We start from the raw sequence: 72,089 nt of genomic DNA, 5'->3' as shown, positions 1-72,089 counted from the left end.
CTCTGCCACTTCAATAGTCCAATAGCAGGCAGTTTCTCCTTCAGCTTTGTCCTGTCCCTCCTCTGATGCGGTTGACTTTGTGCTAGTGTCTGAAGTGCTGCCGCTGCCTTCTTGGGCGACTTCTTAGCAGCTGCTGCCGGTTTCTTGGCTTTGGCCGCGGCGGGCTTCTTGGCTTTGCTCTCAGTAGCCTTGTTCATCTTGAAGGATCCGGAGGCCCCGGTGCCCTTGGTCTGCACCAGAGTGCCCTTCGCCACCAGGCTCTTGATGGCGGTCTTGACACGGGCCTTGTTCTTGTCCACATCGTAGCCTCCGGCAGCCAGAGCCTTCTTGAGAGCGGCCACGGACAGGCCGTTGCGCTCCTTGGAAGCGGCCACGGCTTTCACAATCAGCTCGCCCACGCTGAGGCTGACCTTCTTGGGCTTGGAAGTCATCGTCTTCTTCTTCTTGGCCTGAACCTCGGTGCAGGGCGTGTTTATGATGGAGCCTTTCCCACCACAGCGCTGGCACGTTGAACGCATCATGAAGGGTCCATTTCTTTCATGTCGCTAGCCAGCATGCTAGCCGCATGTGGCTTGCCCGAGTCACTCAGTCCTTTTTGAGCATTTCAACATGCTGCCACCGCCATCTTGCTCGCCCCTCCGTGGAATTCATCCAATCAGACAGGAAGATGGGTTTGCTTTCTTCTGCTGCTGCTGTTTGTCCACATTGCTGCTGCTTTGCTGGGACTTTTTGTGCTCAGGACTTGCTGCTGTCTCTTTATCATGTTATTGCTTTGGAGCTGCATTCCTTATCTTCAGGGAGGAGTGAGCTCGCTTGTGAGGTTGAGAAACACATGGCACTGTAAATAAGTCAGCCAGAAACTTGGCCTGCATGTTTCCAATGATGTTAAACTATAACTTTCTTCCGACTGCTGCATGTGGAAAATTGATTCAGGTCTGCTTTTCACCTGAAAGTGACAAACTAAGACATTTCATTATTATCATCACTGCTTAATCAACACACATCTCTGTGTGTGTGTGTGTGTGTGTGTTTGTGTGAACAATCCTTTCTTAAAAGCATAAAATGACATTGTAGTTGTTTTTCGGCTGATCAACACGAAACCTTTTTCCCATGATTATTTTTCTTCGTCTACAATGTAATTTTTGTCTCTTTTTCACTCTTTTTTTTTTTTTCGTTACAATAGCTGGTGACCTGCAGAATCACCGCTCTCACTCACAATCAAAGGCAATTACTTTTGCACAGTGCACAAAAACACTGTGATGTCAGACACATTCACACTCACTTTGTCATCTGCATAAATAAATCATATGGCTGGAGATACGTGCCATGGTGATCCATAGGCATGATCACACATTTATTTAATTATTTTCAACCCAACAAACAAATAAACAAAAACATGATGCTGATGTTATGAACACTCTACACACAAGTCAAGATGCAGGAAAACTGCTCATGGAAACGCTGCACACTCCAGTTATCACAGTTATCCTAGCTCTGTTTCCCTCTCTTTGAGTAGTTCTCAGACAGCTCTTGATCTGATAATGTGTAGCTTGCTCATCAGCTCAGAAGAAAAAGAAAAAAACGCAACGCAACATCACACAGTAGTTGCATGCTCTTCCCACAGCGGCAAAGTCTTACACTTTCATATTCAATACAGCTTCTCCATCACGTACTTTTAGATGTTTCATACAGGGTTCAGCATATTAGTTGTTTTCACAGGTGTGCTGTATATCTCAACAATGGCTCATAATAAGACGACAGTCTTTCACACAGGTCAAGTGCCTCTATGCACTTCATTAGCTTAAATATTTATCTATAACACTTCACCTCATATGTCATTGTACTGAATTTGAGCAACCACAAGCTTAATGTAGATTACTTTTAACAACTATCCACCTAAATTAAATCTATGGTCTGGCACACAGGCTGTTGTCGATCAGGGCAAGCTAAAGAATAAACATTGTGTCAGCAAGGGGTGGGGGGAAAGCCATTCACCAGAGCATATCTTAAGTGCTGTGGACTGGCCTTCTCCACACGCTCTTCAAGGCTGGTGTGTTTTCTGAAAACTTCTAACATTTGAATCTCTTCCATTTATAAGCCTGCGATTAACCGCACGGCTCAGGTCCGCGTGACCGCGCTCGCGTGAACCCGCGCAGCTGTGGAGCCGTCGCTCTCTCTCTTTTTTACATAAATACTTTGTGCTGCCAGGAGCAAAGTCCAGCACAAACGTCTGTCTCCCTCCGACTCACTCTTGGTTGCTTAGAAACCCATGATAACAACAGCAGTCGGTGTCACAGACCACATGTTCTGCTCCGCACACACTCACACAACAACAACAACAACAACGACGACGACAATGACAACAACACAAAATAGGCCTACTGTCCAGCACAATCTGGACCCCGCGGAACCTCTCAACGCCTCACAAAGTGGCGGAGAACTCACCTCTCGCTGCACAAAGTAGCGAGGAACCTCTTACCCCACAAAGCGGTAAGGAACCTCTTACCCCACAAAGCGGTAAGGAACCTCTTGCTGCACACAGTAGCAAGGAACCCGGGTTTCGCTCCACAAAGCAGCGAACTTCTCAACGCCTCACAAAGTGGCGGAGACTGCACAACGACACGGTTATAGAGTCGGCCTCTGTAAACTTACTTGGTGTTGCTTAGCGTGTAATATCAGCATCGAATCCCGCCGATCGCCATTCATCGAGGAGAAAAGACAGACAGCGAATCCACAGGAACTTCCTGGCTGACGTCAGTCTTTCAGCGTGTCCCTCCTCCCCTCGGTGAATGCGATTCCAGGGCTCCGGCTCTCGAAGGACCAATTAATGATAGGTTTGCAGCTTGAACCCATCCGCTGGAACGTTGAAGGCAATATAATTACACTGCAAAGCAAGACACAAGTAGGCAAGCTTCTTCATGTTTCTCGTGCACGGGAGAGAACCGGACAGGCACCGTTCCTTCGCTTGACCCCAGTTGCTCTCGTCCGTTCTCCCGTACCACTGTTCTTTTATTGAGGTTACATGAATATGCATAAGTTCATTAACATATGACGTCTACATACACACAAAGAGTACCGTGCCTGTGTGTGTGTGTGTGTGTGTGTGTGTGTGTGTGTGTGTGTGTGTGTGTGTGTGTGTGTGTGTGTGTGTGGTGCTGATCAAAGGGTCAAACATCCTTGGTCAGGAAGAGGGTAGCCTCCCCCTCACCCTAGATGGTTCATCCTAGATAACACGGTGAGGAAGTCCTGCAGTTCATCTAAACAAAGAGCACTTAGACTAGAACAGACGCAACTACGTTAATCCTACCATAAAATAATAAGACACGGTATGACCTCTCATGCTCCCAAAGTGCTGTCTAATACACACAAAGTTTGCAGACTATCAAGGATCAAAACCTCTACCAATCTACAACTAATTACAAAACTCTAAGCATATATAAGTAAATATTTCTAAGCATAAATGACAATCAACAATACAAATCTAACACGCACTTCCTACAGAAAGGCAGTGACTGTTTGCAACTCGTCCAAAAAGTCCACGTCAAAGTCAGCACACAATTTAAGACTTTATTGTTCAGCCTATAACAATTAGTAAATGCAGCAAAAGAATTAAGTGTTACATAAGAATCAACCTTTTTACTTGATTTCTTTCTTTCTTTTTAATCATTTAACCAAACAAATCTTTCAATTTCTCAAGCAAAGTCTTTTCTTCACCGTTGCAGAGTGTTTTCTGACAACAGGAGAAGGTGAAGTCAGGGAGGGAGTATCTGACAGCCAGAGTCATGAAGTCACAGTCTGCATACCGCAAACATTCAGTGTAGGTCTTGCCTGAGGTGAGGCAGTGCGAGGTCAGTATTGTCAGATTAACAAATACATACAATTGTGAATTTTGATTTGAAATAACTTGCACAATAGCCAATTTTAACAAAAAACTAATAAAACTTTGAAAAGAAGCATTTTCCAAATAGAATCTGTGCAGGAAATATGTTTTCTTACTTTATAATAAATTGAATTTGTTTATAATTCAAATGAAGTTTTTCAATATTGCTGAAATTTAGTGAAACGCAAACAAAAGAATGCAAAATCCAGAATTGCTTTTGTGTTTGTCAGTGGATTACTGTTATTATTATCATTACTGTTAAGAGCAATGTGTCACAGTTTAATGAAAAATGCATTCTTCACCTTATTAGGTAATCCCTTCATTCCATAATAAGTTGTTTAACACACTCATGCTATAGACAGATTTATGTTTGTCTTTTGTCCTGAACAATGCTTACCACCACTGGTGAGTTTGAGGCAGGAGTTCTTCCCCTGGCTACACTCCTGCTTGACTGCACAGTTCTGGGAAGACCCACCCGGGCAGGAGTAACACTGCAGCGAGAGGCCTGGAGAGGAGTTGCAGAGTTCACATTGTTTAGCTTTAGATTAGATTTAGATTTAGTCAGTGGTTGGGAATTTTATTTATTTATGATGTATTTAAGGATGCTCATGCCTGAGAACAAGCTTTAAGAAAAGAGCTCTAAAACAGCTCAAATAGTCACTCAGTTTTCATAATGATTAAAGGATATGGAGGGCCATGAGTGCCAAAATGAGTTAAATAAATACATCGTTAAATAATGAATAAATTGTGTCAGTATGAAAACTGGAAATAATTAATTAACTAATTATATTATTAATTAAATCTGGCATTAATTGATTAAAAATGGAAATTAAAAAATGTCTTAAATGTTTTCAATAAATGAACTGATTTTATTTAATTAATAAATTAATTACTCATTAAATTGTTGGATGATGTATTTATTTAAATTCATTTTGACATACTTTGGCCCTCCATAATTGGCAACCCCCAGGTCTCATATATAAAACCACCGCTGATTGCCAAAAACTGCAGTTCCTCTAAAGTTCCTCTAATGACCACTAGGCTGTCTCAAAAAATGAGTGAATCCCAGGGTCTCTCATGTTAGTATTATAGTATTTTTTTAAAAAATAAATAAACATGCCTGCAGACTCAAAGTTCAGAGTGTGGGTCCTTTGACTGACAGGTGTCTCGGCACAAGCACCTGCACCTCATTCATCCGTTTACACACGCATTCATACAAGTGCTTTTTTCTACATCTAAGCCTTTTGTCTAACATACTCACATACTCACACACAAGGTTCAGTAACTTGTTCAAGGATACCTCAATGATACCTCAACATGCATTTGGAGTAGCTGGGGATCAAACCACCAACCTTCCAACGGGTAGATGACCTGCAGTACCTTTTTTGTGTTGCATTCATAGAGTCTATGGATGTGGCTTTCTAACTAAGTTTAGCTGGATTTAGCTTTTGTCTAAATATGGCCACTTTGGGCTCCTGAAAATCAACATGAAGAGAGCCCTAAAGGAAAGTGAAGGCATTTAAAAAGGGGACATGAAGGTTGGCACCCCAAATTGCCCCAAAATGCATTAATCGGTTTACGAGGGTGTCCTTGATAGTAAGGAAGTGCTTCAAGGCAGACAATAAAATGTTAAACCTTCTCTGGAAATTAAGTGACACTAAACTGATAATTCTGGTGTGTTCACACTGATTACATGACTTTGGATGGAGCCCTGTTTTCTGTTTTTGCAGGAAAGAAAATGAGTATATTTCACAACTTTTTCTTTAAGGCAAAGGCAAAATAAAAGTCTCATGGACTGTAAAAATCTGAAAAACATGTGCAGTAGCCTCATGTTTGCTATACTTCATTAATATTTTAGGAACTTGTCAATAAAAGAAACCCCCCAAAAATATAGAAAAAAACAGCAATCCAACTTTGCACAAAGCAAACTGCATGTCCAGAGACGTGAATTAATATTTATAAGTGGAGGCACATGACATGACAGCAGAACATGCAAACAGCACAGTGATCTGCTAAAATGTTCCCTCAGGCTGATAATCTCTATGACTTAGCCCCACTTGGCTGCACTTTTTAGGAAAAAAAAAATAAAAGAGTTCCTTTTTTCCCCTTACCAAATCCAAACATGGCAAAGCTGACAGCTAGGCAAAACACCACAGAGCTCCTCATCGTGATTGAAAGGACTGTCACGTCTGAAAACCAAAACAAAAAGCAGAGTTTCCAGCATTGTCACGCCGAGATAAGAGGCAGGGATTTGACTTTGTGCAAATAAAAAAAATGGATAACACATTCAGGGACTCGAAACACACACACACACACTCATGCTGCCGTTTACAGTTCGGACAAGATTTGGGGTATTTTTAATGAAACAAGTCTCCCTGATTTCGGTTCACGCTCACTGACTTTAAATATTTTTTGTTATTTTATTAAACAAAATTAAAAATAGGTAACAAAATTTTCAAGTAATACCAGAAGAAACTAAAGAGGACAAAACAACAGACAGAAATCAGGGAAAGAAAAAAAAATCAACTGTGAGTACATTAGACATTTTTAAATTATTTCTACCTCGTTATTTTTATCACAAATCCCTGCAGCCACTCACCTGTGAATGTGAAGGAAATGATTCAGCCTGTGAAGGAAATGATTCAGCCTGTGAGGAGCGAGGAGCTTTTTGTAACAGCAACAACGGAAAAAAGCAAACAACCCATTTGTTTGGTTTCAGAGTCCAGACGTCTGAAATGTTGACCAACATACCGAAGAGTTTATGTAACAGAGATCAATTATTAATAGATTTTAAGTTGAAGCTATTATATTTTTCTTCTTGCTCTAGGTGATTTCTGTTTGATTTTTCATCTGCATGTATAATTTAAAGAATAAAGGTAGGTCAATAACGTTTATTTCACTGATTACTGATGGCATGCTTAGTGAAAGTAGTACTATTCACATTCAGGTCAACCTTCCTGTTCCTATGGTCATGTGGATATCTCAGTACACTCTTACTGCTTCCATTGGAATAGATAATCAAATGCACTTGATTAATTGATCATCAGTGTATAATAGCAGAAGACTTGGCAGTTTGCTGGTATGGAACATTCAGGTGAGTGTTCAAACAATACATTTCCTAAGGTAGATGTTTAAGCAAATTCACCCCTAGGTCACACTCCAGAGGCCTTGTTTAACATCTCAAATGTAAAGTATGCTACCAGGATCCTTCTCTCTAAGAAAGAACATAGCAGCACGACTTGGGTTTGCAAAGATACGTATGAGCAAACTACAATACTTCTGCATGTTTAATGCACAGAATCCAAATCAAGAAAACCAAAAACACCACATCAACTGTTAAGCACGATGGTGCAGGCATGATGATTAGGGCTTGTTGCGGTCATTGAACCAACCATTTGACTTTGTAAACCAAAGTATTCTAAAGTCAAATATGAGGCCATCTGTCTGACACCTAAAGCTCTGCCGAAACTGGATCATGCAAGAGCACAGCAGCAAATCTATAACAGAATGGCTGAGTGAGAAAACAATCAAGGTGTCACAATGTTCCAGTTGAAGACCAGATGTGGCTTCCACTCCAGATATGTTTTTTGCAGTTTCTTGTTTGGGATGGATGGCATGCAAAAGGTCTATACTGAACAGAAGGAAGAAAAGCCAAACATATGTCCCTGAAGAATTAAAAAACAAACAACAGAAAATTAAAATTAAAATTGGACTTTATCAGTGATATGTGAGACTTTTTCAACTCACACTCAGTGCAAAGAGTATCAAAGAAAACTAGTCCTGGTGGTGTTCTGTCCATTTTCCTACACCCATTAATTCACTTTTTTTATTCTAATAACTGTTAAAATTGTTCTCAACTGCCAGGTTAACCTGCACTTGACCCATACCGAGAGTCTCCACTTGCTTCTTTATTGCTACTGGATAAAAACCAGGCTTTATAAAAGTGTCTGTCTCATAGCGTTAACTTTTTAAAACCACAGACAATCAAAATGTGAGACATATTTTTTTAGGATGTGCAGGATGTGGACACCCTATAAGAGGTAGGGAAAATTAAATGTAAGGGCTTAACAGAGCAGATATAAAGCAAAGGATATAAGTGAAACAAGTAGAGGAATACTTAAGAACAATAAGAAAAAATGGTGAAAGTTAATCAGTGTGTGGACATTGTTTACAGTGGTTGCAACATAAAAGCAACAGCAGGCAGACTTTTATCCAGTTCATAACACAGCGCCTGTGCCTGAAAGGTGAGCTATGCTGTGAGCTGGAAAACTGTTATTGCTGCAAGATTTGCCCTCAGAGTCAGAGAGGTGTAATATCTCTGTCCATCAAAGGGAGCGAAGACTCAGCACATTTCAGCTGAGGGAAAATGAACCTGTGTAAACTTTTACTGCATTTATGACAAATGCTGTCTGCAGGAGAAAAACAAACAGAAGATGTGAATGACGGCGAACTTTAAATGGAATCGAAAGCATTACATGAGCAAAAGTTATACTTTATATATATTTGTGTGTGTGTGTGTGTGTGTGTGTGCGTGCGTGCGTGCGTGCGTGCGTGCGTGCGTGCGAGAGAGAGAGAGAGAGAGAGAGAGAGAGAGAGAGAGAGAGAGAGAAATTCGTAAATCTTAACTGACTTAAATTTGACTGATCTCCTGTTCAAAATCATCTTTCCTGCATCCCTGGACCATGTTCAACACAGATGCTATTTTTAGATATCTCACTGGTAGTCCTGCTCTGTCTTTTTCTCTCTTTCCTAGCGTCCTCCCTGCTCGGGGTCCGCTGCGTGTCTTCTCCATTTGGATCGATCTTGGTGTCCTCTGGGACGAGATCCACTGCGCGCATGTCTTCAGTGATTGCGTCCATCCGCCGCTTCTTCGGTCTTCCTCGCGGTCAGCAGCCTCCAGGATCAAGTCGGAGGGCTGATCTTGACACTGAATTCTCCTCAGTGTGCATGACGTGTCCATACCACCATAGGCGCACTTCCCTCATCTTCTTTTTCATTGGGGCAAGTCCGAGTCGTTTTTGAACAGCTTCATTCGTTGTGGCAGTTTCATCTCCATAGCATTGAGGAGCATTGAGGCCCGCGTTACACTCCATTAAGGGCCACTGGCCGTATGACTGTCTTGTTGATCTTATGATGATGGACTATCTTCTTTGGCCTGCTCCGTCCTTGAGCAGATAGCCTTTGTGTATTTCTCACGTTGCTCCGGCGAGGGGGGACGCCCTATCATGTTGATTCAAATCGAGTTGACGTTCCATGTGATGCGACAAAAGATGCCCTGACAGACTTGTTGTATCATCTGTCACCAGAGACCCACACCATTGGCCAAGGACCAAGGATCCTTGTTTCCAGCTGGCACTACAAGGTGGTGGTGTTGGGGTTTCACCAGCCTATGTCCTATCCTTTTATGGATGCAGATCTCCTTTAGTGTGTCAAAGCAGCAGTTTTTCGACTTAACAAATGTTTTAAAGAGGTGGACAAAGTTACACTCAGGCAAATCTGGAAAGTGAAACAGGTGGTGAGCCAAGCCAAGGCTTTGTTTGAGTGTCAAAAAACATTCTCCCTCGGGTTTATCAAAACATTATAGCAGAATTCCACCTTGATCTTCTTCCTCTGGGGAACGGATTCATGTGTACAACAATGTGGATGTTGACCAACATGCTCCTGGTCTCACTGGCTGATATGCTGGAAGGCTTGGAAAATGTGGACACTTCAACTGAAAAGTGCCTTCATCACTAGATAGATAGATAGATAGATAGATAGATAGATAGATAGATAGATAGATAGATAGATAGATAGATAGATAGATAGATAGATAGATAGATAGATAGATAGATAGATAGATAGATAGATAGATAGATAGATAATTTACAGACATAATTTCAATATTACAGTCAAGAAAGAAATCTAAGGAGAATAAGGAATGCGCCTTTCTAAAATTAGACTGAAATGATACCTTAAGTTCCTGCAATTTTTGTAACCTCAGTAGGATTTCGCTCTTTCAGAAGAATAAGCTTGGCAGTAATAACTTTTTTATTGTGAAAAATTTCCCAAAGTCCCACTGTGCCACAGTTCTCCATTGCTGCCCAGAAACTATTCTCCATTATTCTCTGTTCCACAAATATTTCACTCATTACCATGAACACAAGTGAAGAACCGCTCCATTCTACCTCCCCTTCTTTTCAGCCTATGTTTGTGGCAGTTTGTTTGTTTGTTTGTTTTTGTTTTGAGAAGATGTGGCTTGTTTCCAATCATCAGCACTGGCAACAGGCGTGCCCAGTGGGCCAGAGCGCTACAAAAGCCTTCATAGCTTAGTTTCTGTGTGAGAACCTTTTAAGGATTCCAGTTGCCGTTTGGTTTGTTTTCTTGCACTAAACAACATTGCATACAGTATCTTTGCACTCATGCACTCACTTACACCACTAATACTAATGACTGATGGTTAGTTGAAGGTCTTTCTTTGTTTTTTTTTAACCCTCTGGACTCGGCTAATGCATCTATTTCAACTTGTGTCGAATGTGCAGACTTCAAACTATAAACCAGTTTTTATTCCTAACAATGCAGTTATGACTTTATTGACAGTTTGATGTTGCTACAAACATTTGTGAAAGAACAGGCCACTCTCACGAGCTTAGTGAATTCTAGCGTTGTCGTGTGATTGGATGCCACCTGTGCAACAAGTCCCGTCATGACATTTCCACACTACTAAATATTCCACAGTCAACAGCCAGTGTTATTATAACAAACTGAAGTGATTGGGAATGTGAAGTAGCATGACATAAGCAGCATGGAAAGTGATAGGAAGACAGCATCTGCAGACTGTTCAAGTTTCTTTTAAGTGTTCTTTATTTTCTGGTGCCGCCTTTCAACAATTGTTTCACAAAACAGAAGAACCTGGCAGTCAAAATCTCACCTGCTTTATGCAGAAATCCACTCATCTGAACCTCATTAGAGCGGGGTTAGCGGATACTAAGGTGCAAAGGTTGCCAACTTTCCCCAAAGTCAATTGTTACATACCTGCAAACTTCATGTAGCCTTCATATTAGCTCAGGAACAGTACATAGAGAGCTTCATAGAATTGGTTTCCATGGCTGAGCAAATACACCCAAGTCTTGTAAAGCCTGTTGCTACTGGACTCGTGTTCTCTGGACTGAGAATCATCCGGCATCAGATGGACAAGTCTGGGTTTAGCCATTGCCAGGAGAACAGAACTTGTAGGAAAGTTTGATGCAACGGGGATTATAGTGTAGGGTTGTTTTTTAGGAGTTGAGCCCGGCTCCTTAATTCCCATGAAAGGAACTCCAAAGAAAACTTTGGACAGTTTTATGCTCCCAGCTTTGTGGGAACAGTTCCTGTTCTAACATGACTGTGCACCAGTCCACAAAGCTAGGTCCATAAAGACATGTATGAGAGAGTTTGGTGTGGGAGAAACTGACTGGCCTGCAAAGACTCCTGACCTCAACTCGACAAAACACCTTTGGGATAAATTAGAGCGGAGACTACTAGCCAGCCCTTCTCATCCAACATCGGTGTCAGATCTCATAAATGCACTTCTGAAAGAATGTTAAAAAAAATCCCTGAAAAACATACTCCTAAATCTTGAGGAAAGCTTTCCCAGAGGAACTGAAACCATTATAGCTCCAAAGGATCGACATGATATTAAACCCCTTGGTTTAAGAATGGGATGTCGTGTAATTTCATTTGTGTGACGGCAGACGAGCGAACACTTTTAGCAATATAGTGTGTGATGATTTAGACTTTTTAAATAGGAATTTGCAAGTCTCCCTTTTGCTGTGGCAGCGTGGTCTGGCTTGTGACACACGACCAGAGGGTCAGACTGAAAGTCTCCAGCAACAGCTGCTAGACCAGGGGTGGCCAACCAGTCAGAGACCAAGAGCCACTTTTTTTTTACTGTGTTACCGCAAAGAGCCACATCATACGCATGGGCACACATGAACATCACCCATCCTTTCCTCCCTCTCTCTCTCTCTCTCTCTCTCTCTCTCTCACACTCACACACACACACACACACACACACACACACACACACACACACACACACACCTCTGCTCAGCCAGATTTATTGTAAATGTCACACACCAACATGATAATGACAGAAATGGACTCCTACAGTACTAAAACCACAGGCCAGTCATTTTCAACAATGAACATTGTGTGCACTGTCTCACACACACACACGTTTGAAACAGACCGTGCAAATATTGCCAACTGAGGCTTGTCTTGTATATCACAACTCTCATCCAATGCGACACTAAAATACTCACATGCTTGAAGGTCAGAGTGCAACTGTGATTCAATAGCCGTGTTAATGTCCGATATTCTGTGTTCAACAGTGTGGCGGGACAGTTGGACGTCTGATACCATGCGTTTTAATTTGTCGTTTTCAGGAGACAAGATTCCAACAACATCACTGAGGCATTTTTTAACGAACTCCCCTTCATTGTATGGCTTTTTAGCCCGTGCAATGTTCCAAGCCAGCTGATAGGATGCGAGCGTTATGGTCTCTGACCGCTTCGTAAATTTTTGGAAAAACTGTATCTGCTTTTCTGCCTGACTTTTCAAAGTGGCCAACTCGTGCTTGCGAAGTTCAGTCCCTTTTGGAAATTCCTGGTCGATGTTAGCATGGAGTGAGCTGAAGTGGCGCTGAAGATTTGAAGCTTTGAAATGCGCTAATGACGTCTGACATATAAGGCAGAATGGCTTACCATTGCGTTCAACAAAAAAATATAAACTCTCCCACTCTGTTAAAAACGTCCTGTGTTCATCTTCATATTTTCTTTTTGCTGTGCATTTTTTTCCTGCCATTTTAAGGGCGAACTTGCTCCTACTGGGAAACTTTGCGGTATTTTCATCTCACACACATGCGCATTTGATGAAAAATACCGTATTGAACTCAAGCGAAGCGAACGCGCACATTTTAAAACAACAACATAAAAAAAATCAAAACACAAACATAAACTTTGATATGAACGTAAGAGCCGCATGAAACCAGGCAAAGAGCCGCATGCGGCTCGAGAGCCGCGGGTTGGCCACCCCTGTGCTAGACTAACATGAGCTGTTCATGGAGCTCTTGGAAACGAGACACGTGTTTTATTTAGTATTTTTAATGACTCGTTGAAAAGCTTCAAGCAATATTCTGGCGCAGTTTGGAATATTTATGTGCAGCGTTGATGTTACGCAGGATTTACTGGCCGAATCAGTTTTATTTTATTTATTTTTAGACCACAGCCAACGAAGATTTTTTGCATTTTAATCAGTAGTAATTGGGCTGGTACTCACATAGCCCCTCTCTACCCTTACTGCGCTCTTTAAAACTACCAGCCAGTACTTCCTGAGCCATCCCCATCTTATGTTTTTGTTTGTTTTATTTGTTTGTTTTTATAACCCACGTGCAGTGCTTTGGTTGTTTTGATTTTGATGGTGTTAATAAGGAAGCAAAACCTTTGGCTCTGAAATAAATACCCAACTGGGTACCGATTCAAGTTACAACTCAACCTGAGATCTGATTTAGACCCATCATTTAACCAGATCAAACCTTAAATCCCCTTCAAACATATATTTTCATGCTGTTTTTTCCTGTGAATGAAAAGTGCCAGAGGAGCTGTGTGTTATTATGAAATTTTCACTCTCTGAAATGACTCGGCCTCCCAACGCTGTCAGCACTGACACAGGTTTTATGTCAATAAACATTCAATCAGGAATGAAACTCTCCTTCGGCTGTTATGAGTTTTTTATTCCTGGATTCATATTAGGTCCCCTTTCTTCCTCCTCTCCCTCTCTCTCTCTCTGCTGGAGGCGCAAAATCAGAGTTCAGAGCCGAACTCACTCGCACGCACCACAAGCATGAAATCAAAGTTTGTGTTACAGTTTTCCTCCCTCTGTATTTTCTTTAATGGCCTGCACCTTTTGGAATCAATTTCGTCCTGCGCGCTTGAAAGAGAGAGATCATTTCACTGTGAATAATATATAACATTATATTATAGTCTGCAACAAAAGTTTAGCATAATAAAACTTTGCAAGCTGAGTCTTTACCGACCGGCATGTAATGATAATCAAACAAAAGGGAGGATTTTATGTGGGAACGCAGGAGGAGTTTGACTTATAATTGTGTAACATTTTCCCAGAAGGAAGCTCAGTGTTTTCTTACAGAGGTTTAAGCATCACCTCCTGAGATCAGCACAACTTTCCTTTGCCATTGCAGCTATTTAGGCTAATGACTGACTGTCCTGCTGCTCATTACTTTTTTGTCTCAGGCCCAGCTAAAGGCTGGTGTAATGAGGCAAACCAGAGCCTTCATTTGTATCTGTGGTGGCCTCGGCCTTCGGTGAGGTTTTGTGTGTGTGTATGTGTGTGCCTCAGCTCACCTAAAGTCAATGTTTAATTCAAGGTAAACAGAATTTTGTCCGTATTTAAATGCGTGTTGGGAAAACTGCTGAACCTTGTCTTTCATTTTGGTACAACAGCTGTATTTCTGCACCTGGGATATATGGTTCTTTTCTAATCTCTATAAAAAAGATTTGGCTTAGAAATATGTGGATCAAGAGACAAGCTGTTTGTAGAAAAGCTCTTAGTTTTTTATTTAAACTCCGCTTTCTAATCAATGTGCTACTAAAAGCATGTTTCAGCATTTTTCTTGCATTTAGGTTAATGCTGAGAGCAAGACATGGATGGTATTTTCGGAAATGTAACAGCTAACCATTAGCTATGGTCAGACTGATGAAGATTTACCTTTTTCTTAGCTTTATCAAATTGACTTCAATAAGTAAATGACAGGTGGATGAAATCCGAAATCTTGGCTCAGATATCTGCAGTCTGCACTAACAGAGCTAAAGAAAAATCAGGCCATTGACTCCGGAGGTAAAGCTTAATTTGCACTTGAGTGTTGAATCTATTTAGAGTCTGCAATGTAGCCTACGGTGACTGATGCCATTGCAGGTATTTACGCTTTGCCCTGGCATGAGTGTGTTTCTCTGCAGCTGGCTGTAGAGTTTGTTTCTTCAAGTTAATCCATTGTCTTGTAGTTGATTCAAAAAATGGCAACTGAAGAAATAGTGGCTGGAACTGAGCAAGAGAAACAACAGTACCAAACAAGCCAATCACAGTTACTGTGGGCTGCATCGATACGACTTGTGGGGAGATCCACATCAAGTTACGGCATGAGATTTTAGAAGGGTTTGATTTTACAACCACACGGTACAAAAGACAGACGTGGCTACTGTGACGACATGAGATTGTTCACTGCCACATTGGTGTTTTGAAACCAGATTTTTGATTACTTATTGGCTAATGGCATGTCAATCACACGTCATTACCCAATGAGCAGACTGATCATCAATGACAACCTTCCAAAAAAAAAACCCTCTTTCTAAAACACAGCTGCTTTCACATAGGCTTAAACGAGGTTTGTGCAGTTATACATATAGCCTCATGGTGGCCATTAAAAAGAATGTAGCTTAAACACACTTGCATGTTGGCATAGATTGAAAGCAGTTGCTTAAATCAGCAGCATTTGATGGTTTATAACAGATTAGGTTTATAACATTACAGTTATGCCATAGCTGGAAGGTGAGTTTATCCACCTTTCTTAAATACTGAAAAATATTTTGAAACAAATTTCAAAATATGGAAATATTTCAAGAACTAATGGATGAATTTAGGTTTTGCACAGATTCCCAGAACATGAAACCTAAAGACCAAATTAAATATTGCATCTCAAATGGGTTTGAGATGTCCAAAGTCCAAAGATGAGAATATTTAAATGGTTAAGTGATATTTCTGAACTGGCTGTGGATATGGGATAAGTTGCATAAAACAAACTGCTGATTGAGTATGGTCTGTAGTGTAAACTGCTTTGTTTAGTCACTACAAATAAAAAGCCCAACTTTCCACAGAAGGGAAAGCTGTGTGATCGTCTTACAATAAAAGAACAGATTTTTCTTTTTGTCCTAGCAGTTTGTCCTACATTTACACTGCAATGTTAAATATATGCAGATGTTACCTTTAAATTGGTGCAAACTTGGCACCCTGGGTACCCAAAGAATTTAACACAGTAAAAATGTGTATTTTAACCTAAACAACTAAACGAAGTGATGCACCTACACCTAAACTGAACTGCAGGGTAAAACTGCTTAAACAGGGTCTGAAAGTAAAGTTTAAACAACATAAACAGACATCATGAACTCCAGGCTCCCCAGTTAGAAGCTGGGAATGCTCTTGTCAGCCTCTTAAAGTGGATGAATTTTCATCAAACAGTTCATTGAGGTGGTTTATTTATATATTTGTTTAATTTCAAGAACATTATTTTCATCTGTAGTCCCTGCGTGAAGGCCCATATTTAATTAGGTAAGTAAACATTTGAAAAAAAAGTGCAGGAGTGAAAGTAAACTCTCTAGTCTCCAGCACAGATAGCATTACTAGTTAACCGGGGTCATTATTGCTACCACACAGGACTGAAAGAACCATTTCAAAGTTGCTCAGCGTTTAAAATACCTCAGGTGTCGGTTGGGGCTGGCACTGATAGCACGGTACCAGTGGGATTATCACTGAAGTTCCTCCATCTCTTGATTGTTCATGGAGAAATAAGTGGGTTTCCAAAGTACTTCAAACAACCCAGCCAGTGTTATTTAATCTGTCACAGCTGGTGGTGTTTATTCTGAATATGTGGTATTCTCATTTTTATTTTTTAAGACAAACTACAAAATTCTGTACAAATATCAGCATTAAACTAACTTGTAAATCGTTACATTTAGCTGAAAATAACCCTTACTCACTCGTTCTTATTGTATAAAACAAACCTTTTGCTCTTTCTCCTCTTTTCTCCATCCATTGACTGAGTTTTGTTTAATATTCTCTTTGTTCTCCTTAAACCTCCCACCTCTTTCCTCCAGTTGGCCACCATTTCTCTCTGACTTCCTCTCATTTACCAGTCCACTGAGTTAAATATGGGAAAAACCAAACCAATCAGGCCATGACATGGTTATTATTTTTAAGCACCGTGTTTTTTTAGTTCTCTCTTTTTCTCTCTTGCTTTATATCAATCGTTAGCATTCTTTCACTTTTTCCCTTCTTCCATCTCTCTTTTATTCTCTCTCTCAGTAAGTATTCCATTTCTGCAAGGTTGAAGAATTTAAGCACCAAAAGATTTAAAAATCATTAACATTTCATCAGTGTACTTTTTTCATAACATGAATAAGATGTTCCAAATGAAAAATGTTTGACAAGAATTTCTAAATACATATATATATATTAGGGGTGCAACGATACTCGTATCGATATTGAACCGTTCGATACAGTGCTTTCGGTTCGGTACGCATATGTATCGAACAATACAAAATTTGTAATTTATTTTATCAACTTTCCTTCTGACGATGCTGTCTGTGTTGAGCACTCAGTAAATCTGCGTTCGACTACTCAGCCTAGGCTGCACTGTCGAACGCAGATCCACTGAGCGCTCAACACAGACAGCATCATCAGAAGGACGAGCGCAGGGCAAGCTAGCGAGACAGAAGTTAAGCTCTCCTTGCAACATGGCAAATTGAACCTTCCCCACCCTCATTCAGATGTGGCGTTTGGAATTATTTTGGTTTTCATGTGACGTATGACCCTGAAGGTAAGCGCGTCATGGACTAAAGTAAAACAGTATGTTGGATGTGCCACGCAATGCTCAATTATATGGGTGGGAACTAGTGTGTTAGCGAGCAGTTAGCTCGTTAACGTGTTAGCCGTCTAGCCCCACGCAGGGGTAGCTCGATAACGGAGCACTAGTGGGAACACAACGAATATGACTGCACATTTACGCCGACATCATCCTAGTGCAAAGACAAGTGGAAGCAGACAAAAACAACAAGCATGCATGTTACAAACTTTACCCGAGTCATTTAGACAGCCGTTAGCACATGATTCTCCTTATGGGGACCTGATATGTTTAATATTGTGGCGAGCTCAGACAAGGAGGAGAGGGAGGTGTCGTTTGGTCTTGCTTACCGTGAGCTAGCCAGGGAGCACAGCCGTTTATTGACATCTGCAGAAGAACACTGCCGCTAGCTAACTCCTCAGCGCGGCAACCGCACAGCAACAACAACACACAGAGCGCCCTCTGACCCCGGAAGGACACACCGTCGCAGCGAGAAGGCGTCACCCGTCACTATGGCAACATAAACAAAACATAACTGTACAAACAGAACCCTGAACAGCCCTGACCCGCTACATAGCCCCCGCCTAAGGGGTCAGTCGACCCCGACGACCCCATTGCCCCACACAAAGTCCTGCAAATGTCCAGGTGCCTTCTTTTGGCGCACCGGCCGGTCACGACCGGCGGGGGAAAAGTCACTCGGGTCAGAACATGGGGTGCCACCATCATCCCACTTCTGACACTAATGTGGCGAGCTCAGACAACGAGGAGACGGAGGTGTCGTTTGGTCTTGCTTCCCGTGAGCTAGCCAGGGAGCACAGCCGTTTATTGACATCTGCAGAAGAACACTGCCGCTAGCTAACTGCTCAGCGCGGCAACCGCACAGCCACAACAACAACACACAGGGCGCCCTCTGACCCCGGAAGGACACACCGTCGCAGCGAGAGGGCGTCACCCGTCACTATGGCAACATAAACAAAACATAACTGTACAAACAGAACCCCGAACAGCCCTGACCCGCTACAATATGCTGCTGAGAATATAGCCCAGAAGAAGCGTATAGTATAGCTTTTATTTTGGAAAGAGCCATTTCTCTGTAATAAACTCTCTTTTCCAAAGATGAGTGACTCCTCAATCAGATACAGGTGTTACCGCGCCAGATCCGCGGCCCCGAACCGTAGTAAGGAAACCTCTGGCAGTTACTTGAAGGTTCCGTAACTGACTCGTAGCCGGCAACAGCTTACTATACAGGTCAACTCCGCTAGCAAAAAGATCGAAGGAGGCGTAGGGAACTGCTTCACCGAACTTTATTTCTTCTCTAAGGCAAGAACACAGCGTACAGTGGGCTGAAACAGTTTACTCACAGCGAGCATCGCCGACACAACTCTGGCTGTCGAGGGAGTTATTATATTCCTTTTATTTATTTTCTTTCCGTCTCTTCTGTAGCTAACCGTTACTTTTTCCCCTTCTCCGCTCTCTCTCTTCACACACACACACACCAGGCAGTCCCGCTACACACATCCCGAATACATTTCCCATCAGGCTTCATCCTTAAAGGGCCATGCCTGTAACACAGGGCTTGCAAAATCGGGCTAGCGATTTTTCCAGTCGGGCTACCAAAATCTATCTCTGCCCTGCCCGTCGGGCTATTGTGGGAAGGAAAAATATATGTCAATGCTTTTGCATTCTTTCGGAAATGTAGCTGGGTAATTATGTCATTGGCATCGGTGAGCCACTGTCAATATGTGACATATTGAAATCGCGTTTGAATTTGCGCTTGTTTTTTGCTTTCACTTTGCAAATATCCAGGTGCCTTCTTTTGGCGCACCGCCGGTCACCACAGGCGGGGGAAAAGTCACTCGGGTCAGAACATGGGGTGCCACCATCATCCCACTTCTGACACCAATGTGGCGAGCTAGCTAACTGCTCAGCGCGGCAACCGCACAGCAACAACAACAACAACACACAGGGCGCCCTCTGACCCCGGAAGGACACACCGTCGCAGCGAGAGGGCGTCACCCGTCACTATGGCAACATAAACAAAACATAACTGTACAAACAGAACCCCGAACAGCCCTGACCCGCTACAATATGCTGCTGAGAATATAGCCCAGAAGAAGCTCATAGTATAGCTTTTATTTTGGAAAGAGCCATTTCTCTGTAATAAACTCTCTTTTCCAAAGATGAGTGATTCCTCAATCAGATATATTTATTTTTTTAATTATTTTTGCTTCAGCAACATTAAATTTAAAAACTGTACTTTTGAGTTAAAATATATATTTATAATTTTAATAAATGACAAATTAAAAAGGCATGAACATTTTTTTTGTATCGAAAAAATATCGAACCGTGACACCAAAGTATCGAACCGAACCGAACCGTGAATTTTGTGTATCGTTGCACCCCTAATATATATATATATATATGTAACCCAACCAGTGCAGGGGCCTCCCTACACCCCGGACTCTGCGTTGTGTTAAATTGTGTTGGATTGGGGTGCACCGCAGAGAGACCAGTCGGACACAGGTGTTCAATTTGTGGCTCGGACCGCGCCGTTTATTCGGAAGCAGGGGCAAACACCACTCCAACTCTGCTGCTGGCCCTTCGCAAATCACAGCAAACACTGCGTGACTATCAACATTGCAAAATACAACAACACATATACACAGAATACACATTAAGTAACAATAACCGTGCCTTCTACAACATTCCACGGTCTCGGCGATGAATACAACACAAAACTGATGCAGTTCGCCACTGGCAGTGCTTACCTTCGCAAATCACAGCAAACACTGACCCAAGATGGCGCCCGCGCGAACAAGAAATCTAAAGTACGGTGTCCTGCAGAGGACGAATGGCCAAAATTGCTAACATTTACACCATATATGCAGCTCAACAGCGACACCTTGTGACTTATTCCAGTCACTACCTTACATCCGCCTCTCCTTTAAGTGATGGCGTCCCAGTCATCAAACAAAACAAAATAAAACAGAACAGTCTCACTATGTACACAAGAATAATGGTGGTGGAAGATGTGCAGTGTAATGTGAAAATGTCTATGTGTGTATCCTATGTATTTCCTGCAGCCCTTCTTGCTTTGGCCCTCTGCCACAGCTTCCATCCCCTTTCTATCTTCTCCTGATCCTCCCCTGGTTCGTTAACTCTCAACCCATAAGTCAGTCTCTTTGGGGGATGCCGACTCCTCGGCAAGTTCCTCCTTGGTTCTCTTGGTCTGGGAGGTGAGTGGGTGACCCTGGCAGTCTCATTCCCCCTCCAATCTTCACTCTCTTGTGCTGCCCCTGGGTCCCTTTCCTCCGGTCCTGTGGGGGCAAGTGATCCATTTGCTGCTTCAGGTGAAATTCCCTCCACACCTCCTTCCAGGCTATCAGTCTCCCCGTCCTCGATCATGTCCGACTCTTCATCCTGTCTGATTACTTCACCAGCCTGCTCTCCACTGTCCTCAATCCCTCCTCCATGAACCTCCTCCACGTCAAGCTCCATTTCCTCTCTTGCCTCCTCTCCCACCTGCTCCACGGGAAGAAACATACACTGCGTGAGTAGGTTGCGGTGGACCACTCTCTCTGTATCACCATTTTCCGATCGCACCACATACACCGGCATGTCTGGCTGTTTCTTCACCACAATGTATGGACGTGACTCCCACTTGTCTCCTAGTTTGCTTCGCCCCTCCACATGACACACTTTAACCAGGACTCTGTCACCCGGGCTGAAGCTTTGACTCTTTGCTTGTCGGTCATAGTATCTTTTCTGGTGACCCTTAGCCTGGCGAGAGGCCTGATTAGCCTGTGTGTAAGCCTGTGACAAGCAGTCATGCAGGGTCTGGACATAATCGCTATATCCCCCCGACCCATTAGTGGTTGACAGCCCAAAGACCAAGTCGACAGGGAGCCGTGGATGCCTGCCAAACATCAGGTAGTATGGTGTGTACCCTGTCGAATCATGGTGGGTGCAGTTGTAGGCGTGTGTCATTGCATCCACATATTCGTGCCACCGGGGTTTCAGGTGAGGTTCTAGCGTCCCCAGCATGTTCATGAGGGTGCGGTTAAACCGCTCAGTTGTCCCGTTGCCCTGTGGGTGATAGGGCGTGGTGTGGGTCTTAGTGATGCCGGTGCATTTACACAGCTCCTTCACCACAGCACTTTCAAAATTGCGCCCTTGGTCTGCATGCAGTTTTGCTGGGAAGCCAAACCGACAGAAAAAGTTTCTATACAGCACCCTAGCCACTGTGCTGGCTTTTTGGTCTTTAGTGGGGTATGCTTGCGCATAGCGTGAGAAATGGTCAGTGACCACGAGGACATTTTCGATACCACCTTTTGATTTCTCAAGAGTCAAAAAATCCACACAAACTAGCTCCAAGGGGGCACTGCTGTGGATACTGACCAGGGGGGCCCTGACCCCTGCGGTTGGAGTTTTCCTAAGGCAGCACCTCTCACATTGTTCGCACCAAGCCTTGATTTCCTGGAACATCCGTGGCCAATAAAACCTCTCCCTTATCATGTGCAATGTCCTCTCAAAACCAAGGTGGCCTGAGTCATCGTGGAGAGCAGTCTTCACTGATATACGCAAATCCTCTGGTAGCACCAATTGCTCAACTACTCCCCTTTGGCTGTCTTGGACGCAGCGGTACAGGATGCCATCCCTTACCGCTAACCTTCTCCACTCCTTTAAGAGAAGGCGCACGTGTCCTTCGGCACTCATTCGCTCACTGCGGCTCGGCTTCTGGTTCATACTCTTATAGTGCAAGACAGGGCCAATAACGAGGTCTTTTTTCTGCCCTGCACGGATCTCCTGTTTGGTCATGGTGGGCAGGGATTCCATCCCCACATCCCTGTAAGGCTCAGTGGATGTAGGTGGCCCGAGTTCCAGTTCCTCCCCTGTAGACGTGCCATGGCCAGTGAGGCTTTGAGTATCCTGGGTAGCCTGTGTCGCACCATGCCCCTGTTCGTCAACACCCACCCACTGAGGGCATGTCTGTAGGATGTGCATGACCTCCTGGTTAGACATGCGAGAGAGGGCGTCAGCGTTTGTGTTGCTCTGTCCCCTCCGATACTGGACATCGAAATCGAAAGCAGCCAGCCTAGACACCCACCGCTGGCCTGTGGCATCCAGCTTCGCTGATGACATAACATACTTGAGAGGGTTGTTGTCTGTCTGGACAGAGAATCTACGCCCATAGAGGTGGTCGTAGAATTTGTCGGTGACCGCCCATTTAAGAGCAAGGAACTCGAGTTTGTGTGCAGGATACCTTGTCTCTGCTGGGCTCAAACCTCTACTGGCGAAGGCTATGACCCTCTCAGCTCCACCTTGGATCTGAGCTAGAACGGCGCCCAGACCCTCCCCTGAGGCGTCCGTCTGCAGAACGAAGGGCAAGCTATAGTCAGGATATCCCAGCACTGGAGCGCTTGTCAGCCTTTCTTTTAGGGTCTTAAATGCCTTCTCGCATTCATCTGTCCACAAAAAGGGTGGGTCGGTAGCCAGACTTTTCTTTCCCCCTCTCCTTTTCTTTCTGGGGTCACCAGCAGTTAGGCGGTACAGGGGAGCAGCTAGGGTAGAGTACCCACTTACATACCGCCTATAGTATCCAGCGAATCCCAGGAATTGCAACACTTCTTTGCGATTTGTGGGCCTCACCCAGTTTTTCACCTTGCTGATCTTCTCTGGGTCTGTCCGGATCCCCTCAGCAGACACTAAGTGACCCAAATACTGAACCTCCTTTCTCACTAGGTGGCATTTAGAAGGCTTTAACTTCAAGCCATGCTCCCGAAGCCGATCGAACACCAGCTGCAGTCTTTCCAGATGCTCATCAAAGGTTTTGGAGAATATAATGAGATCATCAAGATAGATTAGGAGGTGGGTGAAGTTCAAGTCGCCAAAGCAGCAGGTCATGAGTCTCTGAAAGGTGGAGGGAGCATTCTGCAGTCCAAAGGGCATACGATTTGCTTCAAACAGCCCCATAGGGGTGCTGAATGCCGTCTTGTGTTTGTCATGCTCCGCCACCTCCACCTGCCAATAACCAGAGGTGAGGTCAAGGGTGGAGAAGTATCTTGCCTGCCCTAGAGCCTCCAGGGCTTCTTCTATTCTGGGGAGAGGGAAAGCATCTCTCGTGCTACAGGAGTTCAGTTTCCTGTAGTCAATACACAGCCTTAGTGATCCATCTTTCTTGGTTACGATCACGACAGGTGAAGCATATGGACTTTTGCTGGGCCTGATAACTCCTGTTGCCTCCATTTCTGTCAGTAACCTTCTCACGTCCTGCCACTGTGATGGGGGGATCTTACGGTAAGGCAGTCGAAATGGCTTAGGGTCGACCAGAGGGATTTCATGTTGCACAGTCTTTGTATGGCCATAATCCAGGGGGTGCTGTGAGAACACACCCATGTTCCTTTCCACAAGCTCTTTAAGAAGGGAACGCTGGTGCTCGTTTTCAACATCTGCTCCACTTAAATCCACTTCCTGGCTTGCCACAACGTGGTCCATACCCAGGCATGCTTCTCTGCCTCCGCTAATGTGATGACTGCCCCGCACCCTGTCTGAAAAGTCCACAATACTTTCCACCAGAGATGCCTTGGCCAGATGCGTGTGAGGCTTGATAGTGATAGCATGCTGGGAGAGGTTCATCACTCTTACCGGGGCACATCCTTTCTTTACATCAGCAAGAACTCTGGCGACCAGGATGTCTTGGCTGAGCCGCAGGGAGGGGTGGCCTTCAATTAGGGCTGTATAAGTCTTTCTTTGTGGTCCAGCTTTTATTTTGCACATTAAATCCATCTCTTTCCCTGCTTGAATGTGCACCTTGCGACCAGTATAAACAACAGGGCCCACTGTGTCATCCATATCACACTGGTCAGTGCTCTCAATCTCTAGCAGGGAGGCGTGCCACTCCGGATGAGTCTCCTTGACCTGGAGGAGGAACTGCTGGCCGTAGGTTGCCTGGAGGTGACTTCTGGAGGCACGGAGGACATTAGTTCCCACAAGCAGAGGAACAGAGGAGCGGTACTCTGTGTTAGTGACAACAAAAGCAGGCACACCCTTAAACTCTCTCCCCAACAATTTTAGGTTGATGCGTAGCACACCATGGTAGGTGACACTCTGGCCCCCTGCACCTTCTATGGGTATCTTAGAAGGCTGCAGTTTTTGTTTATGGAGGGTGGGGTGGCTGCGCCAGTACTGGTGCGTAATACTGGTTATCTGGGAGCCAGAGTCGATGAGTGCCCTGCACTTCATTCCGTTGACTTCCACCTCCCCCTCGTTCCTGGGACCAACTAGGGGAGTGCTCTCCCCTCCGTCACCTTTGTTCACCTGCAGTGTGGGGACTTGCTGCTCGCCCATGGTTGCCCCGGTGACCATGGGCTTTATCTGTTTAAAGGCTGAGCTGAGTAAGTGTTTCCCTCCATGGGGGTCACAGGCTGAGGATCGTGTGCCCACGTCTGTTCAGGCCCCGGGAGCACTGCTCTGCAAACCCGGGCTATGTGTCCTTGCTTCCCACACCGGTAGCATGTGACCACTGACATTGGGGTTGTAGCCCCAGGGGGTGGTCGGACTCTCAGTGGAGTGGCAGAGGATGGAGCATAAATTCTCGATTCAAGGTGGGTCAACTTGGCCATCTGCTCCTCCTGGCTCAGTGCTAATTTCTTGACCATCTCTGCTAGCTCTGACCACTCTGAGGGATGTTTAGCCTTTTCTGCCTTCACATTCACACTACACTCTGATGCCACTTGTACCTGGGCATAAGTTTTCTTTGATTTGTTTTGAGGCTGGAATCTCTTTGTTTCTTTTGCTAGATTTCGGAGCTCAGCCTGCAGCTCACGGAAACTCAAAAGCCGGGGCTTCATTGGCGAGATCCTCGCATACACATCCTCATCATTAATCCCCCGTATGAACTGCCGGGTGAGTTTACTGTCACGGTCAGGAAAAGGCTTGCCTCCTCTTTGGTTTTCTTCCACAGCTCGCAGTGTTGCCTCCAGTGCTATAGCATATGAACAGGCAGACTCCCCAGACCTCTGAACACGCTCATAGAAGTCCGCTAGTAGATCTGAGGAGCTCTGTGTGTCGCCGTACTCTGCTCTCAGTTCTTCGAATGCCCTTTCAGGTGTTTGGTCATGGAGAGGTAGATTCAGGACCAGCTTTCGGGCTTCACCAGTTAGGTGACGCACCACCGTGGAAAAGCGGAGGTGAATGGGGAGCTCTATTGCCTCAAGAAGATACTGCATGTCACGAATCCAGTCCTCTACAAGCACCTTGCTGTCAGCACTGCCAGTGAAGACTTGGACATTTTTCACTTGATGAGTCTGTATAAAACCACCGTAGGCAGCTAATGGGGGGTTAGCGTTGGCTGCAGCCCGGCCCGGAGCGCTTAAAGATGTATGCACCTGCTGGGGGGGTATGCCAGGGTGTCCACTAACTTGGGGGTCTAAAGCAGAGGTTGGTACGTGCATTGAGGCATGGGTGCCGGGTGGGGCTATAGAACCTCCATGGGTCATATTCACGATAGGGGGCATGACAGTGTTGGGGCTTATAGCAGATGAGTGGAGGGGGGCTCGAGAGTCGTGGACAGCAGCTAGTGGCATGTGGGGCAAACGGGGCGTCAGCCCATGCTTTGAACTTTCCAGGGTCTGCTCGGCTGCAGAGGGATTATTCATTATGCCCACTCCCTGCACTGTTAGGGGGCTTGGCATGGCGGCTTGGGGGGCAGGTGTGGAATACAGATGGCTGGTGTATGCTTGGGGGCTGAATGGAACGGTCATCGTTGGGTAAGGAGTGTTAAGTGATTGGTTCAGGGTGGGATGCTGGGTACTGTGCACCGCTGGGTAGTTGGGATATGAGGCAACATGGGGTGCCGGTGTAGCAGTGGGCCCATGGACACTGGCCTGAGGGGAAAAAGCAGGGGGCATAGTTATCTGTATATCTGGCCGAAACACTGGAGGGGCTGTAGTTAGAGGGCTGTGGTTGGACTGGCTTGTCTGGTTGGTTGGCACTGACCTTGGGCGAATTTCAGATAGGTGTGAGGGCACCTGCATTTGGCCTCCATAGGGTGGCAGTGGTGGGGCATGAGCTGGAGCCACGCCAAGATCAGTCTGGGGTGAAAGCATGGTTGGTGGTGGGGTCTGTTGTGTGCCCAGCCCAGAGTCGGTGAGGTCCCTGATTGGGGTGTGATACTGTAACCGCTGGCCAGTGAAGCTGGGGAACTGGGTGACCAGCTTCGACTTCACTGATGACTGTTGGTCCACTGTACTGGCGCTAGCTGTAGCCCCTTCATTCAAAAGGTGAGGCTGTGCCCTCTTTGGAGTGTCTGCAACGTCTCTCAACATTTTCACTGTCCTGTATCTCTAATTTAGCTGCACCAGAAAATGTGTGTGGGCTACTTGTAGTATGCTTAACTGTGAGTAAGTACAATATATTTCTAGTAAAATAGAACACAACACAGATGTATGACAACTATCATTCTATAACGCAGAAAAAAAAAGAATTCACAAAAAAACAGCATTAAACTCAGAGCGTAGTTAAACAACTATCTTCAGCACAGAGGTTGTGAATGACACAAATCAGCAGCAATTACTTAACCGTATTCAATGATTATCATTATAGACAGGGAACATCATTTAGCATTCTTTCTACAATTCAAGTCTCTGAGTCTTTTTTTTTTTTTTTTTTCAGGGACAGAAACCCTCAAATGAAACCACCCCAAGATTTCACTTTCAAAGGATATGCCTGGGGAGATGAAAGTCCCAGTAATACAGCTGCACAGGCAGTTATATACTTAGTTCAGCACCCCATCAGATGGCGACACCTCTTACTATGGCTGCGTAGCTGGGGGGTGTCGGCATTGCTTTCTCCTCGGTCTCGAAGTGCCACAAATCCGGGGTCACGGCACCAAAGATGTAACCCAACCAGTGCAGGGGCCTCCCTACACCCCGGACTCTGCGTTGTGTTAAATTGTGTTGGATTGGGGTGCACCGCAGAGAGACCAGTCGGACACAGGTGTTCAATTTGTGGCTCGGACCGCGCCGTTTATTCGGAAGCAGGGGCAAACACCACTCCAACTCTGCTGCTGGCCCTTCGCAAATCACAGCAAACACTGCGTGACTATCAACATTGCAAAATACAACAACACATATACACAGAATACACATTAAGTAACAATAACCGTGCCTTCTACAACATTCCACGGTCTCGGCGATGAATACAACACAAAACTGATGCAGTTCGCCACTGGCAGTGCTTACCTTCGCAAATCACAGCAAACACTGACCCAAGATGGCGCCCGCGCGAACAAGAAATCTAAAGTACGGTGTCCTGCAGAGGACGAATGGCCAAAATTGCTAACATTTACACCATATATGCAGCTCAACAGCGACACCTTGTGACTTATTCCAGTCACTACCTTACATATATATATATATATATATATATATATATATATATATATATATATATATATATATATATATATATATATATATATATATATATACTACAGCCAGGGAGTGAAGCACAGAGATCTCAGGTAAGCTATGAATACTGAATTCTTGGCAGTGATTTCACAAGTTCAGTAAGGAGAAAAAAGTAAATGATAGAACAAAAAAGGGTATTCCTTAGAAATTTTAGTCCAAATTGGTATGATAGCACACAGTTGCCGCTGCACATGCATGTGAATCTACTGTTTCACTACATCGTAAAGGTCCTCTGTTGGACAGGGATCTGAAGACTGGGGAAGTTATTTGAGTACAGTGAACTCAATGTCAGGGTCAAGAAACCAATTTGAGATCATTTGTGAGGAGGGAACCTGTGACCACCAGGACTGTTAGGAGGTGGTCAGAGGAGGCAATAGCGGAACTACAGGGCTGTTTCGAGGTGACCGACTGGGAAACACTCTGTGAGCCTCACGCCGAGGACATCAATGGGCTTACTGAGTGTATCACAGACTACATAACTTTCTGCACCGACTCCATTGTTCCAGCTCAGACTGTTCATTGTTACCCAAATAACAAGCCGTGGGTGACTAAGGACATCAAAGCCCTCCTCAACAACAAGAAGAGGGCTTTCAGAGGGGGCAACAAAGAGGAGGTGAGGAAGGTCCAGGTGTTACTAAAGGACAAGATCAGAGAGGCTAAGGACAATTACAGGAGGAAGCTGGAGTGGAAACTCCAGCAGAACAGCATGAGAGAGGTGTGGAGGGGCATGAAGACCATCACTGGATTCAGGCCAACCAACAGCAGGGGAGCTGAGGGAGGTGAGAATAGAGCCGACGAGTTGAATCTGTTTTTCAATAGATTCGACACCACAGTGTCTGCTCCCACCCCCACAACCTCACCTGCAGTCAGCCTGGAATCCAGAGCCACACCACTGTGCCAGCCTCTCTCTTCACATGTTGCCTCCTGTGAGATTCCTGACACCCCTCCCCCACCCATCACCTTCACTCAATACCAGGTTGAGATGCAAATGAGGAGACTTCACTCAGGCAAGTCTGCTGGACCAGACGGAGTGAGTCCCCTTGTCCTCAAGGCCTGTGCCCCCCAGCTGTGTGGAGTCTTTCATAAACTGTTTATGCTGAGTCTGCAGAGGGTCCCGGTGATGTGGAAGACATCATGCCTCGTCCCTGTACCAAAGACGCCTCGTCCCAGTGGCCCCCAGGATTACAGGCCCGTGGCACTGACCTCCCACATCATGAAGACCCTGGAAAGGCTCATCCTGGACCAGCTGCGACCCATAGTAAGACCACATCTGGATCCCCTTCAGTTCGCTTATCAGCCTCGTCTCGGAACAGAGGACGCCATCATCTACCTGCTCAATCGTGTCTACACCCATCTGGACCAGCCGGCGAGCACTGTGAGGGTCATGTTTTTTGACTTTTCCAGTGCTTTCAACACCATCAGGCCGACCCTCCTGGGTGATAAGTTAGCAGCGATGCAGGTGGATGCTTCTCTGGTGTCCTGGATTGTTGATTACCTGACAGGAAGACCACAATATGTACGTCTCCCACAGTGTGTGTCTGACAAGGTGATTAGCAACACAGGGGCACCACAGGGGACTGTCCTCTCCCCCTTCCTCTTCACCCTCTACACCACAGACTTCAGCCACTGCACAGAGACCTGCCATCTTCAGAAGTTTTCTGATGACTCTGCGGTGGTTGGATGCATCAGCAGGGATGATGAGACAGAGTACCGGGCTGTGGTCGACTCCTTTGTCACGTGGTGTGAGCAGAATCATCTGCAGCTCAACGTGGCAAAGACCAAGGAACTGATCGTGGACTTCAGGAAGACCAGGAAACACTTGACCCCTGTTTCAATCCAGGGGGTCAGTGTTGACATTGTGGAGGACTATAAATACCTTGGAGTACACATTGACAATAAACTGGACTGGGCTAAAAACACCACAGCACTTTACAGGAAGGGCCAGAGTCGTCTCTATTTTTTGAGGCGACTGAGGTCCTTCAACATCTGCCAGAAAATGCTGAGGATTTTCTATGAGTCTGTGGTGGCCAGTGCGATCCTCTATGCTGTTGCATGCTGGGGGAGCAGGCTGAGGGTCGCAGATGCCAACAGACTTAATAAACTGATCCGTAAGGCCAGCAATGTTGTGGGGATGGAGCTGGACTCCCTCAAGGTGGTGTCGGAGAGGCGGATGCTGTCCAAGATAAAGACAATGTTGGATAACACCTCCCACCCACTCCATGACATGTTGGTCAGTCACAGGAGCTCGTTCAGTGAGAGACTGAGATTACCGAAAAGCACCACTGAACGACACAGGAAATCATTCCTGCCTGTGGCCATCTCCCTGTACAACGCATCCACTTAACACACTGTTTGCTGCTACAACTACACATGTTTCTTTTCCAAATATTTATTTATAAGTGACTTATGTATGTATGTATGTATGTATGTATGTATATATATGTATATATTGTACTATTCTTAGTTAGCGTATTGTCTGTCTTGTCTTAATGTTGGTTTAAAATGGAGCACTGTAACAAAAAATAATTTCCCCCAGGGATCAATAAAGTATTCTGATTCTGATTCTGATTCTGATTCTGATTTGAGTTTTTAAAAATTATTTCTTATTCTGCTGGCAGCAGAAATCAGAAGATGGATACACTGTGGCCCTAAAGGGACAGATATGGTCAACAGGAATATTCAGGTAGGCTGTGGTGTTAAAAATACTGAACCTTTACCCTAACCCAACTGTAAAATTTCCCCTACACCATGCTGGACCATTGCACCACCAGCAGCCTAATCAATGTATTCAGTTGTCACAAAGCAGGATGGATCTGTGCCTTCATGTTGTTTACTCCAAATTCTAACTTTACAAATCTTGCAGCAATAATCGAGGTTCATCAGAGCAGACAAAATCTTTACAATCTTCTGCTGTCCAATTTTGGTGAATCTGTGTGACTGTAGCCTCAGTTTCTTGTTCCTAAGTGACAGAAGCAGACAGCGACATTACAAAGCAAAATTTAAAACCAGCAATCATCTATCCTTGGAAACGTGAACAGGTAGAAACAGAGCCTTCAGCCTGACTGCTCATCAGTTTGTTATGTGTTAAAGTTCAGGGTCTGGTTGCTGGGCTGGGGCCTGCATTCATTCAGCTTTAACATCACTCTGGGATTTTGGCTAGCTCGCATTAGCATGCTGTCTGTGCAGATGCTAGCAAAGAGCTGCAGTTATGTTTGCATAATCCAGATGTTTCTATCCTGGATGTAGTTACCATCATGCTTTCGTAAATTTGTGCAATATTGAGAAGAGTTATGTCCATATCCACGCTGCAGAGTGAGCCACTATTTTTCTCTGGCACACAAACTAAAATCAGCAGAATGTAGCTAAAGTGGAACTGGTAATTGGGGCTGAAAGGTAAGCAGACTAATAATTCCAAGGAGTTGAACTAGTAGGAACTCAGTTCTCATTGCCCATCCCTAGTAGTGAGACCTGTGAAAATGTATTGTTTGGAGACGGTGGCACTGATGAAAAGACAGGAGCCGAGGTGAAGGTGCTCAGATCTCAATTGGGAGCGAACAGAATGAACAGAATTAGAAATGAGAACATCAGAGGGATGGCTCAGGTTGAGCAGTTTGGAGACAAAGTTAGAGAGAAAAGGCTGAGATGGTTTGGACATGTGCAGAGGAGGAATAGTGGATATCTAGGACTAAAGGTGTTGAAGATAGAGCTGCCAGGCACAAGCAAAAGAGGAGACTTCAGAGAAGGTTAATGGATATAGTGCTGAGGGTTGATGTAGATCACACTAGGGACAAGGTGAGAGGAGATGATCTCCTGAAGAAAGATTCATTTTTCATTAACAATGACAACTCAACACACTCCAACTTAAAAAAAAAGGAAAAAAAAGAAAGCAAACTAAGTGAACATCAGCATTTTAACAAAAGATGTGCAGAGCTAATAATAAGAGAATGAGAGCATAATATATGAATGCCAATATATTGCTTTTTTAGCAATAGGATTTCTGTCATGGGATGTGCCTCTTGATCTGTATTTAGTTTTATTTTCTTACTTTGCTCAATTCCTCTAAATGTTGCATGCATGCAGTTAAATCACTTTCTTTGTTTTTGCGCACTGGTGTTTGTAAGACACACTTACACACAGCGATGCCTGAACACCAAGAAAGGACACTCAGACACTTGTTCATTCACCTGGATCCCGGAGGACAGCTGTTCTCAACTTGCGGTCATTTCCAGGACACTGACAATTAAGTGGTGCAACTACCCTTTAATTAGAACTAGGAATAAATAGCGTCCTCATTAAGGACATAATTAACTCAATCAATGAACGTTAAAGAGCACTGAAACACCAATTAAACTCCATATACACTGTATGTACAGGACCAGAATGGTGTGTGTGTGTGTGTGTGTGTGTGTGTGTGTGTGTGTGTGTGTGTGTGTGTGTGTGTGTGTGTGTGTGTGTGTGTGTGAGAGAGAGAGAGAGAGAGAGAGGAAGAAATTGAGGGTTAAACTGAAAAATGTATAAGGGGAGTTAGAGAGAGAGAGACCCTCATCGTTGATATAATTATCTAAGGTGACCTGAGTGTCCGTGCATGTAGGACATACCTGCTCCGTGTCTGTCTGTAACTCTTTCTTTTTACTTTCTCTCCTCCATTGTTCCTCCAGACAGTAACTCCCGCCTCCCTTAACTATCAATCTGCACCTTTTCTGTATTTTCTTTTCCACTGTTTGTTTGTTGTTCCCTTAATCATGCCTCCGTCTCTCCACTTTAATGCAAATATCAAAATGAAGTGAGCAAAATCATAAAAACTTTGACAGAAATAAATTTCAATTAAAACAAAAAGCTTAGGACTTCTCTGAATTCAAATCATGTTCTGCTACGAAATATATATATATATATATAAGTAAATAAATAAAACGAGGGGATGCATGTGCTGATTGTGTCTGATTAATTAGTCATTTTTGTTGTGTTAACAGTTACGGCTTTGAGACATGATTACTTTACAGATGAAAAGAAAACCACCTCACCTTCAGCCTTTACTGAGAAAATAGAACATGAAACTCACCAGGGTAAAAGGCAAACACTGAAAGAGTGGGAAAGCCGCAGTGTAGTGATTATAATCTGCTTGAAGGAACACAGTGGATTTTAGCATGAAATTTTTATACTGTATGTTAAAGTAAAGTAAATGGTTGATTGGAGCACACAGCATGTGGGCACTTTTACATCTGTTTAATGTCTCTGTGGCTCTGAAGGAGATTTCAAAGCTTTAAAATGTTTAAACTGCACTACCTGGGGAAGGGGGGGTCAAAGAATGGCTTATATAATGTGCTAAAAGTCATGTTATTCATCGTGAAAAAGAAACACTTTCAATTCTAAGGTTTTATAAATGTGGAGACAATAAAAAGCATCTGATCCTTACCAGGTTCTAAAATGATGCAGCCATAACTCGGATAGGTAACAACCTATGTCACGTTATGCTGTGTCATTAAGTATTTGACAAAAAAATTAAGCCAAAATGCAGAAACCGTGTGTGAAAAACTAAACGCACAACATGATTTAATAGATGTAGAGCCACATTTAGCAGCAACAACTTGAACTTGTATCGTAAATGTTGACACACAATTGTAATAGTTGTTTTCTGTAGAACTCTGTAGAACTATCTGTGTCCCACATTGTTGTGGAGGAATTTTGGTTGTTTTAGATTTATTGTGCCAAATTATAATAGCAGTCACCTCAAGGTTCTTTATATTGTAGGGTAAAGATCCTACAATAATGAAAAGAAAACCCCAACAATCCAGTGTGTTCTTACGAGCAAGCACTTGGCAACAGTGGAAAGGAAAAACTCCCTTTTGATAGGGAGAAACTTCCAGTAGATCCAGTGACAGGTTGGGGTGAGGCTCTAATAGATATAGATATGCACCCTTCTTTAAACTATTTCCACAGTTCAGATTAGTGATGGGCTTTAAACTGTGTCTTTATAACCCTTCCCACCTGGCTGCTGCTTAGCCTCTTATCATGTACGCCTGATTGCCACAGTCTTCTACCTCCTACTTCAGAATCTCACAGGATCAAAATGACCTGATGAACTCTCAGTGATGTCCTTGATGAATTAAGAAGAGAGAGAAGTGCAGTGAATGGTCTCGGTAGAGGAGATGAGATTCTTTCTGTCTTTCTTATCCCTACATTTTAACTCCATGGGAAGGATGCACAGCTCAGTGGGAAATTGTCTTGGGAGATTACCATTGTGTGTGTGGGTGTGTGTGTGCATGTGTGAGTGTACGTGTGTGTGGATTACTAGTGTTTGGTATTTATTTCCAGAACACCGGAAAGCTCTGTTTGACTTTTTCACAACAGGAGGTCTTGCTTCAATCTCATGCCCCCTGTGCACGTGTGTCTCTGCTGGTGTTTATTGCATGTATTCCAGCATGTGTCCACTTGTAACATGCACATATGTTCCAACTTGCCGTCTTGCGATCAGCAGGTTTGTGCTTGTCCGTATGCATGTGTGTGTTTGCATGCATCATGATCATATGTGTGTGCGTGTGTGTGTGTGTATGTGTGGGTGTGTGTGTCGTCCAGGGAACATATAACTGGATTAGCCGTCATGCTTTTATTTCTGTAATGGAAACATCAGCCTGGGAAAGAAAGTAGAGCTGAGGCCAGGCAGACAGAACGAGAGAGAGAGATCGCTGTAAGTAATGTACTTATACTGCAAGAGGAAATTCTTTATCCAAGACGACCCTCAGCTTTGAGTTTGCTTCAGATCACAGCGTTAAACCGAAACCCTCACGTTAAAGAGTCTTTCAACCCAGAACCACAAACTACCACAAAACAGCATCATAACAGGGAGAGTTTGAAATTAAGCTGAGCAGATACGATTGCTCTATTAAGGAGTGTTTGTTTGTTTGTCTGTCTGTTTGTTTGTTTTAAATAAAGCAACAATAAGGTAAGATAATGCCACCAAGATTCAGGATTTTTTTTATATATTTTAATATTTTGAATATTACAAAATATCCATCCATCCATCCATCCATTCGCTTCTGCTTCTCCTTTCCAGGGTCGCGGGGGGCGCTGGAGCCTATCCCAGCTGTCATAGGGCGAGAGGCGGGGTACACCCTGGACAGGTCGCCAGTCTGTCGCAGGGCAAATATTACAACATTCATATTACAAAATATGTATATCAAAATAATATTTTATTATTGCCAATCGTTATGAGACTATTTTTTTTATTTTTTTATTTATTATTAAGTACATTAAGTGTTTGCAATATTACACATTTTTTGTAGTTTTTCCTCTCTACACCACCACAGTGGATTTTAAATCACACAATGAATATGTGGTCAAAGTTCAGACTTTCAGCTTTAACTCTGGTTACAATCAATAACAAGAAAGTCAGATTCACAGTTCTGCAATAGTATTTAGACAAAGATTAACAAAGACCAGAGGGATGGAAAGATAAAACTATCAAGAAGGAGAGCAACAGCTCATGATCCGAAGCATACCACATCATCTGCAAACAAGGTGAATGCGATGTTACAGCATGGGCATGTATGGTTGGCAGTGGAACCAGGTCCCTGGTGTTTATTGATAAAGTGAGTCCTGATGACTTCTGAGGTTTGCGAGGCTGTAATCTCTGCTCAGATTCATCCAAATGCTGCAAAAGTGATTGGACAGCACTTTACAGTGCAAATGGGTAATGGCCCAAAGCATACTGCAAAAACAACCCAAGAGAATGCCAAGGTAAAGAAATGGGATAATTTTCAATGGCCAAGCCAGTCACCTGATCTCAGCCCAACAGAGCTTATCTGAACGCAGAAAGATCAACAAACAAGCAGCAGCTGAGCAGCAGGACTGGCAGAGCACCTCAACACAAGACACACAGCAGGCTCCAGACACTAACAAATATTGCTTTGTCCAAGTATTTTATATGATCCTTATATCTAATATTATGTTAATTTATTCAATTAGTTATGTGCCTCTAAAAAGGAGAGACTATGTATAAAATGGTTGCAATTCTTAAACAGTAGTAGTAGTATTTATTTATATTAAACTTATTGAATGAAAGGGTTAAATGAAAATGACAAGAAATCTTTCATTGTCCAAAAATGTTTGGACATAACTGAATTATCAACCTAACATTGAATTTATTATATGTACATGCTGGTGGTTATAAACAATTTCTTTCCTCATTAATTTGCATTTCAGGATTCAGTTCAGGATGTGTTTCTGTCTCCATGTCTCCTTTAATTATAAGTTACACTGTTACTGTTTACTTATCTGCATTTTTGTCTTTCGAACACAGTTGTTTTTTTTTTTTTTAAGGAAACGGGAGAAGGGAGTGGTCAACAAACATCATTATGGAAATAATTCAGTTCATGTTTGAGAAAACGAACAGGGTAATGAGATGTATTTATGCTAGGTTGTAATGTGCAGCACCCACAAAGTTACTTGTGGTGGACATAGGGTGTTGCAGTGCCGGACTTGATGAACGTGTGTGCTGAGAACATCTACAGGTTTGTCTGACATACAACGTAACAGCGAGTGATTCCACGATGGGGGGGAGTGTTGGGAAAGCAGGTCACTGGACAGTGTGTGGGTTTTGTCAATTAGCGATGGAGGTCACTATGCCTGTGTATGCGTGTGTGTGTGTATATATATATATATATATATATATATATATATAGGGGCAGATGTCCAGGGTCCCATGCCATGGGCGAGCTTGTGTGTGTTGCTGTCTGTTCATGTGTGTGAAGTGATGTGCAGCCAATCAACTCAATCTCCTTCCTTTTCAGTGATTTCTGAGGCCGACAGCGAGTGACTGTTGACATGATTTCAGTTCGTGTTTCAGACTTGAAGCAACAGCAGCAAAAGTTGGGATCTGTGACTCTCACTGCCCTCAAAGTAAAAACAAGAACGAACACACGCGAGGCCACAAAGAGTAAGAAAGGATTAATTAGATGAGATATTTCTCTGTGTTCTCCTTCTCATTGCTTATTTCAGTCCAAATTTCAACTGCAGCTTATTCGCAGTGCTGCATCAATTCATTTCAGTTTTATTTATATAGTATCAAATCACAACAACAGCTGCTTCAAGGCACTTTATATAGTAAGGTAAAGACCCTACCGTATAAAAAGAAAACCCACAAGAATCACGTGACAACAAGAGCAAGCACTTGGTGACAATGGGAATGAAAAACTGTTTTTAACAGGAAGAGCTTCCAGCAGAACCAGGGTCCTGGATAGCCATCCTATTCCAGCATAACTAAGGGAGGGTTCAGAGTCACCTGATCCAACCTAATTGCATTTATCAAAATGGAAAGTTTTGAGGCTAATCTTGAAAGCAGTGCTATCTGCCTCCTGAATCCAAACTGGGAGCTGGTTCCACAGAAGAGGGATCTGAAAGCTGAAGGCTCTGCCTCCCATTCTACTTTTAAATACCCTACAAACCACAAGTAAGCCTGCAGTTTGAGAACAAATTCATCAAATTTTTTTCTGCAATAATATTTATTTAACAGGGAAAATACATGTAAAGGCGGTTATGTTTAAGCAAAATGCAACAGATCCAAGGACAAATGGGACTTTGGTGATGAGCAGATCGTGTCCCGGTTTAAAGCACTCTAATAAAAACATGGATACAAGCACACTGAACAGCAGCAAACGGGGAATATTGTGGAAAACTATGCAACACCTTCTTTACAATAATGCTCATCCTGGGAGTAACCCCTGACTGTACATTTTGTATACAGTATATGCATATAACCAGGAGTAGCTGTTTAACTCTGAAGCCATGTATTTTATTTTATTTTATGTATTTATTTATTTATCTGATATTTATTGAATAACCATCTGCCTTCCCTGTGCATATTTTCTGTTTTACTCCAGGAGGTGGTCTAATGAGAACGATAAAGTAAATAATTAACAGCTTTGACTAAAATAATAGGTTTTTGGGTTGTTTTTTTTTTTTTTTTTTTAAAGCTAGGAGGTAGCAGCCTAAACAAAAATGGAACTGGTAGAAAAACTGTGATCACTAAAAGAATATTTTTGGGCAACATTGCCCTATTTCACGCTTTTCCTGCAATGGATTTCCAGCAAATGTTTGAAACTCATGTTTTGTCGAGATTTTAGACAGAGCATTTGCGCCATCTGGCGGTTATTAGGGGACATGCTCGCAGAGGAACGTTAAATTCTACTTGGAGACCTCTTTGTGTCAGCGTGTTATCAGAGAGTACTTAATGTTTGCTGATTGCAGCTTTTGAAAAACACAAATGTAAGCATGTGGAGATATGCAAATCTACAGTGGGGGTTCCTGCTTTCAGTTGGTGCATTCAAATTTTATTTTTTTGTCTGGATTTTACTTTGAGTTTTTCTTTTTGTCACTGGCTTAAGAAGAACATGTCGACAGTGGTGAAAAGAAAGTGTACTTTATTGAAGTGAAAGGTAAATTTATAAGCACATGAAGTGTGTACTGAAGTGTTACTAAATTCCTTATATCACAAGACATAACTGAGGAAATAGGTGTCCTCAAACACTCATTTCATAGACCAGTATCTGATGAACATACCATCACAAACCTGTTGCATGTCAGGATGTTTTAGAGTGCAAAATGACATTCATGATGCTTATCTTGAACTTGGTGTACCCGTTCTTGCAAAAGATATGCCAGGCAGAGCCAGGGAGTCTCTGATTTCTTTGTGGTTTATTCACGGCCTCAGGACAAGTTGTCACGTCCTGCACTGATGGCAGGATTTATTGTTAAGTCAAGGAGAACGCCTGTAAAATGTTGCTCAACTGCAGCAGAGACGAGTGGCATAAATTAAGATATTTTACAACATTCATGCTTTCCATGTTAAAAGCTTTCATCTTTGCACTTGTCATAAACTTTTCTTTTAAACTACCATGTGTCAGCTCAACATTTGGAATCTTTAAACATGCAAACTCTTTAACCTCACTCCCATAGTTTTTATAGCTGACCTTTCAGGTCTGTGACCAAGTGTTTCTGCTCATTCTGTGCTACGGAAAGGTATTTGCCCACTTCCTTTCTTTTCTACATGTGTCAGATCATCAAAAACTTATTCAGTATTAGATAAAGATAACCTCAGTAAATACACAAAGCAGTTATAAAACAATGATTTCATTTGTTAACGGAGAAACCTGCCTGGCCCTGTGTGGAAAGAGTATTTCCCCCTGCTAACAAACACATTAAATCAAGAAAACATGAAAACCACCAAAGGACAATAATCAGCAAGCCCAGGTTTGAGTGACTTAAAAAAAAGAAATATTTGAAGTGACCAAGTCAAAGTTTGGACAAAGTCTGACTGAAATTCTTTAGCATGACCTTAAACAGGCTGTGCATGCTTGAAACCCCTTCAGTGTGGCTGAATTAAAACAATTCTGCACACATGTGATTGTAGTTCCTGTTGCCGAGGGTGGCACAACCAGTTATTAGGTTGAGGGGGCAATTACTTTATCACACATGAGCAGGTAGATGTGGACACCTTTTTTTTTCTCTGCATCTTGTTTTTACTCTGGTTATCTTTGACTAATATTAAAATTTGTTTGACGATCTGAAACATTTAAAATTTATAATCCTCTGTTTTCAAGCCAATTGTAAGATAAGTTGTTCCACGCATATCTTAGAATGTGCAACAGTCCTGGGGATAGTCCCTGACTGACTCCATGATAAGCGATCAGGACTCTGACTGTAATGACTCTGTTTTCTCCTTGTCACTATAGATAGTTGTTTCCGTCTCTGGTCATTTGTTTGGGCTTGCTGTCATGCTGCAGAATTAATCTGGGACCCTGGTGTATATTTAAGTCATTCCCTGAAGCAGCTCAACTCTTTTTACAGCTTGATTTTTCTTTTCCACCTAGTTTAATGTAGAAGTAAAAAACTATTTTGAAAAGAGCAGAAAATGTGATTCTTTCTTTTTGAGTTTCCTTTGCTAGTTATTTTTATCTATTGATAAAACGAAGGTCTGAAAAAAGGTCTCGCAAATGTAAGAAATCTCTTTGTACTTTGGATTAGGAATTCAGTTTTGATGAGTATCTTGGCTGTCTTATTCAGATTTTCCCCTCTAAAATATATTGCGTCTCAATTCGAAATAAAAATGATGATAGCATTTATTTCACATCTTGTTTAATGTTGTTTGTGATTCCTTTGGCTGAGCAAACCATCTTTGGATCATTCATAAATGGTCCAGAAAGCAGCTGTGAGGCTTCTCACCAGCTCCTCTAAAAGAACATGGATTATGTCCTCTTTACACCAGTACCCCATTAAGTCGATGGTTCAATATAAGATTTTTACTGAGCTCCTAATGGTCAAATACCTCCTTAAATTAAAGGACAAGAGGAAATTGATTGATTGATTGATTGATTGATTGATTGATTGATTGATTGATTGATTGATTGATTGATTGATTGATTGATAATTTATTTCAACATGTGAACAATATACAAGTACATTTAGAAAAGAAAATAAGCGAGAGAAAAAATACTATACAAATTACATACAAAAAAACATTCTGATTAATTTACATGTTGAAAATTGCATTTTTAATTTTGCTGCCTCTAAGTTGTGGAATTTGCTACCATTAAACTTAAGATCTGCAGCCGCTGTTTATACCTTTAAAAAGAAGCTTAAGACGAACCTGTGCACACTTGCTTTTAGTTTATGTTTATTTAAAAGGGACAATGCAAATTAATTAACATGAGCACTTAAAATCATCGTGTAAACGTGGCAGATTTAGCCACATTGATTCAATTTCATCAGTAGTCACTGGCAGGTTGATGGCATAACAAATGAATCAACAAATTCAAACATTCAGAAGCATGTGAACATAAGTGAAATACAGAAACACACATGAAATAAAGAATAATAATGAACCATATTTAAACACATTAAAATCAATGACCTTCAGTGACATTATTTCACATCATGACAGCATGTTCGATTATCCAGTAACCACTGTTTTACAGATTTAGAGAAAGAAGTAAAGAATGTTATATTCCTTGTTTGTATTGTATTGTACTGTGGGCAAGTATAGCTGACTGCCAAATGCACTTTTCCTGAGGGGTATTTTACAGTCTCCTCTAAAAAATGCTGTGGTAGATACAGATGAACTTTGATTTTATTTAATGGCCTCATTAGAGGAGTGGGGGTCAGTCACTTTTATCTATTTATCCATTTTAATTGTATTGTTATTGTGCTTTATATTGCAGAGCACTTTGTAACTTTTGTTTTTCAAAAGCGCTTTATAAACATATGTTACTTATTTCTTTACTTGAAATAGTAATTAATTAAGATTTTGTTTACCACAAAGATAAAGGCACCTGACACTGAGTTTAAAAAAAAACAACATTTTTTCCAGTTTTATTGTGGAAAGCATGTCTGAACATTTAAACAGGAAACTGTCTATTAAGGGTTTACAAAGTTGGAACAGCCCTTTTTAAAGTATCAAATGGTTTAGTACTTGGTTTGCCAGTATTTTTGCCTGGGCTCAGAACATAGACAGAAATAGAAACGCTTATTTTAAGTAAGATAAATAATAATAATAATAATAATAATAATAGCTCTGGTATGAATAAGGAGCACCAAAACGTCGAGTTCAGGGTTAAAACATCAACATTTTGTGTCTTCTTCAGCAGTCAGTGCAAACCAGCCACATGAGCCTTTTATCAAAAAATCCATTTCCTTTAACTGGATTTGTGTTGGTTGAGCCTATCAGCTCCTTTGTGTGATGTGCGATGCCCAATATAACTTTGGGTTCACTAATATGAGTGAAACCGCTGTTTGGTGTTTTGCTGGTGGTGTGGCGATGCCTGGGAGGCCTGTGGGGTGCCTTTTCTGACCTGTACAGGTAACAGTGGTTATAATAGACAGGTGTAGGGCAGCACGAGGCATGTCTCAGCCAATCACAGCCGAGGTCCAGTGAGACTGCAGTGGTTTAAAACTGATAACAGCCGTGAGCTGAGCTCTATGGCTCAATGTGTCTGCAGAAATACCTTGAGACTGTAGGAGCCTCTGTCACACTATTTCTGCACTTTTTTTTACACTTTTGGTCTTTGCAAATCTTTTTTTTCTTCAAAGACAGTTTTAAGATGATTTCCTCTTCGCCGTTTCTTCTGCTGCTTCTCTCCGGGTGGGGTTTGCTCAGTTTTGTCTCGGGTTCCCCCGCTGTGGAGGAAGCTTACGAGGCTGTGGTGAGCATCGTGTCTCCAGGACAGCAGTATCTGACCGGGGAATCCCTTCACTCCCTCTTTAATACACTGGAGCACCGTGTGCACTGCGGCGAAGTGCCGTGTGAAAAGGTGAGTTTTATTAGGCTAAAGCTGCAACCGAGCTGGAGAGCCCTGAGTCGGGTGCGGAGGAAAAAGGTCGAGGTCCAAAAGCTATTACGCAAGTGATAGATCGGGATAGGTCTGCTTTAAATTGTAATCAATTTGCTAATAATAAAAATAATGTTACATTTTTAAATTTTAACATTACTTCTTTTAGATTTAGATTTAAGTACTTATCTGCTGAACAATCATCTAAGTTTACTTTCATGTTCCAAACTGCTTATTTACTCCTGTAAAAGTGTGCAAAAGTTAACTAAAAGTAAAGTAAGGGTGCTTTCAAATAATGCTGTAAGTACTTTTTTAATCAAAGTGCAGCAAAGCGCAATAAACAGAAAATCCTTAAATCCCTTCAGCTTTAAAATGGCACCATTTTTCCACCTTGGCCGGCCAGTTGTTCCGAGCATTTGGTAGTTTCATGATGGGATTTAGGCGTCTATTTGTATTTTTTCTATTTAATCCCAGGCTTGTTTAATAAAGTGGACTTATCAATGGGAATCTTTGAGCTGCTTTTGAAAGGAAAAATGTCTTAAGTGTAACTTTATTGCATAATATTTGCCGTGGATGCACAGAAAAAAAAGACGAAGCAAAAAAGAAAGAAATATTATTAATTGAACCTAAAAGTTCAGACCTTTTTCTTCTCTTTCCTCTTCTTCGTCTCATAAAGATTTTTTTTCTCTTTTGCAGTAAGTTATTAAATAAAGAGTCTCTGGTGGAAGTCTGGCTACTCTAATGGAAAAGTTTAATGACAACGTAATTGAAATGAGCTTTAATCAGGGTTATATCAAGAAAAAAGTGTTGGACAGCATTTTGCCTTGTGTCAATAGGCTTCTTCCTTCAGTCAACAGGAGCCTAAACACCGATCAGGGCCTTTAGCGGCAGGTGTTTCTCCTGCCTGAGAATGAGCCTTTTAAGGGTGCTGTGTTCACATCCCTATCTGACCATCTGATAAAGATAAAACCTCAGTTTTTTTTCAGTAAAGGAATCTTCAGCTCATAAAAGCTGGTTTAAAAATAAGTTATTACAGTGCTGGTGATTTTTATCCAGCTTTGGCTAAAAGCTCTCTTAAGGGGCACCAAAAATTAAGCAAGAAAAAAAAAACAGGCTGGCTGAAACAATTACTCTTCGGTTTCAGGTTCAGTGTGTTAGCACTAATCCATGCTTATTTTATAAGTGTTGCTGTTACTCAAAGCATTTGCAGGCAACTTAGACAAAACCCCTTTATCAGTGAGTGAGAGAGAAGTCCTTGGACTTCTTAGGTGTCAGCTGACAACAGCAGGAATGTACAGTGCATGCCTGATAAATGTTTGCTATCAGACAGCTGTGGCAGCCACCAGTGAATGATGCATGAAATAAAAGAGATGAGAAACTGTTAAACTGTCAATTTCATTGTAAGAACTTAGCAGTAGTGACATCGGCTTGCACTGTGGATTATAAGAGACAAAATGTGAAAGAGGTTCAATATTGACCCACAATAAAAAAAAAAGTTTCGATTATTCCGCTGTCTAGGAGTTTATATGCAGTGCTGTGAAAACTTATTTGTCCGCTTCTGATTTCTTAGCTTTTTGAATATTTGTCAAATTTAGATGTTTTGCATAATCTAACCAATTTTATCATTAAGCAAAGAAAACCCAAGTTGATGCAAAATTCATTTTTTGAATGATAATTTTTTTTTTTAAGCTATCCAAACCGACCTGGTCTTGTGTGAAAACCTCAGCCTAACTGGTTGTGCCGCACCCTTGACAGCAAGAACTGCAGTCAAGTGTTGTATTAACTGGAATTGAGTCTTTCACATCTCTGTGGAGGAATTTTGGGCCACTCTTATTTGCAGAATTCCTTTAATTCGGCAACACTGGAGGGTTTTCAGGCATCATAACCTGTTTAAGGTTATGCCGAAGCGTCTCAATAAGATTTTCAGACTTTGACTAGCCCAATCCAAAACCTCCACTTTGTCTTTTTTTTAACCATTCAGAGGTGGACATGCTGGTTTGACTCTAATCATTGTCCTGCTGCATAACCCAAGTGCTCTTGAGCTTCAGCCCTCTCTAGTAGAGAGCAGAATTCATGAATCCACCATGTTTGACCCCACCCGGAGAGAAGCATTTTAGGAAATGCCGTGTTAGTTTTACACCACATGTAGCAGGGACTCAAACCTTTCAAAAAGTTCACATTTTTTCTTATCAGTCCATAGAAGATTTTCTCAAAAGTCTTGGGGATCATCAAGATGTTGTTGCTGTTTTTAATTTGGCAAATGTGAGACGAGTCTTTGTGTTCTTTGCTCGGCACTGCACTGTTAGAAAAAACATCTTAAAAAAACAGTAATAATCCGGCAGCTGGGGCGCCAAAATAATACCGTAAAATAACAGAAAATAACTTGCTCATAAAAATATGGTTATTTCCAGTAATGAAAATACAATTTGTTGCCCTAATTTTACATGGGATTTTGCCTTTTTCAAGTGCTTTTAAACATTAAATTAGGAACAATTTAATGTGATTAAACAATGAAATTACCTATAAACAAGGTCAATGCATGCGGCAATATGGAAAATATTACTTAAATGTACAGAAATATACAGTTAACAGTTGGTTTAAATAATAATGGATTTCATTTATATCGTGCTTTTTGAGACCCTCAAAGCGCTTTACAATTCTCCTCTGGCCATCACCAGTAGGTGAAGTGTCTTGCCCAAGGACACAACGACCGAGAGTGTCCGAGCCGGGGCTCGAACCGGCAACCTTCTGATTACAAGGCGAACTCCCAACTCTTGAGCCACGATCGCCCTAAGTAGCAACAATAATAATAATTATTTGATGTAAAAAAAAAAGTTTATAAGACTCATTTTATATATTTTTCCATAGCATTACATTTGAATTTAACAGTTCAATCTTTCAAATAACGGACAAATATTTGTGAAATCATGATACATTTGTGAATGTATTTTAACAATCTAAATATGCATATGTACTGACAGATACATTTAAAAAACAAGAAAATTAGGTTTTATTACATTACAGTGATTTAACGTTAATTTACATTTGAAATGTGAAATCACAGTCTATTGATGTAAATTTAATGATATTCTAGAAGAACAGTACAAAACTATAAAATACACAGTAAAATACTTTTATATTAGGATTTTTTTTTTTACAGTGTGGTTTTCTTCTTGAGCTCTCCCATGGGTGCCATTTTTCTCAGTCTTTTCCTTATTGCTGAATCATAAACTCTGAGCTTAACTGAGATCTGCAGTTCTTTAGATGTTGTTCTGCGTTCTTTTGTGACTTCCTGAATTGGTCGTCGATGTGCTTTTGGAGTAATTTTGCTAGGCCGATCACTCCTGGAAAGATTCACCATTGTTCCAAGTTTTCTCCATTTGTGGATAGTGGCTCTCAACGTGTTTCACTTTAGAAATGTCTTTGTAATCGTTTCCAGACTGATAGATGTCAATGGCTTTGTTTCTCAGCAGTTGCCTTAGATAATGGCATGATGTGCTGCTTTTTTAGATCTTCTAGCCTACTTTACTTTATCAGACAGGTTCTATTTAAGTGATTTCTTTGTTCAACATGTCTGCCATTAGGGGTAGAAGTGGGCAGATACTTTTTTACAGCACTGCGTAAGGAGAAACACTTTTCATGATACTGTAGGTTCTCTTAGGAGTTATTATTATAATCACAGCAATGTATTGATTCTGTAAGAGTTTAAAGGGCCAGTTCACTCAAAATAAAATTTAGTCAACAACAACACATAGTTGGATTTTTGCTTTGTACCAATCTGCTGTAAAATATAGTCGTATGATTCTTTACCATCTAATCAGTCATTCGTGACCCAACTTTTAGGTCAAGATTGGTGGATATCAGTATTTTATGATATGCACCGATCTTGTTGCTTACATCATCTCTAATAAAAGACAATAAAACTGCTGATATTCATGAGATATGGATTAGATTAGATTATAGGTTTCTGATAATTCTGGATAATCCTGTATAAATGCACCAATAAAGCAATCAATTCATGACCTCTTTGCAGTAGCATCGTTTATGTTCACATACACTTTATTAGATACACCATGCCAGTACCAGATTGGACCCCTTTTTGACTCCGGAGCTGTTTTAGTTCATCATGGCACAGATTTAACAAGGTGCTGGAAACGTTCCTCCGGGAGATTGGTTCATATTGACAGCATCACACAGTTGCTGCAGATTTGTCGTCTGCATATCCAACAAATCTGCTGGACTGAGTTCTGGTGACTGTGGTGGTCGTTTGAGTACAGCGGACTCACTGTCATGTAAAAGAAACCACTTTGAGATTATTTGAGCTTTGTCGATGGTGTGTCATCATGTGTGGTTAGAAGATGGATACACTGTGGTTGTAAAGGGATGGAACAATACTCACGTAGGATGTGGGGTTTAAACAATGCTCAGATAGTAATAGGGGCCTAAAAATCTCCTATAATATTAAATCACCAGCCACACTTTCAGCCATTGGTAGAAGTAGGATGGATCGATGCTTTCATGTTGTTCATTTCAAATTCAAGGGTAGTCAAACAAAGCACAGTTTTTCCAGTCTCCTATCAGGAAGTGTGGCTCCAAGTGTAGTCCTCTGCTGCTTTAGTCAACATGCTGTGCATTTAGAAACGCGCTTCTGCATACTTTGGTTGTAACAAGTAGTTATTTGAGTTACTGCTGCGTTCCTGTCAGTTCCAAGGAGTCTGGTCATTCTCCTCTGACTTCTGGCATCAACACAGTGTTTTTACCCTGCTTACTGGATATTTCCTCTTTTTCAAACAGTTTCTGAAATACTCCAAAACAACCATGCAACATGTAAAGTCACTTAAATCACTTTTCTTCTCTTCTGGTGATCAGGTTGTATTTCAGTAGGTCATCTTGACTTGACTTTCTACATGCCTAAATGCATTGAGTTCCTGTATTGGGCTGATTAGAACACTTGTACCTTCTATAGGTAAATTTCATGAGATTGAAATGACTGTTTAATCTTTTTATCCCCTCTTTTTGCTCTCTGGACACAAAGTGTGATCTTGCAGATGCCGTTCATCAGCTCATAGGCAATCCCGACGTCCAATATGAGGAAGAAACTAGAAGAAACAGTGTAAATGTGGCTGTCACTGTATCTCAGTTCACGGCTCTCGCCTCCGGCTCCGTCCTTTACCTTTCTTCTCCTGGCCTGGTCTGCACAGCGATAAAAACAGGAACATGGGGAGAAGAGACTGAAAAATTCCTGCACAAATTCACACATAATGATCCCCATGAACACAAGAGTGAGGCAAACCATGACCATGAACACATAGACGTCCATGGATTAGAAGGTGTCATTCAAGAGCTTCGCAGCCACTACGACCCCACAGAAAGTGAGGTAAGCACAAGCCTATACTCAATCTTCAGTAAATAGTATTTATTGCTCTCTTTTGATCATATTCATTATAAACTGGATAGTGACAAGATAAGAAGAATGTAAAATATTAGCCTTCGAGTTTCCAAAAACTTTTTTTTCCAAAAATATTGTAGCTTTTAATTCACCAGCAAACTTCAACTAAAGGAGTCGCGAGTAAACCAGCTGGGAAATTAAAGAGACACATGCAGGGAGATCGCTTCCCCATTACAATCAGTTGTACATTTCCTTTATGCAGTATAACATGAGAAAAAAGTGAGCATATAGATGTTCACAGATTAAATAACTAATAAATAACTAATAATAACAAATAAATAAACTCTTGCAGGGTGTGTTTTATTTGATTGCTGACAATGGAAGCTTACATACAGATTTATATCACAGCTGGTCAGACGGGCTGGGTTTTGCCCTGTATTTAGCCACATCACCATAACACCTGATCATGATTAAAAGTGCTCTTTGTATCCGTTTCATTTTACTGGCTTGATTATGTAATTTATTTATTAGAATAGAATAGTTCACAAAAGTTGGGCAGCACGGTGGCACGGTGGTTAGCACTGTTGCCGCACAGCAAGAAGGTCCTGAGTTCAATTCCACCATCAGGCCGGGGTCTTTCTGTGTGGAGTTTGCATGTTCTCCCTGTGTTTGTGTGGGTTCTCTCCGGGTACTCCGGCTTCCTCCCACCGTCCAAAGACATGCAGCTTGTGGGGATAGGTTAATTGATTAATCCAAATTGTCACTAGGTGTGAATGTGAGTGTGAATGGTTGTCTGTCCCTGTGTGTTAGCCCTGCGACAGACTGGCGACCTGTCCAGGGTGTACCCCGCCTTTCGCCCTATGACAGCTGGGATAGGCTCCAGCGCCCCCCGCGACCCTGAAAAGGATAAGCGGAAGCGAATGGATGGATGGATAGTTCACAAAAGCTGGACATGATGTTGGACTGTAACGTTCAGTGAAAAGTTGCTTTTGTTTTTTCCGATTTACTTCCTTAAGACAAAAGTTTTGTCAGATTTCCAAACATTTAGCTGTGCTTCTTCTTGTATTTTAGAGTTTGTATGTCCAGTGTTGACAGCATGTTCTAGCAGTTTCATTATTATTATTATTTGTTTTTTATTTTATTTTGTGTATCAAATTTTTTGGGTTTGTAATTTTATCTAGTACAGATAGTTTTTCACAAACAGACAGTTTTTACACAACAATGTCCTCATATGACAGAGTTCCTCCGTGTAAAATTCTTACATATTAATATTTAACAGATTAAGTTGAGGAAAGTTAATACAACACTAAAAAATCAACAGTCCATAATAATGGTGCACCATTTCAGGAAAACAATAATGAATCAGGGAGAGTTGAGTGTTAAGTATATTTCCAGGATTTACACCAGCCAGCCGTATTATTTAAACGACAGACAGGTGAAATTCAAATCTGGCTGGCTGTTTATACAGTCATCACGGGCATCATCATCGTGCTAATTTACAGCCTTATATCCACATACATACACCCCATCTCATATTTGGTTAAATATCCCTTATCAGGTTGCATCTGCAGATATTTTTGTAGCAATCAAAAGGTTTCTGGCATAATTCAGGCTGGATGTTTGACCACTAATCTTTACAGAACTGGCAGGCTTCATTTAAATTGGCTTGTCCATGTGGGCAGCTGCACATTCTGGTCAAACTTGAAGGTGTGGATTTTGGAGCAGGACCTTTTTCTTGATCAGCGCCATCCCAGTGATGCTGGGATATATGTCTTAAAATCTTTCCATCCTGGGAAAATAAAACTTCAAAGAAAGGGTTAAAAGTCCAAAACTACCATAACATGATGAGTGTATGCATACATCTTACACAACTGTGCAATGAGCATAGGATCATCAGATCGGATAGCCTGGTCTGATGAACCACATATTGTATTGCTTCATATGAATGGCCCTATTAAAATCCCTTGAATGTGTAAGAGATGGTGATAGCAATAAAAGAGTATGTTAGCTGAAGGACTGGGGAGTGCTTTGCTGGGAAACCTTAGATTCTGGAATTTATGTGGACTTTAATTTTCATATACAACCTATCTGTGGACATTGTTGCACACCACGTACTCCCTTTTATGGCAACATTATTTCCCCGATGGCCTCTTTAAGCATGATAATGCACCCTCCCAAATTACAACACCTTTATCTAAACAGTAAAGGCCACTGAGGGGTCATTTAACAAGGAATTTATGGAATACTTAAAAAACAAAGAGAATAAATCTAACAACAATAAAATTGTTAAATATTAGTTTAAAGAAAGGACATGCATTCACACTGTTCAATGTCCACTACAAGGGATTAAAGGGGATTAGATTATCTAATTTTACAAGCTTTTTGTGTTGTGTTTCACTTGTGTGGAGCACAGTCATTAAAACCCTTTGTCCAGTCTCAGTATTCACATGTTGATTCATAAGGACCAAAAAGTAAGGAAAGCTAGTGCGGTTTGAAAATGATCTGCAATGGCTTTAAGAATCTAAAGAAGACCTAGAAAAACAATAACTCCACTCCATGTAGAGTCCATGCTTTGACAATTCAGGCGTCCCACGTGCATTATGTACTAACTGACCATTGCTCAAAAGTGTTCGAAATATCAACTGTGTTTAAATGTGTCGCCGTTCTAAAACACTCAGCCCCTTTTCTTTTCTTATTACCATGTTATAGAACTGTATAAGCGCTAGTGGCATCATGGCACAGGTTGACGCATCATCAGGAGACCAGAAACAGGAAGTGGGTGCGGTTTTGGGATATGTGCTGTATCATGCCCTGCAAGGTCACTGCTTCGCTGATCAGTCCCTGCCTGATGAGAGCTTCTTCGTGAACTACATCATGGAGCAGCTCGGCTCAGAAAATTTCACTATCCTGGGTAAATGTGCATAGACACAAAAAAACATATGAGCATTAATATATGTGCAATCACTCAAATACCCACAGCCTGTAAAACACTAACTCTGCAGGGCACTTTACAGGAACTGCTTTATTTAAAAATCAACGATTGTTGTGGTCACTCCTTTGTAGTAACATAGGGAAAATGTAGTCCTATTAGCCTATTATGCCTTGCTAACAGATAATTATGTGAATCCTGAGGCCATTTTGTTCAGTTGCTTTGTGTGTGACTGTAGACCTAAAGGCTCTCATGAAGAGCCTGAATATCGGACCTAGCTCGGAGGAAGACCATGGACATGAGCACACAGCAGATGAACACGCCGACCATGATGACAATGTCCAGAGATGGAGGAAGAGAAGCAGTGACAGTGTTGAGGGACGTGAAAGTAATAACACTTGGGAACAGGTACCAACCTAGAAACACAAGAAAATGCCAATTGGTTCACACATTTCATCATTTAAATACCAGCGAGGTGTAAGTTATATAATGGATGTCTGTGGTTTGTTTTTCCCAGCGTTGTTTCTCAGCTGAAGAACTGGTCCAGATCTACGGTCTGGCAGAGAATAGCTCTGCCTCCTCTGGTCTGGGTCGGCCTGGCGTGGTTCAGCTCAGCCCTGCGCTTGTCCAGCAGATCCTGAGCGGAGCCTGTGCAGATATTACAGATCCAGAAAAACCTGATGGGCTCTCCAAGGCTGAGAGTAAGTGTCGTTGTGGACTCAAGTAACAAATAGTTCTACCAGTTGACAGTTTGGCATGTCTCAAAGGCTGGGAAATAAGATCTGTTTGTGCATTACTTATAGCTAACAACTGGTCTCTAATGGACATTCCAGGCACTTTTTTTCCTGTTTTCATTTGATGTCACTGCTAGTTGTTTCCTGCACACAAACAGACTTGATTCACAAATTCGAATTCTGGATTGTCCCTGAAGCACCTATTTCCAATTGCTGATTTTCAGTTACAACATAAAGGCTGGTAGATGTCAAAGAAAATGCACATCTTGTAGGGATTTTCACTTTTTCAGAACGAATGGTGGGAGATATAAAGTGGAAATCTCGAGGGCTGAAAAATGCTTGCCTTTTGGAGCATTTCAAGTAGACATTTCTGTTTTCTAGCATTTTATTTAGTTATTTAGCAATCATTAGCAGTGCTTAGTGGGTATGAATGCATTCATACAATCTTTAGCTGAAGATCGCTAACTAAGTTTGCTACCATTAACTGTTAACTTAGTATTCCACCCTTTTAATTAGGGTCACTTCTGTGCTCGAAAAAACTAAGATGGTACTGATGACATTAAAAGAGTTAAGGCTTCAAGATGCATCCACTTTTCAGTGAGCAGAATCCCAATTAATATACATGCTATCATTTGTCTCTTTCTCATGTAGGATACCTCTATGCAACCATCGCCAATTTCCTGATAACAGTGATATCCATGTTTGGCATTGTGGTGTTGCTGTGTGCCGCCTGTACTAGTGTTTTCCAGATGTGCATCCAGTTTTGCATCAGCCTGGCAGTCGGTTCACTGACTGGAGATGCCCTATTGCACCTGATGCCAACAGTGAGGGATTTTAAAGCTTTTAGATTGGAATCATAAGGCATTTATTAAGATTGTAATGGGTGATTTGCTAGCACAGTGATACTATGTAAAAACTGATTAGTCTTTTCATATATTAACATTAATGATATACTCATTTTGTCTTTCTCCCGCATTCTTTATGTAGTTTCTGGGTTTGCACGTGCACTCAGACAACGGTGGCAGCAGCGAACATTCAAGTCACAGTCATGAGGAGGAAACTCCGGACTACGTATACAAGATGCTGGTACTGATTGCAGGGATCTACTGCTTTTACCTGATGGAAGTTTCCTTCTCTCTGATCACATATGGTGATAAGCATAACGACCATAAACATCACCATGGGGTAAGAAGAAAACAAGAAAACTCCTCATACAGAACACATTGTGTAATGTGTAATGTTAACCTTGTCATCCATTTACAACCAAAGTTGGTTATAAATATTGTGACAGACACATGTACTGACATTTAAAAAGTTCAAAAAATACTTTTTAAACTATTTGTCCTTCTTTGTCTCAAGTTCTTTCCTTCTGTCTCAGCCTGTAGGCTAAATTTCTGAACAGTTTTGCCTTTCTCTCCTTTCAGGAAGAATCTGAGCCTCACCACTGTGACCATGGGAGAGTTTTAGAGATGTATCAACAGGAACAGAAACAAAAAGACACAAAGTCACAGTCCATATCCAAAGAAGACCTGGTAAGAGATATGTGGTCATGTGAAAGTTTTCATGAGACTGTGCAGTCATAAGTCCACACTTTTTGACTAAGTGGGATATACAGGGAGTGCAGAATTATTAGGCAAATGAGTATTTTGTCCACATCATCCTCTTCATGCATGTTGTCTTACTCCAAGCTGTATAGGCTCGAAAGCCTTCTACCAATTAAGCATATTAGGTGATGTGCATCTCTGTAATGAGAAGGGGTGTGGTCTAATGACATCAACACCCTATATCAGGTGTGCATAATTATTAGGCAACGTCCTTTCCTTTGGCAAAATGGGTCAAAAGAAGGACTTGACAGGCTCAGAAAAGTCAAAAATAGTGAGATATCTTGCAGAGGGATGCAGCAGTCTCAAAATTGCAAAGCTTCTGAAGCGTGATCATCGAACAATCAAGCGTGTCATTCAAAATAGTCAACAGGGTCGCAAGAAGCGTGTGGAAAAACCAAGGCGCAAAATAACTGCCCATGAACTGAGAAAAGTCAAGCGTGCAGCTGCCAAGATGCCACTTGCCACCAGTTTGGCCATATTTCAGAGCTGCAACATCACTGGAGTGCCCAAAAGCACAAGGTGTGCAATACTCAGAGACATGGCCAAGGTAAGAAAGGCTGAAAGACGACCACCACTGAACAAGACACACAAGCTGAAACGTCAAGACTGGGCCAAGAAATATCTCAAGACTGGTTTTTCTAAGGTTTTATGGACTGATGACATGAGAGTGAGTCTTGATGGGCCAGATGGATGGGCCCGTGGCTGGATTGGTAAAGGGCAGAGAGCTCCAGTCCGACTCAGATGCCAGCAAGGTGGAGGTGGAGTACTGGTTTGGGCTGGTATCATCAAAGATGAGCTTGTGGGGCCTTTTCGGGTTGAGGATGGAGTCAAGCTCAACTCCCAGTCCTACTGCCAGTTTCTGGAAGACACCTTCTTCAAGCAGTGGTACAGGAAGAAGTCTGCATCCTTCAAGAAAAACATGATTTCATGCAGGACAATGCTCCATCACACGCGTCCAAGTACTCCACAGCGTGGCTGGCAAGAAAGGGTATAAAAGAGGAAAAACTAATGACATGGCCCCCTTGTTCACCTGATCTGAACCCCATTGAGAACCTGTGGTCCATCATCAAATGTGAGATTTACAAGGAGGGAAAACAGTACACCTCTCTGAACAGTGTCTGGGAGGCTGTGGTTGCTGCTGCACGCAATGTTGATGGTGAACAGATCAAAACACTGACAGAATCCATGGATGGCAGGCTTTTGAGTGTCCTTGCAAAGAAAGGTGGCTATATTGGTCGCTGATTTGTTTTTGTTTTGTTTTTGAATGTCAGAAACGTATATTTGTGAATGTGGAGATGTTATATTGGTTTCACTGGTAAAAATAAATAATTGAAATGGGTATATATTTGTTTTTTGTTAAGTTGCCTGTTACGACCCGTCTAGGGCCAGGCCATAACATGAGCGAGGCACTCGCTTCCCCCCCCAAGACCCAAGCAGTCACACGCAACAATCCATTAGATGTGAAGAGATTTATTTACAAGGTGAATAAAGAGAACCAAAACGGGAGTGTCAACACTTCAGGGTGAGCCAAGGCCAAAACAATAAACAGAACAAACCTACACAAATCCCGCACCCCTGACCTCACCAAAATAAAGTCAAAAATAAAGACAGAGTCTGACCTCCTTAACCAACTCAAAAACAGGAGAAAACGGGTGATCAAAATAAACGGCAGCTCACCCCTACCCACTCCACTTCCACAATTTTCGCACGTATACTGCAGCCAGCGGCTACCACAGGACTACTGCTGGGTGATGAGGAGAAATGCGAGGACCTCTCCCGCTGTAGCACTCCAGCCTCCTTTCATTGGGCGGGTCCTCCAGCTGGATCCAATCACGCCGGGGCAGTAAGTCCACGCACCAATCGGAACAGGGCCCTGGCAGAGCTGAATTAACATAGACAAAAACACAGCACCTGCACAAACAAACACACGGACATACAAGTTCGTAACATGCCTAATAATTATGCACAGTAATAGTCACCTGCACACACAGATATCCCCCTAAAATAGCTAAAACTAAAAACAAACTAAAAACTACGTCCAAAAACATTCAGCTTTGATATTAATGAGTTTTTTAGGTTCATTGAGAACATGGTTGTTGTTCAATAATAACATTATTCCTCAAAAATACAACTTGCCTAATAATTCTGCACTCCCTGTACTTAGTATTTGACTAAGTGTACCCTACTTAGCACACTTGTACCCCATAATACTATGACTCAGTAGCTTGTAAGACCACCTTTAGCAGCAATAACTTGAGGTTATCATTTTCTATATGACTTTATTAGTCTCTCACATCATTGTGGAGGAATCTTGAGTATAGCATGAGAAAAAAATCAATTATCAATAAAAATCAAATTAAACGAAATCATCATTAGTTACACTTTGCATAATGCATTCGTACTAGGTTAGCTGTGAGGACAATGAGAAACCGCTTCCAGAGCCAAAGGAGCGCACCAGAGGTGAGTAAAGTTACATGTAACACAAAAAGTTCATCATCATCAAACAGAGAGAACTGGTTACTATAACTTTGCCTCCTCCTGCATTCACAGAGCAGCGACTGCTGCCTTATATGATTACGATCGGTGACGCGATCCACAACTTTGCAGACGGCTTAGCGCTAGGTGCAGCTTTCGCCCTGTCCTGGAAGTCTGGTCTGGCCACGTCACTGGCTGTACTCTGCCATGAGTTACCGCATGAGCTCGGTAATTATCTTGAAAAACACAAAAACAGTGCCTAACCTAATCTTTTTTTCAGTATTCATGCATTAAATCACCTTATTTTCCTCCCCAGGTGACTTTGCCATTTTGCTCAACTGTGGCCTGTCTGTCCGCAAGGCCTTAGCTCTAAACATCGCCAGCACCCTGACCTCGTTCATCGGCATGTACGTCGCTCTGTCTGTAGCCACTGACCTCGCTACCCAGCAGTGGATAGGTGCCATTACTGCAGGGCTCTTTCTATACGTGGGACTCGCTGATATGGTGAGTGTTACTTGTTACAAATCTGACTCTTTCACAGAAGTAGCACAATCTGATGACTGTTGTTTAATTATCATCTCCATCCTTTTTCATTGTAGCTGCCCACCATGATCCATATCAGCAACAAGAAACCCTGGCTGACATTTCTGCTGCAGAATGTCGGCCTTTTAGCAGGGTGGGGTATTTTATTATTGTTGTCTCTTTATGAAGAGAAGATAAGTTTTTAATGCACAGTCTGGCAAGTGAACGGTCTCTCTGAGATCTTATGAGAGTTTATGATTGTTGCTGACAGGTTGCTGTAAGACCTAGTTTATACTTGATTTCTTAAGGAATTCCTAATGAAGACACGGTGTACCAGACACACAAAACCCACTTGTGCAGTCTGCCAAGGTGAAGAGTGTCTCTGCAAACCATTCGTTTCATAGTATTTATTTTCTGTTCGAGGTATTAGAAAAGAGAGCAGGTTTCAATATTGAAGATCACAAGAAATGTAGTACCACAGATAACCCAGAGACCACAATAACCCATTAAATTATTTGAGTGTGTTTAGTTAAAAGTTCCTTTTATTTGTTGCACTGATAACGTTTCACTGACAGCAAATACCAGAATGTGCTGCTCTGCTGTATTAGATAGATTTGTCCAAAAATATCACTTAGACACTTGAAATGTAAACCAAAGGGAAATGTAACATTCAAGCAAACATGTCTTTTTCTAATTCTAGATAAAAAATAATAATATAATTATCTGGATTTTTTTTTTTTTATAAAAATAAGTAAAATGCTTTTTCTTTGTACCTTTTAATAAACTGATATATTATTACATACTTATTGTAGTGGTTTGGGAATTTTAGGATTTGTGAAATCTTCCTATAAAATCTGGTTTAAGAGTGTCACACTGAGACAGCATATTATGGGAAGTTAAAGAAGTAACCCACAAGAATTCAACCAAACAAAAGGAAATCTCTCTGCTCTCTTCTGTTCTGCTACTCAATTCCAAAACATGCAGCCTCACTCGCAGTGGTCCACTTGCACAGCTAAAGAAAGGTGCTCTATAGCCAAAATACACAAATAACCAAAGGTGGTACAGTGGTTAACACAGTAGGAAGGTGCTAGGCTTGAACCAAGCCAATGGATGGGGCCTATTAAATGTTCTCCCCATGCCTGCGTGGTCACTCCACAGTCCACAGTGGTTCTAAATTGCCTGTAGCTGTGAACATAAACCATAATGTCTCGCTGGGTAACCCTCTGATAGACTTGTGATTTCTCCAGGGTATACTTCGCCTTTTTCCCTATGACAGTTGTGATAGGCTCCAGCTCTTATCCACCATGTATTTTGTGAAATTTGAGTTCAAATTCTGCATTTTGACCTTTAACCTTTAATAGAGCGTTCACCTATGCTTTTGCATTAGATAACAAGTTGTAAGTGGAGAAGACAGGTTACGTCTTTAATCTGCGTAAAGTCATGGAGGTTAGGCGACAACTGCACTTTATCTCGCTTTATGCTCTAATCTCCTAAACTTAGAGCTCATATGAACATCCTCATTAGGGACAAAGTCCACTGACAACACATCACATGCCGACACAGAAGGATGTTTATTACTTTACACTCCATATGTATGCATGTAAGCATGCAGACTGTCTCAGACACGGTGACGTACATGATTGCAGCAGCTGAGGGTTGTACGCTGACACTTTAAGAACACACTTTAAAAGCAAATTAGAGAACTGCTGACACACACACACACACACACAAAGCTCATCCCCCTGATGTCAGCTTTCCAAACTGGTATCCATAATTTTGAATCCTGACTGAATGTTTTCAGCGATTTTATGAGCCCACGGAGTCCTCTAACCTGACGTGCCAATAAAACACTCAAATTTAATTATCTCTCAGATTGGACCTTTGAGCATCTCATATATTACACTGCACAATACATCTTTTACAGTAGTGCTGGAAAACAGCAGACAGTTTTACAGGCAGAAAATAAAGACAGGGGATTATATGGTAACTGAAATAAAAGACTATGTGAAGGAGCTATAAAAACTGGATCAAATATAAAAGCAAACTTCCACTGTTATTGGAAAGCAATGGGACACTTATACGTGTTAACATAAAGGCAGTGGTGAACACGAAGAGCCTTTTTTGCAGTTATATTCACAAAGCAATCTACAGTTCAGGTACCATTTAAAGGTGAAATTACAGCCATACGTGTTTAACTGAATGACTGTTATCAAATGGAGATGATGAGTGGAAGAGCAGGACAGTCTGAGACCATTATTGCTACTGGCTGAGTGGTCATATGACTAACATGCAAGGAGCTAAAGCATGCGAGTGCTGTCAGTGAGGGCATGTCTGCTATTTAAGCTTCAAACTTCCTCTACAAGGCTAGTAGCTCAACTGCAAACACGTTGCCTCCTGTAGAAATAGAAACTGAATGATTGTGGTTTTAAATTATTAGCTTGGACTCCCTGTTGCCCTCCTCACTTTTGTCACACCTACCTTAACTCTTCATGGCTCAAATTCATCAAGATGCTGGAAACATTTCCCAGAGTTTTTGGTCGATATTGACGTGGTAGCATTAGCATGCATTCTCTTTATTGCACGAGGGTGTAACTGTCAGTATCCCTGCGTCTTCCACTGCCAGCCATTTCATTTTGTACAATTCCCACCAGCTCTTTAAAGTCTGCTTTTTGCGCAATCTTTTCAGCACCCTTAATCTTATCAGCAAACTGTGTTTATGTGCTAAAAGTAATAATTTCCTTGTAAGTAAACCCAATTGTAAAGTGTGATTTCCCTAACTTATTTACACAAGGCACTTTGTAGAGGGTACAGCAGCCGTGACCGTTTGTCTTGAGAACTGTTTGACCAAAGTTCTTCTGCAATCAAATCTCGTAAACTCGGCGGCCATTTTCAAATGCTGCCAGGTATTTATTTGGGCAGGTTTTTCAGAGGTCACACAAAAAATGTATGACTAGAATGAAATAGGATTTTTGACTTTTTTTTTCTTTCTTTTTTTTCTTTTTTAAAGGAGTTGCCCACAGATTTAAATTTAGGATCTATAAAGTAAAGTGTGTTATGTAAGTATAACGCCTCGCCTGCGTCAGCTAGCTTGCAGGCTTTGCTCCATTTAGCAGGTTGGTTAGTTAATGGTAATAGCTTTGCTATCAGTTTGTTATAAGTAGTGCCAAACATTGTGATTCAAATGGCCATTTAATGGGAATAAAATGCTTTTATCAGCAGCCTGATGTCTTCATAATCTTCAACACACACTGAGAGATGATGGGCATTTACTCTGTAATGAGCACCGGCTAAACAGAAAATCTGTCATGTATTCTGTCTCACCTCATTTAACAAATGTATGCCTGGCGCTGTGGCATCTTTCAAACCTGAGATCCTGCAAGTCACAATTAAAGAATACAGTGTTTGTTTTCATCTTTTGAACCGTTTCACATCTCGTGACAGCTTTTCCATAGAGTGCAGCAGCATGTGGTTCGAGGTATGAAGCCTTTTGGCTAAAGGTAATCTATAAATAAAATACAACTGAGTGCTACAGCCTGGTCAGTATCACCAGAGAAACACCTGATGATAATATCCTTATAGTGAACTGCTTTGGCAGATTTGTAGATAAGATGGTGCTGATGTTTATCCATTAACTGCAGTTGAAGTACTTGCTGTCCTGAATTTTAATGTGTTTATTCTGTATCAGCTCATTGGGTGGCTGCTGATTTACTAGTGAGAATAGAAAAAAAGTCTGATTTATATTCAGTTATACTCTGCCAGACCTCTTATTACATTACCTTATCAGTCTATCGTGAAGCTGCCAAAGGCCGTGTTTGATAATGAACATTTTCTAGGTGTGACCGAGCATTGACACCGTGATTAGCCACTTTCCCAAAAAAGCCTGAGTTAATGACATTGGTTTTTTGCGTTTTACACACAGGAATTTATATCATCGCATGGAAGCAAAGTCTATTTAGCTTAATCTTCAAGTGCTGGGTGCTGTGCGAAACTCATACAGAAAAAAAAATCACAAATATTTAAAATAAAAATACACTGGATACACTTTTAGATGCACAGAGGTTAAAGGACGGCTGTCTGAAATTACAGAAAGCTTCTGGGAAGACGTCAGAGTGAAACATGAGACGTCCCAAAGTTATTTCCACTTGGTTTGTAGAATACAGTCAGAAGAGGATTGAACAATAATTAACCAGGTTTCCAAATACCAAAAAGGTAACTGCACTGATGTGGGGGGGGAAGAAAAAACTCATTGTAGAATAAATTTTCCACCCTGATGTCAAACCGTCTTGAACAACATTTATAAAAGACCTAAAAGAAACAATCTTAATAACTGATTTTAGTGTTGGATTTGTCATACCCTTTTGAAATGTCAAAAATATTAGTAATAATATTAACTAAAAATTTTATAGAATAGAAGTTTGAATCTGTGATCTTTCAAAGCTTTTTGTTCTTCAGCTGGCCAGAGTCTCTCTTTTAAGAATGTTCCAGATTGTTGAATTGGCCACTCCAAAAGCCTCTGGTATCAACCTGATAGGTTTATTTTGGTTTTTCAGCATAATGGTCTCCCCCCAAACTCTTTAAGTCACATATTACGTCTGCTTCATGTCAGGAAACAGTAAGAGAACATGTGTCACCTGGCCAGGAAATTGTGTATGAGCTCATTCTCAAATTACTTTTGACCTTCTGGAAAAAAGAAAGCATGTGTGTAATTAGTAAACCTCACAAAGTAAAGCTGAATGCCTGCATGTCAATCACTTCTTGATTGTTTCGGTTAGTACAGAGGCAAAACTACAAAAGCTGCATCTTTTTCGTGCAAGATATCGAGTTAAATCAGGTACGTGCACGGTGGAAGTACAATGAATAAAGAAACCCAAGCACTGCTGGCTCTGTTTCACTTACCTCACTCTAATAAGCCTGTTTGAGCTTTCAGCTTTCTTTTTTTTTCTTCTTCTTTTTTTTAAAGAAATATGATGCTCATCACACCAACACAGATTCACTTGCTCACCAAGTGGTTCAAGAGAAGGCCGGTACATCTCTGATGCCTATAGATTAAGCAGCAGGTAGGAAAAATTAAGCTACAAAAAGAGATTTAAATACTTGTTGCTATTTACAGTGAAACAAAAAAAAAATCCAAAACATTTCCACTAACCAGCTAATCTAAATGTTTACAGCTCAAAAGCTTTATGTGCATCTCCTGAAGTGGAGTAAAGTTTTAACAATGGCAATAAAAAAAACTGGGGGAAAAGGAACACAAGTTCAGAAAGTGGCTCACCTTTTCACTAATCCCCTTAAATTTGGGTCATAATACATTTCAGTCAAGTAAATAATTGTTATTCTTATCATGTTTAAAAATTTTGTTCAGTAATATTCATGCACACACAGTACAAAATCCCACACTTTAAGTTTTACTTCCTTATGTCAGTTCGTTTCTGGGTCATGGATTTTATTTTCCTCACCTGTGGGGTTTTATTCAAAGGAGCTTGCAAAGAAAAGCGTCTGGACTTCTTTAAGTTGCTTGAAGACGTTTCACCTCTCATCCGAGAAGCTTCTTCAGTTCTAAGGTCAAATGGTGGAGAATCCCAGATATAAACCTAGTGGGAGTTTCCCCCCACGGAGGGACAAAAGGACCCCCTGATGATCCTCTAATCGCCTGAGCCAAGGTGTGAAACTGGGTGTGGGTCCCAATAGGGCTTTGGAGCGTGATGTCACGGGGGTGGGCGTGGAAAGGATTTTGGCCCGATCCGCCATTTTGGGGGTCTAGCGCAAGTGAAAAGGGAGCACACACAACAGCCACGGTTCGTATTTGCTGTGTGGTCGGCTGCAATGTTCGATCGCACGACCGGCAAGAGAATAAGGTTGAAAATGGTTTATCTTTTCATTCTTTCCCAACCTGGAAGCAGCTCGTGTATCGATGTTAGCAAACGAAGGCGTCCAGCCTGGATAGCAGCTGTGAGACGAGCTGACGTGCAGTTCTCTTCCATCTCCAAATATCTGTTGGTGCTCCAGACATTTTCATTCCGGTAAGTTCTATATGTTCATATCACTCTTTATAGCCTATTAGTTTCATTTTCGATGCGCTCTGAGCTCATAGCAAATTAGAACAAACATCCTACTGAGTGATTTTGCAGAACTACCTTCTATTTATAGAGTTGCTAATTATTTGCCATTATTGCAGCAAACCAGCCTATGAAATGGATGAAACATCATGACTGGGTTCAAGCGCTACACAAGGGACCTGCTTCAAACAAACCACCATGCCAATCAGATTACTTCTTCCATGTGAGGGTGAAGAGGTGACCCTTCTGGATAAGATGGTGAAGGTTTGCTGCGTTTAGTGAACAGTGTGGTAGTAAAACCAGGGAAAAATGAAACCTGCTCAAGAGAAGGCCGGTACATCTCTGATGCCTATAGATTAAGCAGCAGGTAGGAAAAATTAAGCTACAAAAAGAGATTTAACACTAGGAGTCCCAGGCTTCTACCTTTCTACCTATAAAACCCGCCACCAGCCAAATGGCTGGTAGGCTTTTAGCTAAGCTTTAGCTTCAGCCAAGTGGAAGCTAAATTGGCTAGTCATTCATATGTATATTAGGTAGTTAAAAAGGAATTCAGGAGGGAGGGGAGTGGGGGTGTGTGGATGAGGGGGTGGGGGAGCTGCTAAAAGCTGTGAACTTCCTTTTGTGTTTCATCTTGATGCATTCTCAATCATCCAGGGAAATAAATCTCCAAAAGTCACCAACTTGGAGTGTTTCAGTTTGCCATCTTAGGGAGAAATCAACACACATGGGTGTTTGTCCTTTGTTGCTGAGATTTATTGATAAAAACAGTACAAAAAACCAACCATTTGTATACATATTTACAAATAATAATGAGAAACAAACTTACTAATAAGCTGTTGAACTGCCGGTCAAACAGATATTTCTACTGTGTCAGAGATGATGAATGTTTCCGTGTTCCTCTTTATATTTTCCATCAGTACACACACGTCATGACATTGCTCAGTCAATCAGCTGCACAATATACACAATATAGAGTTTAAATGTAAATTAAAAATATAAAAATGTAAAAAGCATTGGTCAACAGAAAGCTTGTTTGAACAGTAAAGTTTTTAACTGCTTTTTAAAAGATTCCACAGAGTCAACCAAACGTAGTTGTAGAGGTAGACTTTTCCACAGCATTGGTGCCACAGACCCCTTTCGTCTTCAGACGTGTTCTGGGAGAAACAAACAAACTCTTAGTCTGTGAGCGGAGACGGCGAGCAGTAGTGTATTTTGTGAGAAGCTTGGATAAATAATCTGGGGCTTGGCCATTTAGTGCGCTGTACGTTAAAACAATAATTTTAAAACGAATTCTAAAATCTATTGGGAGCCAATGTAAAGAACATAAAATAGGAGTGATGTGAGCTCGCTTGCTAGAGCAAGTTAGTAGTCTGGCTGCTGCGTTTTGTATAGCTTGGAGGCGAGAAAGTGATGATTTATCCAAGCTGGTAAACAGGGAATTATAATAATCTAAACGCGATGACACAAATGCATGGACAATTTTTTCCAGTTCAGCTAAGGAGACCATATGTTGCAGTTTAGAAATATTCCTTAAATGAAAGAAACAGGAACAAGACAGAGATTTTACGTGTATATGACTAGTTAGGAGTGAGAACGTGTTGATGTAGCATGTAGTGGAGGTGGAACTCCTTTCTAAAGCTTTTCTAACATCAGCTACAATCAACAAACAACAACAAAACAAACTGGATGAGCAGGATTCCAGTGAACTTACTGTGATCATGGGTAATGCTGCAAACCTTTATCACATTTTCACAGAAAAGAAACTAAATATATATCCTCCTTTAAAAAAAACACACAATGAAACACAGACATACTTATTTATGATAAGATCCACAGAGAGAGAGCCAAGCACGTACACAACATAGCATTGATGAGAAAAGAGTAAGAATATACAATCACAGGTTTACATAAGTACACAGTTGCGACTGAGGCCCTGATCAAATGTTCAAATAAACTGATCATAAAGTCTGTGTCTCTGTTTTATTTCAGGGAGTGCTGAGGAGGGTCTAACATGAAGTCACAGTCGTGCTCTCTGGACAAGATGTGGCTCATTTTCTCACATTTGTACAGCTTTTGGGATGTCAGAGTGCTGCACTCATCAATGCATTTGACTTCATCAACTTCAACTTCATCTTCAGGTGTGTGTGAGAAACCAACTCACCATAAACTGTTGAACTGCATGCCAGTGAAACAGAGACATTTTTGTTATTTGTGTGTGTCAGAGAAGATGAATGTTTCAGCGCTTCTCTTTACATTTCCCTTAAATACACAACTTTGTGTGTGTTTGTGACACTGACTCAACTGTCATCCCCTTTTCTCCTGTACAGCTAGTGCACATCTATAAAGGAGAATCAGAAAAATAAAACTTTTTTTTCTTAATGTGTCACTTACTCTCTATGGTACAGATCTGGGTCCACTCTGCAGTCATTCGACCCTCCAGTACTAACTAGAGATGGCACGATACCATGTCCGAGACGATACTGATATCATAAATTTGGATACCGATATGAATCCGATATAGTGTTTTTTCAATCAATAAAACAGTTTATTTAAAATCTTGCTGCTTTTTGTATAAAAAAATGGTAAATGGCCTGTATTTGTATAGCGCTTTACTATGGACCACAAAGCGTTTTACACTACATTTTGTCATCCACCCATTCACACACACATTCACACACTGGTGATGGCAGCTACATTGTAGCCACAGCCACCCTGGGGCGCACTGACAAAGGCGAGGCTGCCGGACACTGGTGCCACCGGGCCCTCTGACCACCACCAGTAGGCAACGGGTGAAGTGTCTTGCCCAACGACACAACGACCGAGACTGTTGGAGCCGGGACTCGAACCAGCAACCTGCTCAATCAACGTAATCAACTTTAATTTAATGCATGTATAAAAAATTGAACCGAAATCGATTCCTACAATAATTAAATAGATTCAAAATCTTTCTACAACAGAACTGCAGACTGCACAGATGGCACCTTCCCAAAGGAAAAAGTACTACAGCTTACTAGGGTATATTAGACTTAATAGTTACTATATACAGTAATGGATTTCTATACATTTTACATCAGATTAAAACTTTGGTTGTAAGATTCAGATAACTATTTATTAAAAGCTAGACATTTTAAATGAAAATAAGAAAGAAAGATATTTCTTTGTGCCCCCCTTTCCCTGTTGATGCCCCACCTGCCCCCCTGGCAAAACTTTGCTAGACAAACTTGCTTTAGTTCTTGGGATAACTTTCTGGGAGATGAAATATTGGTTTGGTAGCGAGGCTCCAAATGCTCAACCCGACTGCCGACAGGTCTCGCACGCCACAGCTGCTCTATCACGTGAGGCATACTGCTAAGGTTATGAGCTGAGTTACGCTATGGGATATTTAATGGATCGGATTACATTTTTTATTTCTCTCCGATATCCGATCCAGTAATTTAGGTCAGTATCGAACCGATACCGATACGTAATATCGGATCGGTCCATACCTAGTATTACCACGGGAGATTCAACCTGTTCGGACTCTCTCATTGGTAAGTGTGCAGGACTGTACCAGCTGTAGTTGATGGTTTTCCTTCGAGCAATTCTTTAATGTTTCCTTTTCATCAGCAATGAAGTTTTGTTGATGGTTTTCATTTGCTTTAGCAGCTTTGCCAGAAGTTAAATCTTTATTGAAATCCAGTTTTAGGTTTTTATCTGCATTGACTTTTCTCCCCTGAAGGTTCAGTTAGTTTGATGGAGTCCATAAAAGGTTTAAAGGCACTTACTGGGATTTCTAAAATATCCAGATTTTACGAATTATAGACAAAATTTATATACAGTATAATTATGATCATTTACAGTATAATTGATTGCTTTATTTATTATTTATTCATGTATTGAAATATAAGAAGCAGAACAGTGGAGGCAATCAAAACACTCGCTCACAGAGAAAGAAGGATGAGGGCTTTTACTGGATGTGACTGAACTGTTCAAAAAAAGAAATGGATCAAGAACACAAGAAGCATGATGGAGAAATCATGTCTGCTGTGGCTGCTCATAGGAACTCTGTAATGGTCCTCTCTCTCTTGTTTCTCTATATCAAACATCCGGTTTGCGTAGGAGGTAAACAAGACAGCTGTTTCCTCCTTTCTCTGCTTGAACCCCATCAGTCTGTGTCCTGGAAGTTACTGCTTTTCTCTATTGTTTTGTTAAATGTCAAACTTTGAGGTAATCTGGATGTCGTTTCTCTTTAGCTCTGACCTGTCCTCTGTACTGGGTGCAAGCCAGCACCAGCAAGGTGTTCCTAAGTAGGGCTGGGTTTCGTCACTGATTTCTAGAATCGATTCAATTCCAATTCACAAGTTCCCGAATCGATTCAATCTAGGATTCAATTCAATTCGATTTGATTTGAATCAGGAAAATTTTGCCTCAGACAGTCAGAAATATTATAATTCAGACACATTCAGTACATTTCTATATTTTTATATCTATAAATAGAAATCTGACACTTGCAAGACTTCAGCAAAGGTGTATAAGCATCACAGCAGATGCCTTTGTGTCAAAGAGGATAAAACAGAGAAAAACATGAAGGTGATTTTCCTGGCCTGGGATTTTGTAAAAATATTCTGCAGTAGATCAAAAACGAAAGAAAACCATTAATCAACATATGAACATTACCTGATGCTGCTGAAGTGAAGCAGAGCAAAGTTACAAAGGTTTTATTAGAGACACAGCTGAGCGTTTGCAATTTTGCATAATTTTAAAAAGTTTAAATTTGTTGAGAAGCCCATTGAACAGCAGAAATGGGGCTTTTTTTGGAAGTAAGTAAAAGGAAAAAAAACAGTGTCTGACAGAGCTGTAAACAACTTGTGCGTAACAAGCAAGTGAATAATGCAAAAAACAGATTTTTAGACGGGAAACTGTTCTTGGAGTATACACACAGAGAGAGAGAGAGAGAGAGAGAGAAAGCTGTGCATGAAGTGATTTTTACCGTGGTGGAAGCAAAACAGCGAAACTAAGGGAATTCATGACGATGTTTATGTGAAGTGTAGTTTGGATCTTCTTTTGCTGTTGGTTCAGTCAATATTGTTTGGAGAGAGATCAAACCTGCAGCTTCATAATCACAAGAAGAGCGTAAACACAAAGCGCGGACCCGCCGACGGATCAGAATCAGTGAGTTTTCAGCCATGACCGTGTCATCGGGTGAGAAAGACGACATCTCACTGACCCATCGGCAAACATGCAACCTCCACACAGAAAGACCCCGGCCTGATGTTGGAATTGAACTCAGGACCTTCTTGCTGTGCAGCAACAGTGCTAACCACAGTGCTGCCTTGGTTACAAAACATGTTCACTAAAATTAAAAAGCAATTGTTGAAGAGATAAAATGGTCCTTTCTCGTTTTTATAAATATGATTTTTAACTTACAGTTATTATGCATTTCTTGTATAAAATAAAAAAGATAAAATGTGAGTTACTGCTAATTGTTGTATGTTTATGTAATAACAAATCCCATTCACATTTAAACACTGAATTTAGGCTTGGACATTATATTTAACACTTAGTGTGGAGTTGTCATGTTTTCCCTGACAATTCTCTCTGGACACTCCAGCTTCCTCCTACAGTCCAAAGACACACATGTTACTCCTAAAGTGGCTGCATATCTGTGTACGTGTGCTGACCCTGTAACAGACCTGTGACCTATCCAGGATGTATCCTGCTTTTCACACATCAAAGTTGGGATAGGTTGATAGGTAGCGTTGGCTGAGGAAATCCAAATCATGTGACGTCACCCTGAGATGCTTCTGAGAAACAAACTCACTAATAAGCTGTTGAACTGCATGCCAGTCAAACAGATACGTTTACTGTGTTTGTGTTTCAGAGATGATGAAAGTTTCCGCGTTCCTCTTTACATTTTCCATTAGTACACACCCATCCTGACATTCCTCCTGTCAGTCAGCTCTCTGGGTGGAAGAGAACAAAACACATAAATAAATGTTTAAGACAGGAGCTACTTAAACTGTTAATGTTCCTTTATTTGTTTTGCACACAGGTTTATCATTAAAAATCTTACCAACAATGACATAAACTACTTATCTTTATAATCTTTATAGAGAAATAAATAAAGTTGAAATTCGTATGTATTTCTTATGCCCAGCAGCAAAGCCAGACTGTGACTTTAGGCCTGTCTTCTTACAATTACTTGTGTGTGTGTGTGTGTGTGTGTGTGTGTGTTCTGAGTTTTCATCAGAGCCAGAGGTCAGCTACTCTTCACTGAAGTTTTCCACCAGTCCCACCACATTACACAATATGACACACATTAGCTGGTTCAGTGTTTAAATGCTGTAGGCCACAAATGATGCATTTTTCTGATTATTACAGATACAAACACTTTTTATCCCCTCCTTGAATCGCCACCTTATCGTGGTGGAGGGGTTTGTGTGTCCCAGGGATCCCAGGGGCTATGTTGTCTGGGGGCTTTTGCCCCCTGGTAGGGTCTCCCATGGCAAATTGGTCCTGGGTGAGGGACCCGACAAAGGCAAGGCAAGTTTATTTGTATAGCACAATTCAACAACAAGGTGATTCAAAGTGCTTTACAGAGACATTAGAAACAAAAACAAATAAAAAGCATGATTTAAAATTGATTAAAACAAGCAAATAAACTAACTAACTAATTAACAAACAAACAAACAAACAAACAAAACAGTATATAAAATCAAAACAGATAAAATCAGAACAGTAGATAAAATCAGTAGTTAAATGTAAGTTTTGAAATTTAAGCTTAAAAGTGTGGATTTGGTGCTTTATTCAAATGCAGCTGAGAACAGGTGAGTCTTCAACCTGGATTTAAATAAACTGAGTGTTTCAGCTGATCTGAGGCTTTCTGGGAGTTTGTTCCAGATATAAGGAGCATAAAAGCTGAATGCAGCTTCTCCGTGTCTGGTTCTGACTCTGGGAACTGATAAAAGACCGGATCCAGATGACCTGAGGGATCTGGAAGGTTCATACTGGGTCAGGAGGTCATTGATGTATTTTGGTCCTAAACCATTCAGAGCTTTATAGACCAGCATCAGAACTTTAAAGTCTATCCTCTGACGGACAGGCAGCCAGTGTAAAGACCTCAGAGCTGGACTGATGTGGTCCACTTTTTTGGTCTTAGTGAGGACTCGAGCAGCAGAGTTCTGAATGAGCTGTAGTTGTCTGACTGATTTTTTAGGTAGACCTGTAAAGATGCTGTTACAGTAATCAAGCCTACTAAAGATGAATGCATGGACTAGTTTTTCCAGGTCCTGTTGAGACATCAGATCTTTTATCCTTGAAATATTCTTGAGGTGATAGTAAGCTGACTTTGTTATTGTCTTAATGTGTTTTTCTAAGTTTAGGTCTGCATCCATCACTACACCCAAATTTCTCGCCTGGTTTGTGGTTTTTAGATGTATAGATTGAAGTTCTCTGGTGACCTGTAATCGTTTTTCTTTGGCGCCAAAGACTATTACCTCAGTTTTGTTTTTGTTTAGCTGGAGAAAATTGTGGCACAACCAGTCATTGATTTCCTCAATGCATTTACCAAGAGCCTGTACAGGGCCTTGGTCTCCTGGTGACATTGTGATATATATTTGTGTGTCATCTGCATAGCTGTGATAGTTTATTTTGTTGTTGTTTATAATCTGTGCCAGTGGGAGCATGTAAATGTTAAACAGAAGGGGTCCCAAGATGGAACCTTGGGGAACTCCACATGTGATACTTGTCTGCTCAGATGTGAAGTTACCTATTGATACAAAGTATTTCCTGTTTTCTAAGTATGTTTTGAACCAGTTTAGTACAGTTCCTGAAAGACCTGTCCAGTTCTCCAGTCGTTTGAGTAATATGTTGTGGTCAACTGTATCAAATGCTGCACTGAGATCCAGTAAAACTAAGACTGACATTTTTCCACTGTCTGTATTCAGACATATGTCATTAAACACTTTGGTCAGAGCGGTTTCAGTGCTGTGGTTCTGTCTAAAACCTGACTGGAAGGCATCGTAGCAATTATTCTGTTTTAAGTAATTGAGCTGTTGAGAAACTGCTTTTTCAATGATCTTACTTAAAAATGGGAGATTTGAGATCGGCCTGTAGTTGTTCATTTGTGTCTTGTCAAGATTGTCCTTTTTCAGTATAGGTTTGATTACAGCAGTTTTTAGTGATTCTGGAAACACACCTGATAATAAAGAAAAGTTGACGATCTGTAACAGGTCTGACTCTAAAGTCTTTGAGACCTTTTTGAAAAAACTTGTTGGCAGGACATCTAAACAGCAGGAGGAGGAGTTCAGTTGACCTAAGATGTCCTCCAGGTCTTTGCTGTTAATAGGTTGAAACTGTTTCATGGTGTTTAAACAGTTTTTTGGTGGACACAGTACATATCCTGGATCTGCTGTTGATGTACCAATAGCTTGTCTAATTTTTTGGATTTTTTCTGTGAAGAATTTGGCAAAGTCATTTTGTTCTCTTCCACCCAGAGAGCTGACTGACAGGAGGAATGTCAGGATGGGTGTGTACTAATGGAAAATGTAAAGAGGAACGCGGAAACTTTCATCATCTCTGAAACACAAACACAGTAAACGTATCTGTTTGACTGGCATGCAGTTCAACAGCTTATTAGTGAGTTTGTTTCTCAGAAGCATCTCAGGGTGACGTCACATGATTTGGATTTCCTCAGCCAACGCTACCTATCAACCTATCCCAACTTTGATGTGTGAAAAGCAGGATACATCCTGGATAGGTCACAGGTCTGTTACAGGGTCAGCACACGTACACAGATATGCAGCCACTTTAGGAGTAACATGTGTGTCTTTGGACTGTAGGAGGAAGCTGGAGTGTCCAGAGAGAATTGTCAGGGAAAACATGACAACTCCACACTAAGTGTTAAATATAATGTCCAAGCCTAAATTCAGTGTTTAAATGTGAATGGGATTTGTTATTACATAAACATACAACAATTAGCAGTAACTCACATTTTATCTTTTTTATTTTATACAAGAAATGCATAATAACTGTAAGTTAAAAATCATATTTATAAAAACGAGAAAGGACCATTTTATCTCTTCAACAATTGCTTTTTAATTTTAGTGAACATGTTTTGTAACCAAGGCAGCACTGTGGTTAGCACTGTTGCTGCACAGCAAGAAGGTCCTGAGTTCAATTCCAACATCAGGCCGGGGTCTTTCTGTGTGGAGGTTGCATGTTTGCCGATGGGTCAGTGAGATGTCGTCTTTCTCACCCGATGACACGGTCATGGCTGAAAACTCACTGATTCTGATCCGTCGGCGGGTCCGCGCTTTGTGTTTACGCTCTTCTTGTGATTATGAAGCTGCAGGTTTGATCTCTCTCCAAACAATATTGACTGAACCAACAGCAAAAGAAGATCCAAACTACACTTCACATAAACATCGTCATGAATTCCCTTAGTTTCGCTGTTTTGCTTCCACCACGGTAAAAATCACTTCATGCACAGCTTTCTCTCTCTCTCTCTCTCTCTCTCTGTGTATACTCCAAGAACAGTTTCCCGTCTAAAAATCTGTTTTTTGCATTATTAAATACTTGTTGCTATTTACAGTGAAACAAAAAAAAAAAAATCCAAAACATTTCCACTAACCAGGTAATCTAAATGTTTACAGCTCAAAAGCTTTATGTGCATCTCCTGAAGTGGAGTAAAGTTTTAACAATGGCAATAAAAAAAACTGGGGGAAAAGGAACACAAGTTCAGAAAGTGGCTCACCTTTTCACTAATCCCCTTAAATTTGGGTCATAATAAATTTCAGTCAAGTAAATAATTGTTATTCTTATCATGTTTAAAAATTTTGTTCAGTAATATTCATGCACACACAGCACAAAATCCCACACTTTAAGTTTTACTTCCTTATGTCAGTTCGTTTCTGGGTCATGGATTTTATTTTCCTCACCTGTGGGGTTTTATTCAAAGGAGCTTGCAAAGAAAAGCGTCTGGACTTCTTTAAGTTGCTTGAAGACGTTTCACCTCTCATCCGAGAAGCTTCTTCAGTTCTAAGGTCAAATGGTGGAGAGTCCCAGATATAAACCTAGTGGGAGTTT

At 41.5% G+C, this 72,089-nt stretch overlaps 3 protein-coding genes across 7 annotated transcripts in view; 1 reads left to right on the top strand and 2 right to left on the bottom strand.

Moving 5' to 3' along the window:
- Positions 1-2,958, bottom strand: part of LOC146643716 (histone H1-like) — an 8,145-nt gene extending 5,187 nt beyond the window's left edge. For all 5 annotated transcript variants that reach the window (XR_014909209.1, XR_014909210.1, XR_014909211.1 and 2 more), the window contains exon 1: positions 1-2,958. This exon is cut by the window's left edge. Coding sequence is in view for 2 of the 5 variants with exons in the window: in XM_085395194.1 (XP_085251320.1) it covers positions 1-521 (521 nt within the window). In the remaining 3 variants the exon portion in view is untranslated.
- On the bottom strand, positions 1,150-6,551 carry LOC146643715 (CD59 glycoprotein-like). The gene is made up of 4 exons (XM_085395196.1): positions 6,480-6,551; positions 5,992-6,069; positions 4,278-4,385; positions 1,150-3,828 (listed from the first exon to the last, which is right to left on the bottom strand). Exons 2-4 carry the CDS (start codon positions 6,044-6,046, stop codon positions 3,668-3,670), a joined length of 324 nt encoding a protein of 107 aa, XP_085251322.1. The 5' UTR covers positions 6,047-6,069; positions 6,480-6,551; the 3' UTR covers positions 1,150-3,667.
- A 35,410-nt stretch (positions 6,552-41,961) lies between these two features.
- Positions 41,962-63,353, top strand: slc39a4 (solute carrier family 39 member 4). Its single transcript, XM_085395683.1, has 13 exons — positions 41,962-42,300; positions 47,354-47,695; positions 50,417-50,618; positions 50,875-51,044; positions 51,154-51,337; positions 52,022-52,194; positions 52,358-52,555; positions 52,795-52,902; positions 55,380-55,434; positions 55,525-55,677; positions 55,766-55,953; positions 56,049-61,988; positions 62,144-63,353. Exons 1-12 carry the CDS (start codon positions 41,977-41,979, stop codon positions 56,175-56,177), a joined length of 2,226 nt encoding a protein of 741 aa, XP_085251809.1. The 5' UTR covers positions 41,962-41,976; the 3' UTR covers positions 56,178-61,988; positions 62,144-63,353.
- The last annotated feature ends 8,736 nt before the right edge of the window (positions 63,354-72,089 follow it).

This window comes from Rhamphochromis longiceps, linkage group LG22 (assembly GCF_057381845.1).
Source record: "Rhamphochromis longiceps isolate RC_006_pf linkage group LG22, R_longiceps_female_GT1.1, whole genome shotgun sequence".
In the NCBI taxonomy this organism is placed as follows: Eukaryota; Metazoa; Chordata; class Actinopteri; order Cichliformes; family Cichlidae; genus Rhamphochromis; species Rhamphochromis longiceps.
The sequence above is the reverse complement of the archived record's forward strand: the minus strand, read 5'-3'. Positions and strand labels throughout refer to the sequence as shown.

Coding starts and splice junctions, on each gene's coding strand:
- LOC146643715 (XM_085395196.1), bottom strand. CDS start 6,046: ATGAGGAGCTCTGTGGTGTTTTGCCTAGCTGTCAGCTTTGCCATGTTT. Junction 4,386..5,991: donor CTTTGCCATGTTTGGATTTG/GTAAGGGGAAAA, acceptor ACTCCTCTCCAG/GCCTCTCGCTGCAGTGTTAC. Junction 3,829..4,277: donor CCTCAAACTCACCAGTGGTG/GTAAGCATTGTT, acceptor GCCTCACCTCAG/GCAAGACCTACACTGAATGT.
- slc39a4 (XM_085395683.1), top strand. CDS start 41,977: ATGTGTCTGCAGAAATACCTTGAGACTGTAGGAGCCTCTGTCACACTA. Junction 42,301..47,353: donor GCGAAGTGCCGTGTGAAAAG/GTGAGTTTTATT, acceptor CTGGACACAAAG/TGTGATCTTGCAGATGCCGT. Junction 55,435..55,524: donor GCCAAAGGAGCGCACCAGAG/GTGAGTAAAGTT, acceptor CTGCATTCACAG/AGCAGCGACTGCTGCCTTAT.